Source organism: Megascapheus bottae, chromosome X (assembly GCF_031878675.1).
Source record: "Megascapheus bottae isolate mThoBot1 chromosome X, mThoBot2.hap1, whole genome shotgun sequence".
Taxonomy (NCBI): Eukaryota; Metazoa; Chordata; class Mammalia; order Rodentia; family Geomyidae; genus Megascapheus; species Megascapheus bottae.
In genome coordinates, this window is record NC_143547.1 from 67,891,545 (window position 1) to 67,963,633 (window position 72,089).

General features: G+C 41.4%; 3 protein-coding genes across 10 annotated transcripts in view; all 3 read right to left on the reverse strand.

Moving 5' to 3' along the window:
• Nucleotides 1-11,308, reverse strand: part of Gprasp3 (G protein-coupled receptor associated sorting protein family member 3) — a 12,050-nt gene extending 742 nt beyond the window's left edge. Inside the window, exons 1-4 of one of the 3 annotated variants that reach the window (XM_090325576.1) lie at nt 11,231-11,308; nt 9,952-10,054; nt 8,071-8,145; nt 1-7,239 (exon numbers count right to left, since the gene is read on the reverse strand). The exon at nt 1-7,239 is cut by the window's left edge and continues 742 nt beyond it. In XM_090325576.1, the coding sequence (XP_090181702.1) occupies nt 5,320-6,963 (1,644 nt within the window). In that variant the 5' untranslated portion in view covers nt 6,964-7,239; nt 8,071-8,145; nt 9,952-10,054; nt 11,231-11,308 and the 3' untranslated portion in view covers nt 1-5,319. Of the gene's footprint in view, nt 7,240-8,070; nt 8,146-9,951; nt 10,055-11,039; nt 11,126-11,230 lie in introns of those variants that run through there. The other 2 variants (XM_090325577.1, XM_090325578.1) reach the window with 2 other exon arrangements.
• Nucleotides 11,309-17,682: 6,374 nt separating this feature from the next.
• On the reverse strand, nt 17,683-21,185 carry Gprasp2 (G protein-coupled receptor associated sorting protein 2). The gene is made up of 2 exons (XM_090325865.1): nt 21,124-21,185; nt 17,683-20,804 (listed from the first exon to the last, which is right to left on the reverse strand). The coding sequence occupies exon 2, from the start codon at nt 20,512-20,514 to the stop codon at nt 18,028-18,030; it is 2,487 nt and encodes an 828-aa protein (XP_090181991.1). The 5' UTR covers nt 20,515-20,804; nt 21,124-21,185; the 3' UTR covers nt 17,683-18,027.
• Nucleotides 21,186-34,772: 13,587 nt separating this feature from the next.
• On the reverse strand, nt 34,773-52,486 carry Gprasp1 (G protein-coupled receptor associated sorting protein 1). 6 transcript variants are annotated; one of them, XR_016533866.1, is made up of 7 exons: nt 51,943-52,200; nt 51,274-51,395; nt 50,913-50,989; nt 42,691-42,749; nt 42,347-42,485; nt 41,255-41,430; nt 34,773-35,938 (listed from the first exon to the last, which is right to left on the reverse strand). XR_016533866.1 is itself a non-coding variant. In XM_090326678.1 (5 exons), the coding sequence occupies exon 5, from the start codon at nt 50,284-50,286 to the stop codon at nt 46,084-46,086; it is 4,203 nt and encodes a 1,400-aa protein (XP_090182804.1). In that variant the 5' UTR covers nt 50,287-50,605; nt 50,913-50,989; nt 51,274-51,395; nt 51,943-52,032; nt 52,456-52,486; the 3' UTR covers nt 45,741-46,083. The 6 variants fall into 6 exon arrangements, 2 of the variants coding, with proteins under 2 accessions (XP_090182804.1, XP_090182803.1); XR_016533865.1 differs by lacking the exon at nt 34,773-35,938 and having other exon boundaries at nt 39,581-41,430; nt 51,943-52,191; XR_016533868.1 differs by lacking the exons at nt 41,255-41,430; nt 42,347-42,485 and having other exon boundaries at nt 51,943-52,187.
• Between the last annotated feature and the right edge of the window lie 19,603 nt (nt 52,487-72,089).

A 72,089-nucleotide genomic window follows, 5' to 3' on the forward strand; every position in this document is an offset into this window, starting at 1 on the left:
GGCTAGAACTCTACCACTTGAGCCTCAGCACCACTTCTGGCTTTTTCTAAGTATGTGGTACCAAGGAATTGAACCCAGGTCTTCGTGCATGCTAGGCAAGCACTCTACCACTAGGCCAAACCCCCAGCCCAAAAACCTGAATTCTTAAAGATAGTTTTCTGCATATGAAAAGGAAAACATAGAATATTGATGACAAATATTGGGCTAGATTATAAAGAGATAATCATTCATTGCATTTTCTATAGGTTGAGTGGGATTTTATAAATATCCATGAGAAGAATGAATGCAGCCTCTGACTCCAGAAATCTGCCAATAGCACTCACAAGTAGGCCTTGGTGTTACATATAATTTCATAGAATATTAACCTCATACAAAGTTATAATGTGACTGAGATGTATTAAATAAAACTCAAGGCCAGTCTGTAATCACATATAAGCAGAAAAACAGTCACAAAAATAGAAAAATATTCCATTTTGACTGAAGTAGTGACTTCTGGGTTTTTTTGCCCATCTACAAATTTGGCCTTGGTTAATTAAGTATTCCCCACCTATAGAACAAGATTTGCTTAAGATATCAAAGCAGATATCTTTTGAACTGTTTCAATTTATGGTCTTGTTTCCTTAAATTATTTCTAAAATCATCTAAGTGCACCAACCCTACAATGTCATTTTTTTGGCCAGTCCTGGGCCTTGAACTCAGGGTCTGAACACTGTCCTTGAGCTTTCTCAAGGCTAGAGCTCTACTACTTGAGCCTCAGAACTACTCCCAGCTTTTTACTATATATGTGGTACCGAGGAATTTAACCCCGGTCCTTGGGCATGCGAAGCAAGCACTCTACCACTAGGCCAAACTCCTGGCCCCCAATGTCATTTCTTTTTTTTTTATTAAAAAATGTATTAACATTTATTTTTACATCATATTTCAAATGACATGTTTAACAAACAAGTGTTCAAGAAGGGATTCTCTATATACAATCACTGGCACTTAAGTTTTTAGAACATAAGCAAAATTAGGCTAAGGGTTTGTATATCATAGATACATATTAATTTATGAAATAAAACATTATGTCTATAGTCATAGGTTTTTATGTCTATGTAGTTATGTTTATATTTCTAATACCATGTCCATAGCATTGGGTATGCAAATATTATTGAGTCCTCACCCAATGTCATTTCTTTTTGAAGCCTCCCAAAATGTTTTATCTCCCACTGTGATCAAAAATCCAACATGTTCAAATGCAGGTATGTTCCTTACAGAGTTCAGCTACACAAAATTGCTACTTAGCATTTTAAACAAAGCAGTTCCATTTCAAGAAATGTATCTTATTAAATCTTCAAATAGATGTGAAAACATGAATGAAGATACTCACTGTGGTCTCAAGTCTCATAGGAAAAACATCTTCTAAATGAGCTATATGTGATACAACCATTAAAAAAATACACAGCTGCTGAAAACCAATACTGCATGAAGAAAATGCTCCTGAGAGAAAATAAGATCCCTAACAAAAGTGAGATATTTTATTTATTCAATAGTGTTAGATTTCCACTGTTGCCAAATGTATCTATTCATTCAAAGTTATATTGGTCAAAATATTAGCTGTAGTATTTGTAGAATTTGACAATTTTTTACAGCTCCTATAGAAATACATAACACCAAAGTAATTCCAAGAAAACAATAAAGTTCAAAGAATCATGCTGCCTAATTTAAAGACAAAGTGGTATTGGCATCAAGATACATAATCAGATCAATGCAACAATATAGAACATGAAAATAGAACCAAATATACAGAAGGAACATATTTTTTTATAAAAAAGCAAGGCAGCTCAAAAAAGAATCCTGTTAGCCAACAGTGCTAAAACAGTTGGACATGGCTATGACAAAACATGAACTTGCACAATGTATAAGATGAACCCAAAGTAGATAACTGCAAATCCTAAAACTATAAAACTTTTAGAAGGAAGTAAAGGATAATATTTCTGTGTCCTTGATTAGGTAATGCATTCATATACACAATACCAAGGTCCATTCAACTAGTAAAATAACTGATACTAATCAAAAACTTCTGTTCAAAAGACATTATTAAAAGAATAGATATATCACAAACTGTGAGAAAATATCTGCAATATATATATTTGACAACACATTTGTATCATTTTATATGTATCACATTACATACAAAAATCTCTTTAAAAGCAATTACAAAAATCAAAAACTAAATATTTTAAATAGACAAAGATTTAGACATATCTCACAAAGATATATGGTTGACAAATATACATATGAAGAGGCAATATCAGTAATAATATGCAAGCTAAAACTATGAAGTATGAATAAAAACTTAAAGTTTGGCCACACCAACTATTGGCAAGAATGTAGAGGAATTATTACTCTTAGATACTGCAGTTGGAATGTAAACTTACTACTACTACTTTAGAAAACATTAAATATATCAGTATTTATCTGGAAGGAATAAAAGTTGAAACATTGAAACATTTGTACATGAATTCTAATAGCAGCTTTACTTTTAATGACTTAATTCTGAATTTGATGATCATTAACAGTTAATAATCAAATTGTGGTAAAGCCATACAGTGGCATCCTATTGAGACAAATGTCATATATTAAACTCAAATAATTATTCTTAGAGAAATAAGCCAGATTCCTCCTTCCAAGAGCACGAGGTATGATTCCATTTATATACATATATATGATTACAGAAAATGAAAAATGATTGTGTTCACAAAGCAGATCAGTAGTTGCCTTGGGCTAGGGGGACACAGAAAAAGTAGGAAGGAGGAATTATGGGGGCATGTAGAAGCTTTGGGGGTGATAGCTAGTTTTGCAAGCTTGTAGTTATAGTTTCATATATTATGTCAAAGCTTATCCAAACGGTGTGCTTTAAATACATAATTTCACGTTAGTAAAACTTCAACAAATCTGTTAAAAATCATGTAGTAGATCTGCATAGCACTTAATTATAAAGATAAAACTTTTTTTCTTTTTTGCCAATCCTGAGGCTTGAACTCAGGGCTTGGGCACTGTCCCTGGACTTTCTCACTGCTAGTGCTCTACTACTTGAGCCACACCACCACTTCTGGCTTTTTCTGTGTATGTGGTACCAAGGAATTGAACCCAGGGCTTCAGGCATGCTAAGCAAGCACTCTACCACTAGGCCATGGTCCTGCCCCTGCCAAGGTAACTTTTAAGATGAATAGGTAAGATGGTAAATTCTATACTCCTTAATTCTTCAAATAAATAAATTTGTGTCCAATAAAAAACTATAACTTTACATCAACTGTTAACAATAAAATCATGAAATGATTAAAAATATTTTGTAGCATATTTGTTGATATAGAAATAAGTTCACAACATAGTTGTGGAGGAAAAAAATGAAGAATAGTATTTACAATATAATCTTGTTTTAGGTCTGTAACTATCTGAAAAATCTCAAAAAAAAGACACTTTCCTTATCTCACAAGGGTCATAATTCCTACCATAAGTCTCAGAGAACTCAAATTTAGCCCAAATATTCTGAGATACTTTCTGAGCCATAACTTCCGGCAATCACTATCTTACGTAGCTTTCTCCTGGCTTTCCTGTCCTTTGCTGAAATTGCAGTTCTTGTTTTAATTTTCTCCCATTTATTCTCAGTTTTCCAGTTTAATCTCAATTTTGGCTAGTAGAAATGCATAATCTGAGTTTGTCTGAACCGTTTTGGCCTTCTAGAGTACAATGGTTTAAAAACTGAGGTATGATTTTATAAGGAGAAAGAAAGCAACTATTATTCTTTCAATGCAAGGCATGAAACAATGTACAGAATGATTCTAGCTCTTTAGGGGTAAAGTCCATATGGACAGAAGAAGAAAGGAAGGATCATATCAAGTTTTACATTCTGATGACACTGTATCTACACATTATTTATTCAAAGTTTTGGATACCTACCATCTGTCAGATACACACATTCATCTCAGACTTTTCTCATACCTCCAGACAGATATAGGTAAATGCCTAATGGACACATAGATTGGAAGGAGGGTAAGAACTGTAACATCTGCCAGGGGCATTGCCCATTGCAAAATTAAACCATTATAACCAAACAGTCTCTGAGCTTTGAATGCAATCAACCAAAATTATGAAGGACAGTAGGGGGGTGTTTTAGAGGGGTTCTGGTATCAGGTAAAACAGCAATGCCAGTCAAGTGACAGTGGCTCAAATTTGTACCTCTAGCAACTCAGGAGGCTGAAATCTGAGGACAGTGGTTCAAATATAGCCCAGCAAAAAGAACAAATAAAAACAGAATTGGAGCTATGGCTCAAGTGGTAGAGAACTAGTCTTGAGCTAAAAAGTTTAGTCACAGCACCCAGGCCCTGAGTTCAAGCCCCTATATCTTTCTCTCTCCCTTCCTTCCCCCTCCCCTTCTCCAAACACATATACACACTCACATACACACAACCAAAAACAGGTATGCCATCAGTTGCCTGTGGAAACCTAGGAAAAATTATTCAATGCCTCTAATTCTAGTTAAGATACCTTTTAACTGAGCATGAATTGAAATGCAACAATTTAAAATTTAACAGTGAAATCATTCTTTGTATAACTAGTATATACTAATAAAAATGTATATTAATAAGAATGTAACATACAGGTAACAGTGAAAGGAAAAATTGTAAATATAGTGACTACTCTATAGGCTGAAGAAGACTGAAATAACTGAATTAGGCCTAAAATTTAAGTTAAATTAAATGTAGCTGTAGAATAAAAAGTAAACTGTGCATTTTGTCTGAGATTCAGGGCCAATTCCATTTAGAGAATGACTATTGCTATAGCTGTAATAGGAGAAAAATAGAATTTCTCTTACATCAAACAACCTATAATAAACCCTGTCTCCTTTATGCAATGTGAGGACACATTGGCAATGAGCATATACGTGCGTACACACACATGTACACACACACACACACACACACAATGTAGGTAATATTAGTTACCTTTATGTATATGCCTTATTTCTACAACTAGATTTCAAATAAATATCTTCTTTTGCCATTTAAAGCTACAAATGGATATAAGCAGATACTAATAATCAAGCGAGCTTATTTATGACAAACTGGTTTACTATTTTTTAAGTACAATATCAAAAATCTGCCACTCTAAACAAGATAAAAATCTACAAACATTTTCATCTCAAGAGGTAATATTCATTTGATACACCAAGCATTTTTAGCTTTAAGGTAGATCGTGTAACAGACAACACTGTGTCAAAAGATGTAAAATTTAATGTGTTTAGCATTTCCAGTATTCTTTCATTTCTAGCTCATTTTACATTGCTTCAATAATCCCTTTAACTTCACAGAAAATGGCTGTAAGTGTATTATAACTCAAGTGATCAACAACTACAATTGAACCCTTTCGAATATGTTCCTTTATGTTAATAAATATGGCCACAGCACTAACAAGATTGGATTTTGCCTCTTCTGGGTTAAAAATGAGTTTTAATGCTGCCAATGCCTTCATATTGATCATGTCTCTGGCTGCAGCTGGATTTTCAGACATATTCAAGAGTACCTTCAAAACAAGATTTCTAGTTTTATGATTTCCCTGAGACAACAAATGAAAAAGTTCTGTGAAGTAACTGACAACAATGCAGTGATGGATATAATCAGCAGTCAGTTGCCCTAGTATCTTTAATCCAGATTGCTGTCCAGGTGAGTTCAAAGGCAAAGATATGATTTCCTGACACACATGCTTAACATGTAATTCAATCCTATGTTGTCTTTCATCTCCAAAAGGAGACTTCCGAGTAATTACAGCCTTTTTTCTCACTTCAGGGGAGGGAAAACTGAGTAAGCTTTCAATTAGTGTCACTACACCCACTTCATTGATGAATTCTTGGGCAAATGAATGAACTTTATAGATACCCATTGCAATCTGTGCAATTTTATGAATGAGAGGATCAGTAGTTGTCTTAAGTATATAAACAAGTTTTTCAAATTCCCCAGAACCCAGGTAGCATTCTGTTTTGCAAGGGCAAGCAAATGGCTTTGTTCCATTCACCTCCCTGGTCTTAATTTGGTGTCTAATTTCATCTAAGGTCTGGATGCAACGATCAGAACCAAATGGGTACTCAGGAATAGGCTGTGAACTTGAACGATTACCTTTAGAAGAGCAGGCTCCTGAGCCAGGCAACGAACGATTATTTTCCTCATCTGAGGACAGAACAATATATGAAGATAGTCTTGTCTCAGATGGTACCTGGGATCTAAATCCTAATACTGCTGGAGTTACAGCAGGGGCTTTGGGCCAAATTGTTACCTCAGACCAGTCCTTGGGCCTATTTTTTTCATTAATTTCATCTACTGGCTGAGGCTTTACAATCCTGAACACAGGTTTAGGATTAAGATCGTAACTGGAATCATCTCCTTCCCAAAACCAGTTTCCAATAACATTCTCTTCCTCCTCTTCATCCTCAGCGCCTGACCTAGACTTGCAGCTGGGCCTGGCTATAGGTTCTAATTCCTCAACACGACTGTGAACACCAGTAATAGCTTTATTTTCATCCTTAGTAATGGAGCGATTCCCAGCCTCTTCTCCCTTCCAGAACCAGGAATTGATACTAGCTTCTTCCCCAGCCCAGAACCATGTATCAGTACCAGCCTTATCTTTACTTATGGAACTATTAGCCTCCCTGTCATTCTTGCAACTGAAATCTGCTATGGCTTTCACTGGACCCTTAGGCTCTGACCAGGCTCTTTCCTTCATATCAGCAACAACTTTATTCCTAGATACAGTTTTCATCTCTCTCACTGCATCTGCTTTAGGTTTTGCCTTGACTTTGACTTTGGTCCCATTCTTGGCTACTGGTTTGACTACACCAGTAGCTTCCTTTTCTTCAGCTTTACCTTGTACACTTGCCCTTTTCACAATTTTGGCATGCGCTCTACTCTTATTCTTTGTCCCAGTCATGGTTGAAGCTCAGTTATATATACTAGTTCAGTGCTGAGCTTCTGTGCAGTCTCTTAATACTTGTACTGGATCAGAGACCAATTTGTTAGCAAGAATTAGGAGTCAGTTAATAGTTTAGCAGTCACACAGTCTCTTTTCCAAACACACAGCGTCTATCAACGTTATGGACAAGAACACAGGACATAGTCAGGTTGAGGGAGGATGGTGTTGTCTGACAGCAGACCTGTAGAAAGTAATGATCTTCTGTCAATCCAAAGGCCACCACTGGACACAGACCTGAAGTAGAAGAAAGAAATGGCCTTTGAGTACCTTCCAACTTTCTTTCTTTATGCAGACAGACACATAGAAGGTCTTTGTGGTTGTTGTTATTAATGTACTATGTTATTTCTCTTCTCTTTTTTTGCCCTTATGGTTAATCTCATGTGGTTACTGTATCTGACTTTGTTACCTGGTATAGTACATTACAGTTATTTGTTAGTTTGAAATGGGGAAGGGAAAGGTGGAAAATAAGATGATTGGAAGGGGAAGGGGGAAGGGAAATGGGGCCAAAACATGAGGAGTATCAATGAGCAAGAAGTAATACATCCCTTACCTGACAAATGTAACTGTAAGCCCTCTATACATTACCCCAACAATAAAATAATGATAATAATATACAGATAGACTGTGTGGTAGAACTGAATAAATAGAAAAGTCTGCTACCTCATTTTCTTTCTCCCACTTCCATTAATGCTCACCAATATATTATCAACATACTAACATTCTTTTCTCATCAAAACCACAACAGATTCAGTAGTAGGGAGAGCACTGTGACTCACACCTGTAATCCTAGTTACTCAGGTAGCTGGGATCTGAGGACCAGAGTTCAAAATCAGCCTGGGCAGGAAACTGTGAAATTCCCATCTCCAACAAACTACTCATGAAAAGCTGGAAGTAGTGCTGTGGCTCAAGGAGTAGAGCATTAGCCTTGAACACAAAGAGTTTCAGTGATAGCGCCAAGGCACTGGGTTCAAGCCCTGAGACCAGAAAAAAAATCAAGAAAAGTAAGAAGTTTCCCATCTACTTGGACTCCACAAGTAGGCATATCTAGACAGGCTTCATACCAACCTGTACCAAAATTCAATAAAATTTTCTTCTTCACTTCCAGTATTGTTAAGACACAGAGCTGACACCCAAGCAGATCTATGGACAAAAATGTATGTGAGATTAGAACTTCTGTGGATTTGATAGACTGAACTGCACTCTAGTCTGCGAATAAGCACTTTCCAAATCTACAACTTTAGTTACATGTTCTTCATCATAGTTTCACATCCCATTTCTTGACCCAGTATCTACCAGTTACCTACAGATACAATCCTCACCCTGTTCCCATTATCTGTATGCAAACATGAGGTTAAAGATACCAGGAACGCTGGAAAACAATTTATGGCTTCAACATACCTGGTTTCACTTATTAGCCAATAGTCATCTCCATCCCTAATCAACCACAGGACTTATGCTCATGCTCACCCATATCCACCCTGGATCCAAACAAATAATTTGGTTCTAATTCTTATTAAACTCCAAGTGAGCTTCTGCAGAAATCTAGAAAGAAATAGTCCTATTGATGGGCAAAAAGGCAGAAGCAAATAAAGATTGAGCCAGAAGCTGATGGATTACACCTATAATCCCAGTTTCTCAAGAGGCTGATATTTGAAAATCACAATTCAAAGACAACCTGGGCAGGAAAGACTATGAGACTCCAGTTAACTCCAGTTAACTCCAGAAAAGATGGAAGTAGAGCTTTGGCTCAAGAGGTAGAATGCAAGCATTGAGCAAAAGCTCAGGGACTCTCAGTTGATGAATGGATCAACAAGTTATGGTATTTGTACACAATGGAATTCTATGTTGCTGTCAGAAAGAATGACATCGCCCCATTTGTTAGGAAATGGAAAGACTTAGAAAAAATCATATTAAGTGAAGTAAGCCAGACTCAAAGGAACTTAGGCTCAATGGTTTCCCTCATTCGTCATAATCAATAGAAACCTTGGGCTCTACTAGCAGAGATCTGCAATAGCGCAAAATCTTGATACATAAGGCCATATAATGTGAAGCTAATTGAAAGGACCTCCAGAATATTGAAACAAAAGCCATATAATGAATGATTGTTGTCCTTAATGTACTATGTTGTCTCTCATCTCCTTTGCTGTCCCTTGGTTATCTCATATTGGTATAGTATCTCACTTTGTTATCTGATATATTGAATTTATTTGTATTTGGATATTTGAAATTTGATAGGGAAGGGGGGAAAACCAAGATGGGTGGGGGGTGTGGGGGGGGAGGGAAATGGGTACCAAGACATGTGAAAGGGTATCAATGTATGTGAATTAATGCACCTTCTATCTGGCAAATATCATGTAACCCTTTTACTAATTACAACAAAAAAATATGGAAAAAAAAAGCTCAGGGACAGTGGCCAGGCCCTGAAATCAGCACTAAATAACTAAATAAATCAGTAAATAAGTAAACAAAGATTGAGATGGACTAGTACCATTGGCAAAGTTTGTAACATAAACCTTGTGTATTCAAGGCAATCTTCAATGTCTCTTATGCTTTTGTCTCTTCTAAATGACTTTTTAGCATTCTCTCCCAAGACCAGAAATCATCTTGTTACACCTCTTCCTAATTCTGAAGTCAATCATCTTCCCAGCAAGAGCTAAATTTCTCTTTCCCAAACAAGATGGACCGATAGGCAGTGGGACATAGGCAACTTTACTTGGAAAGATAATATGCATTGTTATTTCAACTTTTTTTGCCAGTCCTGGGGCCTGAGCACTGCCCTTAGTTTTCTCAAAGCTAACAGTCTACCACGAGCCACAGCACCACCTTTTCTGTTTTTGTGTTACTGAGGAGCTAGGCAGGCACTCTGCCACTAGGCCATACTCCCAGTCCCTGTTATTTCAATATACTCTTCATATGCCCCCCTTTCCACACATTTCTATATCCTACCTTAATTTACCACCTGTGCCAATCTGCCAACAAAGATGCAATCCTATCAGGTGATGCTATTCTTCCCATCCAAGAAGAGTCCTCTGGCCAGGCTGACAACAACCTGTAGAAAAGGAAAATGCTATTCATCAAAATACCATGAAAACATGTACAAAATAGAAAATACATATTAATGGACAGATTTCCAGAATCTAAATTCATCACCTCCTTTAGAGCACCAGAAACTAAGTAAATGAACTGTGGCATCCATAGCAGCTCCCCCAAATGCTCCTTTATAAATGCATGGCATCTTCTGTGAGAGTGCTTCTACATAAAAGTGATAGGGACTATGAGAAATGGCTGGAGATGATCATGTTTCAGGTTCCAAAAGGACACAGAATAAACAGATTGACTTCAAATGTTCCAAAGCGATCTTTCAGAAAGATTTCCCCTTACTCTTAACTTTTACATAGCAAAATATTACTTACAGTGGATTGGGGTGTTCAGAAAACAGATTCTGAATGCCAAACATAAGTTAAAATCATGCTATTTATTTATATGGTCCATTGCAATGAAATTTGACCAACTCTTCATCCTCAACATTAAATTGGGCATGAAAATTTAAATCTAGAAGGCAATAAACAACGCTGTGCTAAAAGTAGATGAACAGTCAATTTTCTCCCCTTCCCCAGATTTACTGTGGAGACAGGAAACTGACTCTTGATGTTAAGCAGGAGTTTGTGGAAGGGAAGGCACTTCCTGGACACCAGGGTCCAACAAACTCCTGCCTGGAATCAGAGCAAAGTGAGGAAGAGGACTCTCCTCCCACCAGTTCAGCTGAACCTAAGTTAGAGGCCTATCCTGGACCCCTCTCAAGCCTCCTCCCCCTCGCCGCCATTTCTCCCTTAAATCTCTCCCCCTTCAGCCCTCTCAAAGTACAACAACCGTCCAGGGCAGGACACAGGCAGTCTGGAAGCTGCCTGGGAAGTGGTCAGCTTATCTGGCTCTAGAAGATCCTGGAGCCACTCTGGCCTCCCCTTACACCGTGGGCCGGCCAGACCCCCACAGGCCACCATCTTCTGCTTTTCAGGGTCCCAGACACTGCGCACCTCTCTGGAGGATCCGCTGGGAAGGCTAGCCTCCTTGGTGATGTCGAGCTGCCCAGTCTGAGGGAGTCCACCCAAAGTGGACTGGGCCTTTTTTAGGCTCAGGGCCTAAGAAAACCGGTTCCTTCCCCACCCCCCACCCCCACCCCCACCCCCGCGCTGATCTCTCCTCTAGCAGTTGCTGGGACTCTCACCTCTTTCTCTGCTAGCCAAATCGGAAAAAGGTCCGCCCCCACGCACTAGCACCACCGCTGGCCTGTTGAGGCCCAGCAGGACACAGAGAGAACACTCGCCTGGAGGTTGTCGGGAAGGGGGCGGAGGGATACGGCCGCGTCAGAGCTGAACGCCCCCTCCCAGGCCCACCTTAGTTCCGACCCGCGGAGGGCGGGGCCTGCACCAGCCCCAGTCTCAGGGGCGTGCTCCCGCCGCTCGCCCTGCCTCCCCGCACCCCGCACACCCTGACGTGGCGACCTCCCTCACTTCCCGGCCTCTGTCAGTCTTCCTGGGGCTGTGCTCGCGGGGGCCCGGGGGCCGTGGCGCTGGGGAAGCAATGATGGCTGGGGGGGGAATCGCCGCACTAGAGGCAGCCGCGGATGGATACCAAAGCTGTCCTAGCACCCCCGCACTGCACACTGCCTCTCCCCTTCTCTCCAGCCCCTCCCGCCAATCTCCCTGTCTCACCCCCCCCTTCCTGCAGGAGACTGGAGAGGGGGTCGGGACTGCAGGCAGGTGGGGAGGAGACATGTGACATCAAGACACACCAGCAGGCTGTGGGGACAAGCGGCCCCTAGGAGGCTCTGCCATGTTTTTCTTTGCCTGCTTCATTCAGCCATGAAGCAAAGCAAGGTCCTTTTGCTTTTCAGGGGACACACGGAGATGGGGGCTCCCATCACAGGCCTCACCACTGCTCCTCTTCCAAAGGAAAGCCGGCCTACAGCTCTACCCTAGGAAACCAGCCACAGGTCTGGGCTAACAGTTGTCATGGCTGCCTCTCCACCAGGGAACTCCACTGGTCACTGTGCTGACCGACCCCACAGCTGCTCAAGAAAGAAAGCTTTTTTTCTGTGACCACCTGCAGGGAGTCTTGCAGTCCTGTATCTCTGCTGACTCACAGCCAAGTGTCCAGGACCAATTAGGGCCAATTACATCTCGTACATCACTGTTCAGTCAAGAATGGCAACCATTTTCTGTGCCTTTCTTTAATGTGGCTCTCCCTACACTACTCAACTCTTAGCCTTGCATCCTTCCTAGTGAAAGCTTATATTTATCTTCTTTTCCCCAGAATATATACAAATTTTGACTCTCCTCGGGTATATGGAGTTTGAGTGGTACTTTAAGTTCACAGAAAGAAGGTCCATTTTTTTCACTTTTCTACCGATGTGTCTTCATCACATAGTATACCAAGTAGTGAATATTTGAGTGTGGTGAGGGACTACTGAGCCATGACAATTCCTTTGTACCCAGTAAATTGCAGTTTGAAACCCAATGTTCATTTCTAGGTACCTCTTTTTCTTGGATATCTGTAACCTCAGGGCGTAAACCAGTGTCTGCCATGCAGGAGATGCTTTCTGAATGGAGAAAACTGCCTTACATTCTGTGCCACTCACATATATGTAATTTTTCTAATTTTTAAAAAAAACTCAGATATGTTCTGACTATGAGATATGCTTGGGAAAATAAGAAAAGATCAAATACACACTTCAATTGTAGTTTATAGGGGTCATAATTGCTAAGACCCTGTCATTGTTGTCTTCTATGTTGCTATAAACTCAGTGTTTTGTATGCCCCGTGTTATCTACCATAACCCCTTGATAAAGGAATATCCTTACGTAAATATGTCTCCTCCCTCCTTGAAGTCATGTGCCAGTGAGTAAACCCAGTTGCAGAGGAAATCTACCCCCTTGGTACTCCTTGGTTCAACATAGGGAGGTGCTCTAACTCTGCTTAATGAGATATTACAGGATTTTCATCAGTTTTGAAAATTTTTAAACAGATACAGAGATATAAAGAGCAAAGGAGAGAGAGACACAGAGATGGAGTAAGAAAGAGACAGACACAAAGACCAAGATGGAGGGACCAAAGAAACAGAGAGATGAGAGAGAGAGGCACACATAGAGGGAGACACAGAGATAGAGATAGTATAAGAAAAAGTGAGACAGAGAGGGAAGTAGGGGAGAGAGACATAAAAACATAAAGAGTGGGAAGACAAAGAGGGAGAAAGAGAGAAACAGAGAGAAAGCTACAGAGGGAGAAAAGAGGGAAGAGATAGAAACAATGAGACACACACAGAAAGGAAGCATGGGAAAAGAAACAGGAAACTCAGTGATAATGGGAGAGGGAGAGAAGGAGAGACATGGAGACAGACACAGAGAGTGAGAGAGAGAAGAAAGTGCTACCAAACTCAAAGCCAGTCTAAACTCAGGACCTCTGAATACCTATTACTGCTCTTTAGAAGAAAATGTCTAGTCCGGGAGTTTTGCCTAGTGGTAGAGTGATCGCCTAGCATGGACAAAGTCATGGGTTTGTTTCCTTAGAATCACATACACAGAAAAAAAGCTGGAAGTAGTTCTGTGGCTCAAGTGGTAGAGCACTAGCATTGAGAAAGCCCAATGACACTGCCCAGGCCCAGAGTTCAAGTCCCAGGATTGGCAAAAAAGAAAAAGTATTTAGATTCAACGTAAACAGATTTGGAAGTCAGGATGTGGGATATACTGGCGGCACCTCAGAGCCCAGAGGCTGCCCACTGCACAGCTGTACCATCTGTCGCTCATTCCAGGGATCCTGCTTTACTCCTAAAAGGGATTTAATAGGTTTGTCTTAAGCAAAACAGAAATCATTTTCATTCACTTCCTAAAGTCATTGGCACAGAAAAATGTAGTCAAATTGGTCACCTTATCCTTAATGATTCTTCTGTCAGTCATCAAGATTTCACTACAAATAGATACTACTCTACTGCGATGTTATTTTTGGACTTGAAATTCCTTCATCTGTATTTAACACAATGTCAATTATTCTCTGGAAACAAGTCTTATCTTAAAATGAATTCACTGTAATGGTTTTTTCTAGAAGAGAGTTATTTGAAAAATTAAAATTTGGCAGCATTAGTAGCAATTTTAGAGATACAAAGCTGTGCAAAGAATATTATGGATAAGGGTACAACATAAATTAGATAACCTAGATGAACCAAGTAACTTCCTAGAAACAAAGCAACCAAACGAACTCACTTCATTGTTTTCCTTATCTGGGCTGCTGAAGTCAATTCATTCCATATGTTCAAGTCCCTCCTATCCCCCCCCCCCCACGCACACAGGAAACACTCACAAGGCACATAGCACACAGCACACAGCACTAGGTAGAAGCCTGGAGATCAGGGGAAGCTGATCACAGGCTAGGAGGAAACATCAGGGTGCAAGGCATTCCAAGCCCTGGCATCCAGTCTCAGCCAGCGTCTCCCAAGTATGCCCTTTCCTGGAACCCAGCTCCTCCAACAGCAACTGCTGCTTCTTTGCATAAATGCTGCCCACAGGATGGCTCCCAGTTTTGTGAATCCCTGGACAAAAGACTGACTTCCCTAACATGCTCATGTTTGCTAAGAGATTGTTTTCTCTACTAATCAATGTGGTCATTTCTTATCAGCTGGGAAATTGGTCTTCAAGTAACTGCACTCTCTTACCTAGCCACTTTATGCTACCCCAGTCTCATTCCTGAAATCTATGTCCTTCCTGATCCTTTCCCATGTGTGTACATGTACCTTGCTGCCAGTACAAGTCAGAGTCTGATCACATGATCCACCACATGACCCTGCAGTCAGCTAGTCTGGTACAGCTCTGCAGCTTGAATGACAGAATCTTCTGCCACAGAAGCTTCTAAGCCTGGTGAAGACAGAGAGCTGAAACAACGGCTGAATTAGAAGCCAAAGCCTCCAGCTCCAGGCCTAGACCTTCCTTCCTGGGAACACCTGGGCTAGAGCTCTACCACTTGAGCCTCAACACCACTACCAGCTTTTATCTATGGGGTACCAAGGAATTAAATCCAGATCTTCGTGCCTACTAGGCAAGAACTCTACCACTAGGCCAAACTCCTGGCCCGAGGCATGTTTTAATTTTGCAGAGACTGATGATAACTTGAAGGTATTTTGTTAACTAGATATCTAAATGACTGTCAACTGGCACAGATCATGTCAGATATTACAACTTATTGCACTCAAAGTTATTCTCCCATTTTTATTTGACTCACCACTTATATGATTTAATTTCTTTTTTTTTTTGCCAGGCCTGGGCTTGAGCTCCGGGCCTGATCACTGTCCTTGGGCTTTCTCAAGGCTAAAGTTCTACCACTTGAGCCTCAGCACCACTTCTGGCTTTTTTCTATGTGTGTGGTATGGAGGAATCGAACCTGGACCTTCATGCATTCTAGGCAAGCAATCTACCATGGCCAAACTCCTGGCCGCTATATCATTTAATTTCTGACGAATGAAATTGGATATATATTTAGTTTATGTCTTCATATTTTATATCTTCCATACATAAATATCTCCTTTTTTCTCCATGTTATTAGTTGAGAAAAATTCTTCACATTCTTCTTTTTTTGGTTGGTCATGGGACTTGATATGTGGGCCTGGGCATTGTCCCTGAGCTCTTCAAGCTCAAGTGTACCACCCTACCTCTTGAGCCATAACACAACTTCCAGTTTTCTAGTGATTAGCTGGAGAAAAGTGTCTTAGAGACTTTTGTGTCCAGGCTGACTTTGAACTGCAATCCACAGATCTCAGCCTTCTGAGTATATAGGATTATAGGCATGAGGCACCATACCCAGCTAACATTGATTTTCAGTTATCAGGAATCATTATCTTGTTAAAGTTTAGATTCCCAGGCCGGGAGTTTTGCCTAGTGGTCAAGTGCTTGCTTAGCATGCACGAAGAGTGGGATTCGATTCCTCGGTACCACATACATAGAAAAAAAGCTAGAAGTGGTGCTGTGGCTCAAGTGATAGAGCTCTAGCCTTGAGAAAAGTCCAAGGACAAGCTCAGACCCTGAGTTCAAGCCCCACAACTAGCCAAAGAAAGAAAGAAGGAAAGAAAGAAAGAAAGAAAGAAAGAAGGAAGGAAGAAAGGAAGGAAGGAAGGAAGGAAGGAAGGAAGAAAGAAAGGAAAAAAGTTTAGATACCCTCTTCAAACCAATTATGTCCCTGACTTTTAAAATTCTCCCATCTGAAGGTAAAGTGTAGTCTTTTTTTATTGTAGCAAATACACATAACATAAAAGTTACCATTTTTATGGGTCTGGGAGTTTGGCCTAGTAGTAGAGTGCTTGCCTAGCATGCACGAAGACCCGGGTTCAATTCCTTGGTACCACATACATAGAAAAAGCTGGAAGTGGACTGTGGATCAAGTGGTAGGGCTCTAGCCTTGAAAAAAACAAAGAACAGTGCTCAGTTCTGGCAAAAAATTACCATTTCAAACATTTTAAAATGCACAATTCAATAACAAATACATTCCCAATATTGTGCAAAAGTCATCACTTCCAGTCCAAGAATTTTGTTGAAACCTAAACATGCAACAATCATGTGAAAGAGTAATAGAGTTTTCCTTCAACAGTCTAACATAAAATTAGCATCTGAAAGTTTGTAACTTTTTCTTTAAAACATTTCAAAACTAGTTTTTCTGAAATTACATGTTCATAACCATTTCTAAATCATTCCTTCTAAAATTATTAATTTTTTAGCCACTTCTGGGACTTATACTCAGGGCATGAGCGCTGTCCTTGGGCTTTTTCAAGGCTAGAGCTCTGTCGCTTGAGCCACAGCACCACTTCCAACTTTTCTACATATGTGGTACCGAGGAATTGAACCCGGGTCTTTCTGCATGCTAGAGAAGCCCTCTACTACTAGTCCAAACTCCCCAACCCTCATTTTTTTGCCAGTCCTGGGACTTGACTCTGGGCCTGGACACTGTCCTGGACACTTTTTGCTCAAAGGTAGTGCTCTACCACTTGAGCCACAGCACTACTTCCAGCCTTTTCTGTATATGTGGTACAGAGGAATCAAACCCGGGTCTTCACGTATGATAGGCAAGCACTCTATCACTAGGCTACCTTCCTGGGCCCACTAATACCATTTTATGTCAATAAATCAATTTGCATATATTCCAAAGGCAACATTTTCTTTAGGATCAAAAAGGAAATACTATTAATATGTCCATTTATTTAGAATCATTTTTCTCCCTTTAGATGACACTTTAGAAACAACTGTACTTTGAATTGTAAAATGTATAGATTTGGCTTACTTATTAGTTTATCCAAACTACTCTCATCCCAAACTATACAACTGAATCACTCACCAAGCTCCTCTTATTTATTTCAAGCATACTTGGTACATTCACGCTACTGAATATATTTGCCAACTACATACTTTTTCCTTCATATGCCTATGGTTCATTTCTAAGTGACTTGTCTCACACTATCTCTCAATGACCAATAAAGTGGGTCCCTATTCAATCATTTCTTGAATATCACAGCCCACAAAAATCTCTCCTTTCTTCAAATCCAAGAATGGGTTTTCTAAGAAGCATATGTTTTCTCTACTACTAATTACCGATAATTGGTTGCACGATGTATCTGTACATGGTTTTTAAAATGAAGAAGGGTCAGTTTTGATCATTTTAACACCGTACTTTATTGAAAACACAGACTTGAGTAGAGGACATGTTTTAAGAAATAATAGCAGAGTAACTTGTTCAGCTAACTCGGTTCACTGAAAACTCAACACGGAAGTATCGCAATCTGGACAGCAAGTTAAATACTAACAAATGTGTTTTCACTTCAAATATTCATTTGGCATCCACAAAACAACCCAGCTCAAAACAAGAGATTGGCAAGAGAATAACATTAGCATTAAAAATATAAGTTACAACATAAAACCGGACTGTGAACACCAAAGCACAATTCAGGACTCTTTGGAAACATAGGCTGATCAGCAGCATGTGATTAAGCACACTAACTTTGTTGTTCCACCTCTGGATCATTTTGATTGTCTATTTGGATTTGTAGTTGCTTAGCTAACTCCTCAAATTCATGGAATGCAGCAATAAGCGGTTCAAGACTGAAATCATCATCGATTAAGGACATTGTTCCATTTTTTACAAAATTACTGATGTTCTGAAACATTTTAATAACAATCTGAATGTTATCATTTGTCTCCTCTATGTTAAAGAGACCCACAAATATTGACAGAGCTTTGGCACTGAATAGTTTTCTTGCCACCATAGGACTTTCAGACAAATTCAGTAGCAGTTTTAGAATATGAAATTTGGTTCTTGCATTGCCCGTGGTTAACAAAGAGAGAAACCCAGACATAAAATTGCCAATCAGTGTGTGATAGTCACTAGTCATAGTGAGGTGTCTAAGCATCCTTATTCCAGTCAGCTGCTCAGCTGAATCTACACCATAAGCAAGAGTTTCCTCACACACTTGACATATGAATGTCTCTATCATGTTCATATTTGGATAAGGTGGAGCCATGAGAATCATGTCTTCCAAAAAACTTGTCCTATCTCGGGAAGGCGGGTAATTTAGCAAGGCTTCAATCAGTGAGACAACACCAGAATCCCGAATGAAATCTCGGGTAAATTGAGAAGCGCTTCTCATACCCATTGCAATTTTAGATATTTCATGAATAAATGGATCCCGAATTTTGTCCATTAGTAAAAGAAGCTCTTCAAACTCCCCAGAATCAATATTAAGCTCACACTGTATGCAGCTGCAGGACCAGTTTTCAAGCTCTGCACTCTCCTTGGCCTTAAGGTGCTCTCGAATTTCCCTGACTGACCGATAGGAGGGATCATATTGAAATGGAAACTCAGATTCAAACTGATCAAGTTGAAACAAAGATTCCTGCTCTTCCCCTTCTGGGATAAGTCCCACATTATTGAGTTTTTCTTCAGTATTTTCAGACAATTCTGGAACTATAAAGGGGTTTGTGGATGGGAAGCCAACCCCACGACAAGGACCAGGTTTGAAATCAACAGTGACTTCTTCCCAGGTTTGGGGCCTAGATGACAAATTAACTTCTTCCTCAGCTGAATGTCTGAATCTGCAATGGGCCTTGTATACAGGGCTGGGATTTAGGTCAAAGCAGGCCTCATCTCTATCCCAGAACCAAGACCCAAATATGGCATCTTCTTCAGACTCAGGCCTGGGTTCTTCTCTAGCCACTGCCCCCAAACTAGACTTTTCCTCAGCCCAGAACAAGGATCCACCAATAGCTCCCTGCTCCACCTCTGGTTCAGGGTGACAGATTGCTGAAGCTGCATGCTCCAAACCAGCTTCTTTTTCTGCCCAGAACCAGGACCCAATAAGGACTTCTTCTTCAAACTTGGACTCTTGTTTAGCCCTGTTACCATTTTTATTCTCTTTCTGAGCCCTGGATTTCAAGGTATCATTAGGCTCATCCATGTCTCTTTGCCTCACTCTACTATTTGCCTCTTCTCCAGGCAAAAACCATGATTCTTTATAGAGCTCATCTTGCGACCGAGATTCAAAGCAGTCATCTCTCTTTGTTCTCACCTTAGACCTGGTATTTGCTTCTTCCCTGACTCTGGGCCTGAACAAGTTACTGGTATTTTCTCCAGCCCAAAAGCAGAAAGGGTTACCATTCTCATCCTCAGATCCAGACCAGGAATCAACATAAGGCTCTTGTTTGGATTTGGGTCTGGTCCTGGTGTTAGTTTGATGTTTAGCCCTGTGTCTGGACCTGGTATTGACCTCTTCCCTGGGCCATGAACTTACATTATTCTCTTCTCTAGGCCATAGAGAAGAAACAGTAGAATTTTCATCAGCTGACCAAAACCCAGACTCGTTAGAGGCTTCTTCTCTGGCTCTGGGCCTGGGATAGCACCAAGACCCCATATTGGTCTCCCCACCTGGCCCAAACCAGGGTTGTATTACAGTCTGGCCCTGGGAGGCAGCAAAGGTTTCAGTGTCCATGTTGGCCAGTTCTCTATCCATAGGGAAGCTCTTAGATTTAGTAACTGACCCAGTCCCACCTCTGACCGGCCAAGTAACACTATTAGCCAGGGATGCCCCTTCAGCCTGTGATAATGCCTCAGCCCCAAACTCACTCTGGGCCCATGTTTGGGCATCATCTTTAGGTCTGGCCCCAGGGATTGGCTTAGCTTCAGTCTTAGGTCTTGCACCACCTACTGCCCTTGCATCTGCATTGGGCCTTCCCCTAGTCATTGTCTGGGCTTCAGTTTTCAGTCTTGCTCCAGACATTGTCTGGGTCTCAGATTTGGGCCTTGTCCCAGGCACAGATGTGGTTTCAGTTTTAGGCCTTGCCCCGGATGTTACTTGGGTCTGGGTCCTAACTTTGGGTCTGACCACGAGTGGGACTTCATTTTCTCGATCAGCTCCACCTACAATCTCTTCCCCAGCCTTCTTTTCAGGCTTGGTCTGAACACCAGGGTCAATCTCTGCTCCAGTCATTGTGCAAATTGGAGATATGTGGACCAAATATGTGTATGACTGTCTCAGTCTCTACAAAAGATCTGTCACAGATCTATATCTTCACACTGTGATCTGTTGATGATCCAGGAGATAAACAAAATAAGAATTAAGAGGAAGCCACCAATCCAACAATAAATGATGATCCTACCAAGCACAGTCTGAGTCAATACTATACAGAAGAGGCACAACCAGCTGGGGCGGGACCGAAAAGTTGAAGACAGTAATCAGAAGGAACTCCAGCACCACCAGAGCTGAAACTACAGATGGATCTAGGAAGAAAAGAATGAAATCAGGAATTCAGGTTCATAAAATCATGCGGCTTCATATACAGGTTCATACAGAGAAACCAGAAACAACCACAAGGTGGAGCAGCTGAGCTAAACCACAAACGAAAAACAAAAACAAAAACAATAAAAAATGAAAAACGAACAACAACAAAAAAAAAACCTGTTTTACTGCAAGACAATACCATTGGCAATAGGGAGAAGCACATAAGTTCCACAGTAAACCATTTTCATTCTTAGAATATTAGACTGGTGGCTGATCTCTACTACAACCACCCAAAAGTGAATGTACTCTCATACCAACCTTCACTGATGTGATAAAACTTCCACTTGTTTTTTGAGTTCAAGCGATGCTATGCTCCACAAAGGGGTCCTGTTGACAAACAAACAGAATACAATGGAGTCTGAATGTTTGGTAGATAAGTATACACATCACTGTGACTAAGTCAAGTATCTGCATGGCGGTTCAAAGATTCAACCTGTACATATTTTCCCTCCTCCATGGTTGCAAACCCTGAGTATTTTCTGATCACATTTGAACCTAGAATCCCTCAATAGTCACAAGATCTCTGACAGAAAAAGACAAGAAATGCTACAACATCAAGCAAATTTATCAGACAGTATTAGTGAAAGTACTGCAGCATACACTACACAGGGATCATAGCCACTTACTTGCCTGTTGGTCTTCAGTAACTGTACCCTGCACAGTCCACTTCCTCACCAATCTCCAGAGATTTGAACCAGTCTCCCGGTCTGTTCCTTTTTGCAGAAGTGACCAGCCTCTAAAGCAGGCCTATGGACAGATAGGAAAGGTGATACAATGAGGACAGGAACGAAGCAGCTGAGCCTAGGAGAAAGAGCAACATGGCCATAGGGATAGGAGTTGCCATCGGATCTGTCTTTACACATTGCAGATGCCGCTTGTGGAATGAGCCCGGTTTCCTTAGGCCCTGCTGCAGGGCTGCAGAGGTAAGAGCACCTCTTGACTCATGACGTCATGCACTTGCCATTAGAGCCTTGTCGAATTCTGAGGATTCACCACTAGGTGCGCCACATCCCCTTTCCCTGCGCAGCAGAAAATGGGGGAAGGGCGCCGCATATTCTAGAAAGCAGGTTGTGAAGCCATCCTGGTATTGATTGCTGCCATCACCACCTCCCAAATTCCCTATTTTCAGACCCCCAATTTGGGCAGGAAGGGGAGAAAGGGAAGTACCTAGAAGACGATTAGAGGGACGATTAGGTAGGAAGCACTACTGGATGCCCACCCTACTCTGATTAGAGTTGCCCACGCCTGTCAGGTTTCAGGCTAGCCCCGATGCCCACCCTCCATCCCCACACACCTCCAGAAACCCAGACCGTTTTCTGCTCCTCCTTTTCCTCAAGCCTCTCCTGTGCAGATTCGCACCGTGGCCTTGCAGAATATGTCAGACCTACCACGCAGATAGGAAAATTTCACATCAAGCAGAAACCTGTAGGAATGGACAGCACCCAGGAAACTGGACCCCAATCGATTCCTCTTCCTTGGGTGGGAACGAGCGCCCTCCTCCCACCAAACGGGCTGGACCCCAGCTCAGAAGCCTGCCCACACCCAGGGGGGGGTCTGCCTCCCAGGACCCCCCCCCCGCCAAGCCCCATCTTCCTCTGCCATTTCTGCCCCAGACACCCCCTCCCACCAAACCACAACCAGCGTCCAAGGCGAGACACCGGCGCCCTGGAAGTTGGCTGGGAGCCGGTCAGCCCGACTGGCCTTCAGACCATCGTGGAGCCGCTCTGGCCTCCCTCTCCGCCTTGGGCCGGCCAGCCCCCCGAGAGTCACCGTCTTCTGGTCCCCGGGGATCCCGGACACTGCGCACCTCTCTGGAGGATCCGCTGGGCCAGCTGGTGTCTGTCTGTCAAGGTCTGGGGGACAGGCTGTCAGCCTGTCAACAAGGGGAGACCCACCCCGCGCCCTCCGCACACCGCCACTTGCCTCTACGGGCTGCGGGCCCGGGGAGACGGGCCCCCCTCCGCTCCTGGGGGCCCCCTCCGCTCCTGCGCTCCCGCTCCACTCAGGCGCCTTCTCTGCTCTCTCAGCAGCTGCTCTCTGGAACTCCGGCTGCTTTCCTCAGGAGCCCAAGCGCACAGAGGCGGCCCGCCCCCAAGCCTCTGCACCAAGGCCCGCAGGGGCTGCGCACGATGCGGCAAGAACCGCTAGCTCCGAGAGTGTCGGGAAGGGGGCGGAGGGATACGGCCGCGTCAGAGCTGAACGCCCCCTCCCAGGCCCACCGTAGTTCCGACCCGCGGAGGGCGGGGCCTGCACCAGCCCCAGTCTCAGGGGCGTGCTCCCGCCGCTCGCCCTGCCTCCCCGCACCCCGCACACCCTGACGTGGCGACCTCCCTCACTTCCCGGCCTCTGTCAGTCTTCCTGGGGCTGTGCTCGCGGGGGCCCGGGGGCCGTGGCGCTGGGGAAGCAATGATGGCTGGGGGGGGAATCGCCGCACTAGAGGCAGCCGCGGATGGATACCAAAGCTGTCCTAGCACCCCCGCACTGCACACTGCCTCTCCCCTTCTCTCCAGCCCCTCCCGCCAATCTCCCTGTCTCACCCCCCCCTTCCTGCAGGAGACTGGAGAGGGGGTCGGGACTGCAGGCAGGTGGGGAGGAGACATGTGACATCAAGACACACCAGCAGGCTGTGGGGACAAGCGGCCCCTAGGAGGCTCTGCCATGTTTTTCTTTGCCTGCTTCATTCAGCCATGAAGCAAAGCAAGGTCCTTTTGCTTTTCAGGGGACACACGGAGATGGGGGCTCCCATCACAGGCCTCACCACTGCTCCTTTCCAAAGGAAAGCCGGCCTACAGCTCTGCCCTAGGAAACCAGCCACAGGTCTGGGCTAACAGTTGTCATGGCTGCCTCTTCATCAGGGAACTCCACTGGTCATTGTATTGATTCTACAGTGGCTCAAGAAAGTAGGTATTCACTGTCCCCATCCGCAGAGCGTCCTGCAGCCTGGTATCTTTTCCCTCACAGCCAAGTTTGGCTTCCTCGTGGTGTTTACACTTTAAGTCCAACTTCTGAGTCTGTATTGTGTCCCTTGCTGCCACTTTTTGCAGCATCTTAATAATCTTCATACCCTAATCTGCGTTGGTGGGCTCCCCTGTAACAGAACCCATTTCCTCAACCCAGGCACATGGCTATTTTTTTAAACTCTCCTTTTCTCTTTTAATTCTTTTTCTTTTTGCCAGTCCTCGGGCTTGGACTGAGGGCCTGAGCACTGTCCTTGGGCTTTCCTCAAGGCTAGCGCTCTATCACTTGAGCCACAGCACCACTTCTGGTTTTTTTCTATGTATGTGGTACCAAGGAATCGAACCCCGGTCTTTGTGCATGCTAGGCAAGCAATCTACCACTAAGCCAAACTCCCAGCCCTCTTACTTCCTTATTAATGGGGCAATGTCATTCTTCCTAATGGAAGCATAGAATTCATATATATATATATATATATATATATATATATATATATATATATATATCACATTTTCTTGATCCATTCATCTACTGAGGAGCATCTAGGTTGTTCTGTATCTTAGGTATGATAAATAATGCTGCAATGAACAGAGTTGTGCTGGGAAATTTAGTGTGGCCTTGCTTGTGGTCATTTGCATAAATGCCCATGAGCTGGATCATAGGGGAACTCTATGTTCTCTCTCTCTCCCTCCCCCTCTCCCCTCCCCCCTCTCTCTTTCTCCCTCTCTCTCTCTCTCTTTCTCTCCACTTGCATAAATGCCCAGGAGGTGGATCATAGGGGAACTCTATGTTCCTCTCTCTCTTTCTTTCGTTCTCTCACTGTTTTTTTTTTTTTTTTGTCTGTCATGGGGCTTGAACTCTGCTCATTGGCACTGTCCATGAGCACTTCAGCTCAAGGTTAGCTCTCTACCAAGTTGAGCCAGAGCACCATTTCCAGTTTTCTAGTGGTTAATTAGAGGTAAGAATGACACAGTCTTAGCCAGCATGGCACCGGCACCGGTGGCTCACGCCTGTAATCCTAACTATGCTGGAGGCTGGGATCTGAGGATCAAGATTCAAAGCCAACCCAGGCACAAAATAACCTGAGACTCTTTTCTCCACTTAATTTCTAGAAAACGGGAAGTGGGGCTTGGCTCAAGGGTAGGGTTGTAGCCTTGAGCTTAAGACCTCAGGGACAACCCCCAGGCCCAGGGGTAGGTTGGTAGTCTTGAGCTGAAGAGCTCAGGGATGAGCCCCAGGCCAAAGCCCAGGTAAAGCCTCATGACCCCCCCCCCCCAAAATGACACAATCTTTCATGCCAAAGCTGATTTTCAACTGTGACTCTTAGACCTCACCCTCCTGATTAGCTAGTATTACAGGTGTGAGCCAACAGTTCCCAGCTTGTTTTCTTGATACTAGCCATTCTACCTGGGATGTTTCTTTGAGGAATTGTTATTGGGAGGTTTAATTTTTTTAGCTCTAGGTATATTTTTGATAATGAAGCCCTTGTCTGCTATATAGCTAGTCAAGATCTCCCAATCTGTGGGCCTTCTATTTGTCTTGCTAGCTATGCAGATGTATCATGTATTTAAAATCTCATATAAACACCTCTCTCTTGTTTGGCAGATTAATGACCTCCCCAAACATGTCCATGCTCAATTCTCTACAACACTAGAACACATTGTCATATCTGCCAAAAGGGAGTTGTACTGATGGAACTATGTTTGCTACTCAGTTTGTTACAAAGGTATTCTGTTTTATCCAGCCCAGTATTCTTGTAAGGATAAGATGTAGCAGAGGGAGACACCCTGAGAAAGACTAGTTACAAACTTACTGGTTTTGGCAATGTGAGAAGCCAGGAGCCATGAAATGAAAGAGTATCTACACAATGGGCCCAGAGTTTAGCCTAGTAGTAGAGTGCTTGCCTAGCATGCACAAAGACCCAGGTTTGATTCCTCCTTACCACATACACAGAAAAAGCCCGAAGTGATACTGTGCCTCAAGTGGTAGAGCTGTAGCCTTGAGGAAAAGCCCAAGGCCAGTGCTTAGGCCCTGAGTTCAAGACCAGGATTGGCAAAAAAAAAATACCCACAAAGAGTACATGACATATTCTATCCCTTAAAAAACGTAGGGGAAAGCTGTTCTCACTACAACTTGGTTTTAGTGTATTGAAACCTTTATTGAGTTTCTAGTCCTCAGATTTTTTAAAAAGGTAATAAATTCTGTGTATTTTATGCTACTACATTTGTAATTCCTTTGTATAACAGGCCCCATGTCTGTGAAGTTTCCCACATTTAGATAGGAACAAATCTTTTAAAAATCCTCTTTTGCTTTGAAAACATTTCATTATCAAAATTCACTGCAACTGTGGTGTAATGATAGCATATCATTTACATTGTAATAATCTAGACAAGATTTCTATTTTATGTCAAGTTGTTCATATGTTGTATGGAATTTCCATATTATTTTATATAAAGACTTTATGATTATTAGTTTTTGTTCCAAAGGGTTTCTGGAACTAATCTCTTGTGAATATTGAGAACTTTTTAGTAATAGTATAAATTAATATTTTAATTATCCTGCTTCTGTTTATTACCTTGACTTCCTTTACCTGTAACTTAGTCCTCTATATGTATCTGTTTTGGAATCATTTCTTGCCAATGCAACCATCCATTCCTTCACTTCTTTTCTTATTTTTTTTTAACAAAAAGCTTTATTTTTGTAAAGGTCCTTAGGTTTATCTTGGAGAACAGTCCTTTCTGAAAACCACTTATATCCCTGAATGTAAAGGGAAACGCATTTTCTCCATAAATTTGAGTGCATTTCCATACCAACTTTTTTTTGCCAGTCCTGGGGCTTGAACTCAGCACTTGGGCACTATCCTTGAACTTTCTCAAGACTAGCACTCTACCACTTGAGCCATAGCACTGTTTCTGGTTTTTTATGTTTATATGGTTATGAGGAATTGTGCATACCAGGCAAAGTAGTCGACCAGTAGGCCACACTCCTGGCCTATCAGCTTTTATTCATTGTCAGATATTATTGTAATTCTATAATCTTCAGAAGATGGAAAGTAAACACCTAGTGGTGGTTTCATACCATATTGAAAGAATGCATGTTACCTATGTGAGTGTGGATCTCATCTGAAGACACATGCATTTTTAACTCGGCTACTTAAATGGTGTTAACTGAATGGTATTTCCTTTTTTTCTCACAGTATAGTCTCTTTGGTGACCATCAGGCTTAGGAGATAGGAGTCTGAGTTCTATAGGATCTCTATGTTTGAATCTCCTTTGCTTTGCTTTTCTCCCTCCCTACCTTGTTATTCTGAGGCTTGAACTCAGGTCTTAAGCTTGCTGTACAAGTCCTCGCTTCAGCCATACCTCAGCCCTTGTGGCTTTCATTATTTTTCACATAGTGGCTAGCATTTTGTGTGGACTAGCAACCTAAATCAAGATCTTATTTACATGTGCTACATAGCTGGGATGATAGGCACATACCACTGTGCCTAGCTTTCATAAGATCTAGGGCTGACCTAACTCTGCCTGACCTGGTCTGGATCTCTAATCCCCCCAGCCTCTGTCTCCCAAGTAGCAAGAATTACAGGCATTACCCATCACTCCTAGCTTGTTTTTCCTTTTTCTTAAAGTTGCTGGTTTCTTCAGTTCGGTTAACAAGTGCATATTGAGCATCCACTTTGGTCAGGCAATGGAATACAGTAGAAATAAAGCGGAACAAGATACTCATTCTCATAGACCTTAAATCCTAGCGAGTTGTCAGTTGTTCCTTTAGAATGCATGGACTATTTCTGATGAACATCTGAACTGAGAAAGGTCATATATTAAGCTTTTTCTGTGTGTTAGTTTGTAGTCACACTAGAAACTATGGTTTATTACCAAAATGTTCAGAGGCACTCATTACTTTTTAATGAGCAATTATTTTTCATCTAAACTATTAAACCCGAAGGGCAATTTTTTAAATTAATATTACCTCTTGTTTTAGTTGTACTGGGTTGAAAGATAAACCTGATGTACTCAGTAAAAGAAACTGAGTTTAAAAATATTTATTCTGGAGCCGGAGTGTGGCTCTCACCTGTAATCCTAGCTAATCAGGAGACTGAGATCTGAGGATCAAGGTTCAAAGACAGCCAGGCACAAAAGGACCTGAGACTTTTATCTCCACTTAATCTCTAGAAAATGGAAATGGGGCTTGGCTCAAGGGTAGGGTTGTAGCCTTGAGCTTAAGACCTCAGGGACAACCCCCATGCCCAGGGGTAGGGCAGTAGCCTTGAACTTCAGAGCTCAAGGACAGTGCCCAGGCCCAGTTCAAGCCCCATAAACCACAAAAAATATTCTGACTAGTAATTCAGTTGTATTTACTGTTTGCTGTAGCTAAAATTTCCTCTAATATCTTTGTTTTGATCTCCCCTATTGTCAATGAGTTTCTGTAGAGATTCTTAACATCTGATATTTGCAGTTCTTTCAATTTTAATGTCCTTATATGAAATACAGGAGCAATACTGATATGATAGAAATAGTAGGATGAATGGAATACTTTCCATGGTCTTATTATTAGGTAATTTAGCATTGGCTTGTCCCTGGTTTTTTACACTTACAAATAATTCACAGTTGATGTTACCCTCTTAGCTGAGATAGGAGGTATAGTATCCTCTAGACTTTGGCATTTTCTAGAGTTCAATATTTCCCTCTTCATTGTGAATGCTAGAATGCTGGGATTGAAAAATGTCATTCCAAGAAGTCTGGTAGTCTGTATCCAATAAACATCAATTGTTAGGGAGGATATTCTGGGTGTACTGAAAAAAAGCATATACTTCTTTTTCTGGCAGATCCACACAGATACTTTTTAGTCCTTCTTGAAACAAGAGTGGGTTTCCCAGAGACCAAAAGCCCCTGTAGGACCCAGTCTCAGAATTTCTCAGTATCCTTCTGGCTCACACTCAGATTCAAGCAATTCATCAAAATTATACTTTAGGTGTTCCTATCAGTTCATGGTCATATTGATTGTGCTCTAGGCAAGGACATCTCAACTTTTCACTCTGAATTTAACCATTTATTCAGATTTCTTGTAACAATGAGCTATCTTATAACTTTGTTCCCTAAGGAATCCAAGAAAAATCAATGGTTTAATTTGTTCAGCTTGTTCTGATTGTAGGTTTGAGAGTGATGACTTCCTTGTTCTTTAGTTGCACATGCAACTAAAAATCCTGATTTTTTTTTATCAGTGCTGTCTGAAGATGCCTTGACAGGCATTTTCTCAGTTCTCATGTTTCCTTTAACAAATGTTTTCAATGTTGAACTACTAGAATTGGTCTCTAGGTGTTACTGTACCTCCATAAATACAGTGATAGGCAGTAGTTGTAATTTTTTCATGACTAAGTTATATGAGAGACTGTTTGAATCAGGAATCCTGAAAGTTTCCCCTGCATAAATAGCTAAGGATGTACAAATCAGCTTAGCCATATTATTACATCTGTGGGATGGCTTACAGAAGCAAACACCACAGAAAACAGTACATGGAATGTGTAAATGGAAATGAAAATAAGAGAACTGACTCAGGTAGCAGCAAAAATCAACATCCATACAATCACCATATTCCAGAATTTACCACAATGAAGGACAAAAACTCCAAATGATCTGACCCAAAATTACACAAGTGAAAAGCACTATTTAGTTCCAGAAATTGCTTATAGCAATGTTCAAAGAAATGTTTATAATGGAAAATAGAGTTATAAACTCAATATGTGCACAGGGGATTTTGTGATTAAGATAGAAAATACGTTAATTAGCTGGATTTGCACATTCCATAGTGTGTATGTATGTGTGTATATATAATAAGCATCATGTCATGCACTATAAATATAATCAATTCATATTCCATTAAAAAAGGATGTGACTGGGCTGGGAGTTTGGCCTAGTGGTAGAGTACTTGCCTAGCATGCACGAAAATCTGGGTTCCTTGGTACTATATACATAGAAAAAGCTTGAAGTGGTGCTGTGGCTCAAGTGGTAGAGCTCTAGCCTTGAAAAAAACCAAGGACAGTGCTCAAGCCCTGATGTCAAGGCCGAAGACTGGCAAAAAAAAAAAGAATACAACAGGCTGGGAGTGGGGCCTAGTGGTAGAGTGCTCACCTAGTATTTAGGAAACCCTGGGATCAATTCCACGGTACCACATACACAGAAAAAGCCACAAGTGGTTCTGTGGCTCAAGTGTTAGAGTGCTAGCATTAAGAAAGCTCAAGGACAAAACTTTCAAATGACTAGATTTTTGGCAATTGCTAGATTTGACAAAACCCATAGATCTCCTCTGAAATATCACATGACCCTTTTGAGATATAAGCTTTAAAATACTTCTTGCCAAGGAATGATCTTGCATGGGTGGTGACTTTTTCCAGATGTCCAAGCAGGAGTTACCTTTGGCTTTTACTGTCAACCACGACTATGGGAAGACTCCTGTCCAAAGATTGTAGAAAGGCCTTTTGTCTTCTAGTGATTCTAGGAAATGGAATTAGAGTTTACTCATCTTGGTTTATCTGCTCATTAACTTTCTTTCATGTAAAGAGACATTATGAAAAAGCTTATTTTTTAAAAAAATTTTCTCTTGGGCTGGGAGTTTGGTCTAGTGGTAGAGTGCTTACCTAGCATGCACGAAGACCCGGGTTCGATTCCTCGGTACCACATACATAGCAAAAAAAAGAGCCAGAAATGGTGCTGTGGCTCAAGTGGTAGAGCCCTAGCCTTGAGAAAAATCCAGGGACAGTGCTCAGGCTCTGAGCCCAAGCCCAGGACTGGCCAAAAAAAATTTGTCTTTAAGAGCAACCCAATTTTCAGATATAAATCCATTTATTTCAACACTAAGATGTCAGTTCACATATATAACTCTTCTCTAAAACGTGGTTCTGTAAAACATACATCCTTCTAGGATTTTTTTAAATTTCATTTTTTTTACTTTACCTGTGGCTAGCTCTTGAGAGCCATGGGAAATTGGGAGTGAATAATGTGGAGTTCACATCTCACTGCTGTTCAGCCCTTGGAACATGTGACTTAGTGAAAGGAAAGATACTTTTTTTCTAGGAAAAATGAGCCTCTTATTATTTTATTTCATTTTATTTTATTTTGACACAGATTGTAGATTTTAGCAGCCCTGGCCCAAAGAAATTTGATTACTTTGTTTTAAACAGTATAAATGGGACACTAGAATTACAAAATACATCCTTACTGATTTTAGTATTTTTTTAATTTTATTTCATTGGATATGTTTTTAGAGTGGTAAATTGTGTGTGAGTATTACAAATGACAATTGTTTTAGTAGTTTCTTAGCCTCTCTTACAGCCCATGGGGATAGTACTGTACATCAATACCTTCCTATGAAATTTTTATATGCAATGAAAATAAAAGCATGGGTTGATTCTGAAAGAAAAATTTAAAAAAAGCTCAAGGACAGTGCTCAGGCCCTAAGTTGAAGCCCCAGGAATTGAAAAAAATTTTTAAAAAGAATGCAATAGTTCAAAAACTGAAGTGCCTCTTTCAGAAACATCTCGTCAACACTGTAAATTTCCCAATTTACCCCATTTGTTAGGAAATGGAAAGACTTAGAAAAAAATCATATTAAGTGAAGTAAGCCAGACTCAAAGGAACTTAGGCTCAATGGTCTCCCTCATTTGTCATAATCAGTAGAAACCCTAGCAGAGATTTGCAATAGAGCAAAACCTTAATACATAAGGCCATATAGTATGACGCTAAATGAAAGGATCTCTAGGATATAGAAACGTAAGCCATATAATGAATGATTGTTGTTCTTAAGGTACTATGTTATCTCTCATCTCTTTTGCTGTCCCTTGGTTATCTCATATTGTTACAGTATCTCACTTTGTTACCTGATATATTGGATATATTTGTATTTGGTTATTTGAAATTGGATAGGGAAGGGGGGAAAACAAGATGAGGGGTGGGGATTTGGGGGAGGGAAATGGGGACCAAGACATGAGAAAGGGTATCAATGTATGGGAATTAATGCACCATCTATCTGGCAAATATCATGTAACCCTTCTATTAATTACAATAATAAATATATGAAAAAAATTACCCAATTTAGATTTCTGTCAATATGACATACAAAATTGCAATAATATAATTTTTTGTTTTACAACTTTGAGTCAGTAAACACATGCTAAATTATACTGCAGTCATGATCCCAAAATCATGTAGCTTAAAATTACAAAATATGGGGCCAGGAGTTTGGCCTAGTGGTAGAGTGCTTGCCTAGCATGCACAAAGACCCAGGTTCAATTTCTTGGTACCACATACATAAAAAAAGCTGGTAATGATGCTGTGACTCAAGCATTAGAGCACTAGCCTTGAGGAAAGCCCAAGGACAGTGCTCAGGTCCTGAGTTCAGTCCCGAGGACTGGCAAAAAAATTTAATATATATAATATAGATAGATAGATGGCCTGTAATTTTTTAGGGGGTCATGGGGTTTGAACTCGGCCTGCGTGCTGTCCCTGAGCTCTTCAGTTCAAGGATACTGCCCTACCTACCCTTGAACCAAGCCGCACTTCCTGTTTGCTAGATGTTAAATTGGAGAGTCTTGGTTCCTTTTGTGCCCAGGCTGGCTTTGAATCTTGATCCTCAGATCTCAGTCTCCTGAGTAGCTAGGATTATCAGGATGGACCACTGTGCCCAGCTCAAAATATATTTTTATTTATACTTTATATCCAACACATAATCCTTTGGGATCTATGTTCTCCAAGATTAAAATGGTGGAAGTCCCTTTCTATAATATTGCTTGTGATAGATCCTTATATAATTCATATTTATGATTAAAATTTCTCTCCCAGAACTGGGAAAAATATCTCTACTCTATTTCAATGACATGGACATAGATGTATATAAAAGGTGTGAAGAGTAAATCCTTTGAACAACATACCATTTAACAAAAGGAATATCAGGAAGCTGGAACTTGAGGGATGAGGATGGGTGATGTGAAGGAGAAGGGGTAGACAAATGGAGAGAGAACAGGTGGGAAAATATAGTCATAATATGTAAAAAGGAAATTAGGTAAGTTGAGGGGATCAGTGGAGTTGCGAGGCATGGGGAAGAATAATGAAATAAATGACATTAGTCAAGATGTAGTTACAAACTGGCATATTGAACTGAAGCCCAGCTGTATAACTACTTAAGAATATAAAATGGGCTGGCTGCCACCCATATATAAAATGGCTGGCGCCGGTGGCTCCTGCCTATAATCCTAGCTACTAAGGAGGCTGAAATCTGAGGATCCCAATTCAAAGCCAGCCCAGGAAAATGTCTGAAAGACACTTATCTCCAATTAATCACCAAAAAGAGGAAGTGGCTCTATGGTTCAGGAGGTAGAGAAGTAGTCTTGAGCTGAAGAGCTCAAGGACAGCACCCAGCCTTCCCCCTCATAAAAAAACAATACAATAAAAAAGAATATAAAAAAGAAATTTATTCATTAATATGAATTAATGAATCAATTGAAAATGGTGTGAAGAAGTATAAGCCTAAGTGTCTGAAATTTGAAAGCTGGAAATATGGATGCACAGCCTTAATAACTAACAAAAGATGCCAGATCTTTTCACCATGCACTCCTCATTCATATTTCCATTAAGGTTTTAATTCCATTCATTTAAGCCATTTATTAATTCAGAAAATTCGCTTATAGAATGCTATGTTATAATGGTATTTTCCAGTAATTAGTTTTACTTGTTTATTATATTTTAAACTTTTTGACAATATAATTCATCAATTTAAAGTGTAACAAATAAACATACAAGTATATGACTTCTAATGTATTCCCAGAATTATGCATAGATCAGTTACAATAAATTTTGGAGCACTTAGCCCAAGAAGATAATTTTATATCCCTTGGCTACATTGTCCTCAATTCCATTCAGAATCAACAGCTAATGTACTTCCTCCCTCATAAACCGATTTATTTATATATTTCATACAAAAGGAATTAAACAATAATATGTATCTATCATGATCTTTGTTATTATTTTCTGCTTTGGCCTTGAGAACAGCTATAAATTCTATGACTGCTATGACAAGGCTCAGGGTGATGTATTCATAGATGCTTACAGCATACTTTTTATGGAATTATTTATCCTGGTGGGTATTTTGATGTGCTTGTCCTGTGAATAGATGCTTCTCTCACTAGAAACTACTGGCAGATGTCTTGTGGCTCTTGTCTGTTTGTATAAATTTATACTTATCAAGAGTAGCCCATTGGGCTGGGAGTTTGGCCTAGTGGTAGAGGACTTGCCTAGCATGAACAAAGACCTGGGTTCCATTCCTTGGTACCACATACATAGAAAAAAAGCCAGAAGTGGTGCAGTGGGATCTTGAGAAAACCCAAGGACAGTGCTCAGGTCCTGAGCCCAAGCCCAGGACTGGCAAAAAAAAAGAGTAGCCTATAGCTGGGCACAGTGGTTCACACCTACAATCCTAGCTACTCTGGAGGCTGACATCTGAGGATTGCCCTTCAAAGCCAGCCCGGGCATTAAAGTCTGTGAGTCTCTTATCTCCAGAAAATTGGAAGTGATGCTTGGCTCAAGGGGTAGGGTGGTAGCCTTGATCTGAAGAACTCAGGGACAGTGCCCAGGCCCAGAGTTCTAGCCCCACATCAGACAAAAGAAAAAAAGAGTAGCCCTGACCAGAAAGAGTTATATTTGGGTATATTGGTCATGTGAGACATAGATAAGGAGCACAACAAAGTACACAACATAAAAACATTTTACAATGGAAAATGGAAAGAACTGAATATAATACCATATTAAATTTTTTTTTTACTAGCCAAGCAATAGTGGCTCAGAACTGTAATCCTAGCTACTCAGGAGGCTGGGATCTGAGAAAAATGGTTCAAAGTCAAGCATGGGCACTAGAGTCCATGAGACTCATATCTCCAATTATCCATTAGAAAATGGGATGTGGGGACCGGGATTTTGGCCTAGTGGTTAAAGTGCTTGCCTAGCATGCACGAAGACCCGGGTTCGATTCCTCGGTACCACATACATAGAAAAAAGCCAGAAGTGGTGCTGAGGCTCAAGTGGTCGAGCTCTAGCCTTGAGAAAGTCCAAGGACAGTGCTCAGGCCCTGAGCTCAAGCCCAGGACTGGCAAAAAAAAAAAAAAGAAAATGGGATGTGACACTGTATCTCCAGGGTAGGGCAGTAGCCTTGAGCTGAAGAACTCAGGGACAATACCCAGCCCCAGAGTTTAAGTCCCACACTCACACATAAAAAAAAATAACAGTCAGATACAGAAGAGAAGAAGGGTGCCTGTGAGGGAACACAGGAAGTCCAGAGACTATATGCTGCCTAACCATAGGGTATGATGTCAGAGAGAATGATGGACTTTGGGGCTAATACTTTTCTTAGAATCAAGGGTATTTCCCAAAAAGATTTTCTGTTGAGGGAGTTCTAACTAATGTGCTTAAAGTAGCAAGCATGAGTTTCAGGAGTTTAGAAGTGATAACTAACAAATCTGTGAAGTCTATACAGGGTGTAGAGGTCAAAGGGGGCAAATCAAATAGGTTATAGAGGTTACCAGGATGTAGTTGTGTAAGGCAGATATTGGTTTGACTATCACATTTTTCTCTTGTAGAAAACAGAGAACCCAGTGACTAAGGCCCTACTTCTGTTATGAGAAAGTGAACCTTGTATCTTAAATGGATGTCAGGTCAACATAAAATTATAGGGATTTATTTCAAAAGATCTATGTAAATTACTTCTTTCATTTAACACAATGTGTACAAGGTTAGTCTGAGATTTATCAGTAGTTTATTGTTTTTTTTCTTGTGGGTCAAGGCGCTTGAACTCAACTTGAGAGCTGTCTCTGAGCAATTCAGCTCAAGGCTACTGCCCTACCCCTGAACCTGGGTGCTGTCCCTGAGCTCCTAAGCTCAAGGGTAGGAAGCTCAGGGGTAACACCCTACCCTTCCACTTCCATTTTCATTTTCTAGAGGTTAATTGGAGATAAGAGCCTCAGGTCCTTTTGTGCCGCGCTGGATTTGAACCTTGATCCTTAGATGTCAGTCTCCTGAGTAGCTAGGATCACAGGTGTGAGCCAACTGCTTGGCTTGTAGTTTATTGCTTCTTAATGCTGAAAATTATACCACAATAGATATATCATATTTTTATTCACTTATCAGTCTATGGACAATTGATTTTAGTTATTGTCTACTATGAATAATGCTACTGTAAACATGTGTATACAACATTTTGTACAGACATATGTTTCCATTTTGTTTGGATATATGCCTAGGAGTACAATTTCTGGGGCATATGGTCACTTTTTTAAGAACTGTCAACCGACTGTTTTCCAAAATACTGATACCATTTTCCATTTCTACCAGCAGTGTATATGAATTTCATTATCTCCATATCCTTGTCAACACTTTTTATTATCTTTCTTTTCTATTTTAGTTATCCAAGTGGATTGAAGAGGTGTCACATTGTGGCTCTGATTTGCACTTCCTTGCTAACAAACAATGTTGAACATATTTTGTGCTTATGCACAAGTTTTAAATTTTTTGATGAAGTATCTCTTCAGATCTAGCCCATTTTATAATTTATTTACAATCTACATATTACTGAGTTGCCATTTCATTATTAAGTTAAATGTTAAATGTAAGTCCCTTACCTAGTACATGGCTTACATTTTTCTCCAATTTTTTTTTCAGTTGGCCTTTTACTTACGTGTGCTCACTGAAGCACAAATCTTCAATTTCAATGATAGCCAGTTTGTCTATTTTCCTAATGGATCCTGTGATCTGAGGATCACAGTTCAAAGCCAGCCTGGGCAGAACAGTCTATGAGATAATTATTGTAACTAATAGCCAAAAATCTGAAAAACAAAGCTCTGATTCAACTTAGTAGAGCACTAGCTTTGTGCAAAAAAAACTCAGGCATAGCACCTAGACCCTTAGTTCAAGCCCCAGAGCCAGTGCGTGTGCACCTGTACACACACACACACACACACACACACACACACACACACACACACACATAAAATGTTTACTTCTATGCCCTTGACCCACCCCCTATACAATTCAAGAACCAGATTTTTGGTATTCATTTTGTTAGACTGTAAGTTAGTGGTTTAAGGAGTTGCACTATTGGCATTTTCTCCTAAGTATACCATACTTCAGTTAATACACTTGTGTAGATGTGGGTATGACCCTGAATGTACTGGATCTAATTTCTATAGGAGAGGAAATATGTTTTTTGTCTCTCTTGGTCTGACTTACTTCACTCAATACAATTTTTCCACATTTATCCATGTCTTGGGAAATGATGGGTATCAATCTTCCCGATAAATGAGTAAAATTTCATCATAGATATAACATTTTCTTGATCCATGGTCCATTGAAGGGCATACACATATCTGGACTTTTTCCATACCTTTCTTATGGTAAATAGTGTACCAATGAACATGGTTGTGCAAGTGGCTTTACTCTATCCTGACTTGAACTTAGAGAAAAGCTTTAGGACTTCCTCATGGATTTATGATTGTTAGATAGCAATCATATATATCCTTTTCATGTACAATCCTTTATTATATTAATAATATTATTCCTAATTTGTTGCATCAGCCTTAGGCCACTAAAGGTCATGGATCTTGTAAAATGCCCTTTTCTGTATTGATTCAGACAACTTCACTATAGTCTTTTTTTTTAACTTGACTGTGTTAGTTTTCATATGGTGATGATGGTAATTAAAATATAGGTACTTTACTAATAATTTTTGTTAATATTAAGGGTTTTATTCTTTGACACTGGTCCTAATGTTAAAGAACAGAAAATTAGGTGCTACAATCCTGAATGTTATATCTCAAAAATACCAAAATCCCTAAAATTTGAAACACCCAAATGATAATTCTGAAAGATTAAAACCCTCACTGTTGAAATAATGAGTGCCAAAATTCCCCAAAGCAAAATTATCATAAGATTTGTGTATGCTGGATATGATACATGCCTGTAACCCTTGGGAGATTGAAACAGGAGGCCCGGGGGCTGGGACTATAGCCTAGTGGTAGAGTGCTTGCCTAGCATGCATGAAGCCCTAGGTTCAATTCCTCAGTATCACATACTGAGAAAAAGCCAGAAGTGGCACTCTGGTTCAAGTGACAGTGCTAGCCTTGAGCAAAAAGTTGCAAGGACAGTGCTTAGGCCCTGAGTTCAATCCCCAGGACTGGTTAAAAAAAAAGAAAAAGAAAAAGAAGAGAGAGGTAGGAGGTCTGTAGATTTAAGGCCATCATTAGCTACTGAGCAAGACCTGGTCTCACAAATCTAAAAATATATGGAAACAATCCAGATGCCCTACTGCAGATGAATGGATACAGAAAATGTGGTATATATATACAATGGAATTCTACATACCCAACAGACAAGATAAAATAATGGCATTTGCAGGGAAGTGGATGAATCTAGAGCGAATCATGTTGAGTGAGATAAGTCAAGACCTAAGGAACAAAAGGTGCATGGCATCCTTAATATGTGGCTATTAGATCCAAACAGTACAAGAGCGACAACTCAATATTTGCATACCCAATTCTATGTACATGGTATCGGAAATATAAACACAACTATATAGGCATAAAAACCTATAACTCTTTAGACACAATGTTTTATTACATAAATTAATATGTATCTATGATATACAAGCCCTTAGCCTAATTTTGATTATGTTCTAAAAGCTAAGTGTTAGTGATTGTATATAGAGATTCCCTTCTTGAACACTTGTTTGTTAAACGCGTCATTTGAAATATGATGTAAAAATCAATGTTAATAAATTCTTTAATAAAATAACTCATAGATTAGGAGATGACATATTAAGATCTTTTAGGAATACACTTCCTGTAAGTTTATTCAGGAGAAACAATTGAAGGATTGGATCTAGCCCAGACATCTAAATAATGATGCACAGTTACTGATGTGCGAATAACTGGAATACATTCCTTAAAGTAAGCATGGCAACACCATTTAATGTCATTTTTATGCCAACTAAATTTTGTGTTAGAAGGGTATTTACTAAGAATTTAAAATTATTAAATATACATTATTGTCTACAACTTATTCAGAATCTTACTAGAAAGTTTTCAATTATGCTTTGTACTTCTTGAAATAAAGTAAAATAAAAGTGTTTTCATAAAAAATAAAATAAAATAAACATATTACTAAAAGTCTGTGTTCTAAGGAAGAGATCAATGCATTTTGGTTATATGAAAGATAGTTGTATCATCTGAGGCTTAATCAATAACTAGAAATGTGTTATGTAATATTTTATGTGGGGCTGGGAGTTTGGCCTAGTGGTAGAGCACTAACCTTGAGGAAAGCCCAAGGACAGTGCACAGGGCCTGAGTTCAAGCCCCAGGACTGGCAAAACAAAGAAATATTTTATACATATATACAGATATACAACTACATATTTATACATATACGTACACATATGTGTGTCTCCAAGATTCAATTCATTCTCCACACTACAGGAAGTGGTCTCTTTTAAGTTTCTCTACTTGGATCTCAAGTGGCTGAGCTTGGGTAGCTGCAGGATGTTTTACTCAATTTTTAATTGAGTTGTTTACTTACTTTTGAATTTTAAAATATGTTCTTGTAAATTTCAGATATTGCCCTTGATTAGATGTGTTATTTGAAAATATTTTCTCCCAGTCTCTGTCATGTCTTCTTTTTTTTTTTTGCCAGTCCTGGGCTTGAGCTCAGGGCCTGAGCACTGTCCTTGGATTTTCTCAAGGCTAGCGCTCTACCACTTGAGCCTCAGCACCACTTCCGGCTTTTTTGTATGCATGTGGTACCAAGGAATCGAACCCGGGTCTTCGTGCATGCTAGGTAAGCACTTTAACCATTAGGCCAAACTCCCGGCCCTGTCATGTCTTCTTATACTAGCTTTAGTAATTTTAAAATGAAATGTTAATTAAAGGAAGTGGTGCTGTGGCTCAAGTAGTAGAGCACTAACCTTGAGCTGAAGAGCTCAGGGACAGTGCCCAGGCCCAGAGTTCAAGCCCCATGACCAACCAAAAAACAAAAAAGAAAAAAAAGAAAGAGAAAGAAATGTTAAGTTCTGCTTAGCAATTCAATAATTTCATAAAGCATTCTTGGTGATATAATTACCTATAACTTATGTCCATACCTAAGGTCTCCTGATCAAAAATAAGTTGATATTTACGTGGGTATGTCTGTTAGTTTGTGAAATAAACAAGCTGTCCTTTCTCCTCTTTGTAATAGTCTCATAATGCATATATTCATTTAGTAGCACACCATGAGACTCTCACTTTTCTTCATCTTCCCTTTTTACCTGACTTCATGATTTTAATTATACTGTTTTTAAGTTCACAGATTCTCTCTTCTGCCTGTTAAAGCTTGCTACGAAATTCTTGAATTTTTCAGCTCAAGTATTGTATTTACTGTCTATACAATGCTCAGGTCTTTTATACCATTTCTATTTCTTTGCTAGTTTCATTTTGTTCATGGTTTATTTCCTAACTTTGTTTATTTGTCTGTGTTCTTTTAGCTAATTGAGTATCTTTATAGCATTTACTTTACTTTGCTAGCTAGCACAGATAATGTTTGTGTGTGTTTCTGAAGTCTGAACTCAGAGCATTGACCTTGCACTTGAATTATGCCATGTTTTTTGCTCCATTTTTAATATAGGGTCTCAAATTTTACCCAGGGCCAGTCTCAGACTATGATCCTAATACCTCAGCATCTGGTATAAATAAAATTATAAGCATGAGCCACCATATCCCTTTTTCTGTGTGAGATGGGGTCTCGCTGTTTACCAAGCTGGCTTCAAAACATACTCCTTTCTATCTCCGTCTCCCAATAGCTGAAACTACCATCACACTCAGCCTACAGATGAGTTGGTTTCTCGAGTTGTTTTGTTATTGTTGTTGTTGTTTTGTTTCATTTTTTTTTGGTCAGTCCAGGGGCTTGAACTCTGGGCCTAGGTGCTGTCCCTGAGCTCTTCAGCTCAAGGCTACCAACCTACCCCTTGAACCAGCACCATTTCCGGTTTTCTGGTGGTTAATTGGAGATAAGAGTCTTACAGACTTTTGTGCCTGGGTTGGCTATGAATCGAAATCCTCAGATCTCAGCCTCCTGAGTCACTAGGATTATGGGTGTGATTACCAGCATCTGGCTCAAATTTTATCTTATCCTTTGATAGGGCTATCTTTCCATTTTATTGTGTGTCTTATAATCTTTTGCTACATTGCCCAAATAATTTGAGGCATTTGTTTGAAAAAAAAAAAAACATCATTCCAAGTTTTTGTGTCCTGGCTTTGTATATTTAAATGAAGATCTTTACCAATCAGTCTGGTTGGATATTTTAGGGTCTCCCAAGCATATAGTGATCTTTTCCTTACAATTGGTCTTTTGCTTGTGTGTGCAGTGGTACTTGCCTCTGTTTTCTGAAGTTTCCAAAATTTTGCTTCCTGACCATTTAGTATTTCAAGTCAGGTAAGAAAGGAGCCAGATCCTCTAGCAGCCCCCAGACCACACAAACAGTCCATATACATGTCCACTATTTTCTTTCCATCCTGAATAGAGCCTTTTATTGTAGGTGTGCCACGGTATGCTGTACAGGAAGAAGCAAAATATGAATATGAAAAACCACATGAATTTGCATACTCCTTTTGCTGTATTCCTTTCTTGGTTTCACAACCTGGGTGCTCTTTCTCTTCAACCCTTCTCTAGGGATTTTATGGAACTATTGTTTTTTAGCTGAGAATCTTTGTGAACCTTGTAAAGAGGGCTTTAAATTTCCTATTTGCCGGTTTGGGAGTTTGACCTAGTGGTAGAGCACTTAGCGCCTAGCATACAAGAAGACCCAGGTTCGATTCCTCGGTACCAAATACATAGAAAAAATCCAGAAGTGGTGCTGTGGCTCAAGTGGTAGAGCTCTAACCTTCAGAAAAACCCAAGGACAGTGCCCAGGCCCTGAGTCTAAGCTCAGAACTGGCAAAAAAAGTAAATTTCCTATTTTCCATCTTGTTGCTATCCCTTCATTGTTGAGATAGAATTTCTTTGTTAGCTCTATTTCTTCTGTTATTGTTTCAATAGATACACCTTTATGTATTGTATGCTCCAAAACACAGATTTATGATTGGCTTTTAATATGTTTAGCTTTAGACTATGTAAAAAGAAAGTGTGGAGTTACAATATAAAATAATAATAATAATAATAATAATAGCTTTTGTCATTATCCATATATTTGATTTTCCCACACAGCTTTAAGTCATTCTAATTCCATTTTTATTTCAAACGGATGGATTCATTTAACATTTCTAATATACCATATATATTGGAAATAAACTTATTTTTGCTTATTGAAAAACGAATTCTTTCCTATTTTTGGAGGAAATGCTAGTAGTTGGAATTTAGTGCTATTTACTTACTGGGCAGGTGCTCTACCATATGAGCCATACCTTCAGCCCTTTTAACTTTGACTGTGTTTCAAATAAGGTGTTACTTGTTACTCTGCAAGTTTGTACCTTGATTTTTCATATGATAGGCACAACATCACTGGACTCAGCTTTTTAATGAGTTGAAATGTAGTCTGGCAAAATTTTTGCCTGGGCTTGTCTTGAACTTCAGTCCTTCCTAAATATTCTCCAGGATAGACTTTTTAGCCTAGCAAGTAAAAAAATCAACAAATATCATAGAGTCTATTTACTTCAACCATAATGGCACAAAATTAGAAACCATTAACTAAAGAAAAACTAGAGATTGCATGAAACAGGGGAAATAAAAATCATATTCTTACAGAGTTCATAGATTAAAATAGATCACAAATGAAATGAGAAAATAGGCAAATGAAAAAGAAAACACAACATACCAAAATGTATGAGATGCAGCAAAATCATAGTTCAGAGGTTCATTCATGTCTGCAGATAACTATATTTAGAACAAAAAAGACAAATTACCAAGATGGCCAAATAGATGTGCCTACACACACACACACACACACACACACACACACACACACACACACACACACAAATTACTATCTCTATTTCAAGGTGAGTGACAAGGGAAACCAGCAAGGGAGAGAGGGGAACTCTGTAAGATCTAGAGGCCTAGGATGTCAGCACAGATTGTGGAGTGAAGCAGATTGACAACTGCAACAGCAGTCCCCCAGCCAAAGACAAAGGGTAACAGGCTGATCCCTATCACTATGGAGGATTGGCAACTCTAGCTGCAGATGTAATCCACCAGTCATCACAGGCTTGTAGCTCAGGGCTACAAGAGGGCTGGCTGAGGTTTGCCCCAGAGCTTTGCTTCAGAAGAAAGATTTGCATTGCTTTATGTTCAATCTCAACAGTCCAGATTTGCTTCAGTATGATAATAATATTGGGTGGCTGGCAATTTGGCTCTATTCATCTTTGTGCTGCAAATGAAATAGAGGACAAATATTCCATGCTAAACTCTACCAGCAGGTGGCTTGAGCCACAACTAGGTCCAATGGTGTGTTATCATTCCTGTTCTTTTCACAGCTCATGCCTCCAATCATGTCATGCCTTATGTCTCAACTGCTGCTGACGAAAGGACTGTACTCTGGATTTCCAGTGCCACAATTCTCATTGCTGGAGAGGCAACCAAATGGGCACACACACCCACCGTTATGGATATCACACTCACCTGGGCCACTAAAATATCTCATTTTACACGTTTCAGGAACAAAAAATATTCCAACTCTGCATTCACATACACTGCACCCAAAGCTATCACTCACAGCTGAAAAAGCGACAGACTATAGCTATAGCAGCATATTAGAACCAAAATCAATGTAATGTTCCCTAAGAAACATATTTAGGAGAAATCTATGTGTTGTGAAGGTAGTTTAAAAATTAAATAAAATTTGACAGCATTAGCAGCAACTTTACAGGGGTACAAAGCTGTGCAAAGGAATATTACAGACAAGGGTACAACACAAATTAGATAACCTGGATGAAACATATAACTTCCTAGAAACAAAGCAACCAAATGAACTCATTTCATGTTTTCCTTATCTGGGCTGCTGAAGTCAATCCATTCCATATGTTCAAGTCCCTCCTATCCCCCCTCCCACGCACACAGGAAACACTCACAAGGCACATAGCACACAGCACACAGCACACAGCACACAGCACTAGGTGGAAACCTGGAGATCAGGGGAAGCTGAGCACAAGCTAGGAAGAAACATCAGGGTGCAAGGCATTCCAAGCCTTGGCATCCAGTCTCAGCCAGCATCTCCCAAGTATGCCCTTTCCTGGAACCCAGCTCCTCCAACAGCAACTGCTGCTTCTTTGCATAAATGCTGCCCACAGGATGGCTCCCAGTTTTGTGAACCCCTGGACAAAAGACTGACTTCCCTAACATGCTCATGTTTGGCTCAGGGATTGTTTTCTCTACAAATTAATATGGTGATCTTCAAGCAAATGCAGCATGCAGACACTCTCTCTCACCTTAACATCTAGCCACTTTATGCTGCTCCAGTCTCATTCCAGAAGAATATGTCCTTCCTGTTCCTTTCCCATGTGTGTAAATGCACCTTGCTGCCTGTCTAAATCAGAGTCTGATCACATGACCCACCACCAGCTCCATGATTCTGCAGTCAGCTTGTCTGCTACAGCTCTGCAGCTTGAATGACTTAATTTTCTCTCACAGGTTCTGAGCTGTTTCAGGATCTGTCTCTAGAAAAGACAGAGAACCTGAAGCTTCTGAGCCTGATGAAGACAGAGAGCTAAAAGGAAGGCTGGATTAGCCTCCAGCTCTAGGCCTGGACCTTCCTTTCTAGGAACACCTGACCAGTGCAGAACAATCCCTGAGGAATGTGGACATTAAATTGATTTTTAGTATTTTGGATAGTTTGGGGGCTGAATATGAAAACACACACACATGCACAGACACAGTCTATCTTGAAAAACATTGGAAGATGAACCCTTTTAATATCTGTGTTTTGTAAAGGGAAGCTAAATTGACACTGTCCTATTTTCATATATTGGAATCAGGAGTAAAAGTCATTCATGCCTAGGTTCAAAACCGAAATAACAGGTTCTGGTTCAAATATTTCCTGAAAATACTCTCAAAAACAACTTTGTCCTCTTTTGCTCTTGTCTCAACATATTATTTCAAAAACGTAAAAAAGTACTATAGACTATAGAATGAATTCAGAATTTTGGCAAATTTTATATTGTATTACTTCTCTATATAATTTTGCAGTATTTTTAGCAAACAAGTACTAAAGTTGCAGTATCTCATATCTCTTTCTTCTTTTTACATATTTTGTATCATTATAGAATTTTCCACGATTGAATAAGATATATTTACCTTAATCCATCCCACTTATATTGTTTTTTAAGTGGAATAATTATGTTCATGTACTATAGTAGCCTTTTTTAAAACAAACTGTGAAACATCAGGGCTTATCCTAATTCATTTAAAAACTTGAATTAACTCTTTTAGTAGTTGTATAATAAGCACCATCATGACTGAATTATCTTAGTAACTGATTAATTTTGTGTGCTTTCTTACCTTATATTTTTTATGCTTTTGATAGTACTGAAGAAAAAACATTCTGAACAGTAAAATTCAGTTTCTCATCATTACAAATATTAGCTCATCCTGTATTTATCCCTCAATGTATGCTTCCCCCTCCCATCTAGGCAAATAGACATATCACATATATTGGACTTTTCCTAACTATGTTTTTCTGCACTTAGGGTGCAACTTAAATTGCTCCTTTTTCTTTGAAACATACCCTGAGATGCAGGCATTGTAACTTTTGAGATTAAAACTGAGAAAATCCTTCTGTATAGAGCTTATTAATCATACTTAATATCACCTACATGTGTGTGTTCACTTGTTATCTTTGTATTTGTATTTTAAAGTTCAAGGAAAAGGTGATTTCTGTTAACTTTAGCATAGAACTTTATTGAAACACAAACACTCAAGTAGATAAGCTCACATTAGAACAATAATCAGAAGGGCTGCTTATTTATGATGGCTCAGTTCACAAAGAGCTCAAATACTAAATTTCACAATCTGGACAAGTACCAACAAATGTGATTTCACTTGTAATATTCATTAGGCATCAAAAACATGATCTAGCTTACGCACAGAGTTGAGGAAAGATAGTATCAGCATCAAAGATGTACGTTGCAACACCAAGCCAAGTGTGAAAATACACAAAGCATTACTTGAATATCTTAACACAGGAACTTGATAAGGGCAATCAGAGTTAATCATATTAATTTTCTTGGTCTGCTACAGGGTGATTTTGATTGTTAGCTTTGCTTTGCAGTTTCTTAGCAAATGCCTCAACTTCACGGAATGTAGAAATAAGTGTCTCCAGACAGAAATCATCATCATCATCATCATCAGTAAATTCTGTTTCTTTTTTGATATTGTTGCCAATATTCTCAAATATAGCAAGAACAATTTGAATATTGTCATTTGTCTCTTCCCTGTTAAAGAGCCCCATGAATCCTGACACTGATTCAGAGCTTAGTAATTCTTTTGTCATGGCAAGATTTTTGGACAAATTCAGTAGCATTTTCAGAATATGAAATCTTGTCTTGGTGTTTCCTACAGTTAGTAAGAACAGAAATCCAGACATATAATTGGTAACCAGTGTGTGATAATCATTAGTGGAGGTAAGATGTCTAATCATCATTAATCCAGACAACTGCTCAGGGGAATCCAAGCTATAAGCAAGGGTTTCCTCACACACCTGACACACATATGTCTGAATAATGTTTAGATTTGGGTAAGTTGGAGCCATGTGAATCATGTTCTCCAAAAACTCCGTTCGAACCCGGGAGGATGGATAATTTAGCAGGGATTCAATAAGTGAGACAACACCAGAATCTCGAAGGAAATCACGGGTAAATGGAGAAGCACTTCTCATACCCATTGCAATTTTACATATTTCATGAATAAAAGGATCTCGAACTCTGTCCATTAATAAGAGAAGCTCTTCAAACTCTTCAGAATCAAGTCTAAGATGGCACTGTATGCAGCTACAGGACCAATTCTCAGGCTCTGTACTTGCTCTGGCCTTAAGATGCTCTCGAATTCCCTGGACTGACCGGTAGGAGGGATCATACTGAAATGGGAACTCTGATTCAGACTGCTGCAAGGATTCCTCCTCTTCCCCTTCTGGGCTAACTTCTACATACTTGGGCTTCCCCCCAAACATTTCACAGAACAAAAATGCCGCTTCTTTTGGAAATTTAAGGGGGCTTATAGATGGGAAGCCAACCCAACCCCATGGGCCAGACTTGAATTGAACAGTGACCTCATCCCAGGTCTGGGGTCTGTGTGAAGGATCAGGCTCCCGATCAAATGAACAGTTAGACTTGCAGCTAGCCTTGAACACTGAGCTAGGATTTGTTTCAAAACAAGCCTCATCTCCTGCCCAGAACCAGGACCCAAATATGGCCTCATCTTCATCAGGTACTATTGTGGATTCACAATTGGTTCCATCACCAGAGGTGCCAGACCCAAACTCAACTGCTCTCTCCTCATTTTCTGGCCTATACTCACAGGTGGCCACAATTCCAGTTTCTTCAGTATCCTTGTCATCAGACCAGAACCAGGACTCAATAATCATCTCTCTGTTGTCCTCTTGCTTGAATTCACCGCAGACTCCTGCTTCTATATTGTCTTCTTTTTCAGCCCAGAACCAAGACCCAAAAATAGCCTCCTCTTCAGTCTTTGGCATGGTTTCTTCTACTGCTAGAGAACCAGTGTCTACACTGCCCTCTTTAGACCAGAACCAGGACCCAAAAATAGCCTCCTCTTCAGTCACTGGCATGGTTTCTTCTACTGCTAGAGAACTAGTGTCTACACTGTCCTCTTTCGACCAGAACCAGGAGCCCACAATGACTTCCTCCTCCTTAGGCTCAGGCTTAGACTGAAAGCTCTCCCCTGTCACTGCCTCCAAACTTGACTGTTCTTCCCAGAACCAGGATCCAATAATGACTTCCTCCTCTTCATCTTTGGAACTGTATTTGCTGCCGGATTCAGACTCTCTAATGGACTCTTCATTGGCCCAGAACCAGGACCCAACAGTACCTTCCTCCTCACCCTCCAGCCTGCTCTCTTCTGTAACATCAGTTAGCACAAGCCTGTCTTCTTCCCCAGCCCAGAACCAAGAACCAATGATGTCCTCCTCTGCTTCAGGCCTTGACTCTCTGTTGGCTGTCTCTATCATGACTTCCTCTTCTTTCCAGAGCCAGGACTTAATTGCGTTTTCCTCTTCAGTTTGTAGCTTAACCTCTTCTCCAGTTTCATTATCTACACTGCCCTCGTGCGAAGCCCATAACCAGGACCCTATATCAGCCTCTGGTCCTGCATACATTTTTGACCAGAGCTTGTTCCCTTCCTCCTCGGGTCTAGATTCCCAGTTTTCTCTATCAGTAGGATATGTACAGGTTCCTTCTTCTGCCCAGAAGCAAGACCTGTTATTAGTCTCCTCAGCCTCTGCTATATAATTGTGTCCAGGAACAGAGGCATATTTCATATTGGCAGGTTCTCTAGACTCAAGCCATAATGATGCAATGTCCTCTTTTTCATTCTCTAACATCATAGACTTACTACTAACTTCAGCATCTACACAAGCATCTATTTTGGCCCAGAACCAGGGCCCAATTGTGGGCTCCTCTTCATTAGCCTTTGTTATGGCACTGTTAGTTTCAGCCCTTGGGTCAATATGGTTTTGGTTTTCAGACCAAAGCCAAGACACAAATGCTTTTTCTTCAGGTTCTGGCCTAGATACTTCTTCAACCCCAGTGTCTACATTTACTTTCTTTTCATCCCAGAACCAGGGGTTGATAATTTTTTGTTCTTCAGACCTCAGAATGGACTCACAGCTAACTCCAGCAGCAGATTTCCCACTGGCCTCATTAGTGCTCCAGAACCAAGACCCAAAAATCGCCTGTTCGTCAGCCTCTTGGTTGACTTCTTCACCAGCCCAGAACCAAGAACCAACAAAGACATCTTCATCATTAGCTGCTAGCACTGAGTCAGAGGCAGACTCAGTTCCAATTTCCATACTGACATTTTTCTCAGTCACAAAACAGGAATCATCAATGGGCTTTCCATCAGCTCTTGGTCTGAATTTACTGCTGGACTCAGTCCCCACATTAGCCTCTTCTTCAGGCCAGAACCAATTCCCAACAATAGGCTCATCTTCCACATGTGGACCGGATTTGATTTTGGCTAAATTATCCATGCTGGACTCTTCTGTAGCCCAAAACCAGGTCCCAATGAGGACCTCCTCCTCTGACATGATTTCTTGCCTGGCTCTGGATCTGGCCCTGCATTCTTTCTTAGTCTTGGACTTTAAAAATATATTTCCCTTTTCTCCTGGCCATAACCAAGACTCCTCTTTGATTATGTCTATAGACCCAGAAACTGCATCATTGCCAGTTTCCTGCCTGGTGCTGTGCCTGGCCCTGGTATCTCCCTCTTTTCTGGTTCTGGGTTTAGAACTACATTTGACATCTTCTCCAGCTCTGAACCAGGACTTCATTTGATTTTCATATTCAGACCCAGAACTAGAATCAACAGGCACTTCTTTCTTAGAACTAAAGCGGGACCTGCTATTGGATTCTTCCATCGACATGGACCAAGAACTGCTCTTTTCCTTAGCCCAGAGCCAGGATGTCTTAACAGACTCATCCTCAGAACCAGAGCTAGACACAAAATAGAGCTCTTGTTTGCTTTTGTGCCTATACATGGTATTTGCTTCTGGTTTGGCAAGGTGCCTGGACCTGGTACTGGCCTTTATCCTGTTTCTAGGATGAAATCTTGGACTGACTTCATCTTCACTACAGAACCAGGAATTCACAGAGGATTTATCTACCCATTTCAAATCGGGATTCTGATAGGCCTCTTCTTTGGATGTAGACCTGGGGTAACACCAGGACCCAACATTAGTGGCCTCTTCAGACTCAAAGGCAGGCTGGAATCCCATTTGAGAATGAGCTTTCTTTCTAGGAAAGTGCTCAGTGTTCACATTAACCACTTCTCCATCTATAGACAGGCACTGAGCTTTACCAAATAACTCAGAATCAGTACTGACCAGAGGAGAGGCTATGGGGATGGTCTGAGACTCTTCCCCTCTCTTAGACATTGCTTTTGTGCCATACCTATACCGGATACGAGCTTGGGAACCACTCGTAGATCTTGACCTAGGAATTGACTTCGGTTTGCTCCTATAACGTGTCCTACCTCTTGTACCAATCTCAGGTTTGGACCTTGCTTCAGGCAAAAACTTGGTCTTAGTTTTGGGCCTTGCTCCAGTCATTATGTGGGCCTGTGTCCTGACCTTGGGTCTAACCACAAGAGGGACTTCATTCTCTATTTCAGCCACATTCACAACTTCTTCTCCAGCCTTCTTTGAAGGCTCAACCTGGGCACTAGGTTCAGTCTCTGCCCTGGTCATGGTACAAGTTAGAGAAAACCCTGTTACACAATTTTGCACAAGAGCCTAACCACAGATTAATAACAGAACTTTTTCTTTATACTCTGGTCTTTCAAGGAGTCAAGAGTTAAAGTAGGAAATAGGAAATCAGAGTAAATCACTAATCTGGGAACCAGTGAGATCCTACCAAATCACAATCTGAATGAACAATACAGATACAGTACAGAGGAGGCACAACCAAGCTGGGAGAAGACAGATGGTTCCTGGGTAGGGGTAGACCACTTGAAGGTGGTAATCAGAAGCAACTCCAGCACCACCAGAGCTGTAACTATAGGTGGATCTAGGGAGAGAGAATGAAACCAGGAATTCAGCCTCATCAAATTCTGGGACTTCTTGTAGAGACTTACAAGGGGAAACTGGTTTGTAATAACAGGAGGGGCAGTTGAACTATGAGAAAATGTTTCTGTGTCTCCAGCTAGCTAGACAACATAATATGGTGAAAACCAGTATTGGGAATGATGAGAAAGAGTGTTAGAAATGGACAGGTATAAGAACACAAAACAAGATCATAATCACTCAAATACTCCCACCACTAGCTTTTGGCTCATACTACCCAGCCCCAAAAGTGATCCCACTCCCATACCAACCTTCACTGATGTGATGTAACTGTCCAATCTTCCTGTGTTCAAGTGGTGATAATCCCCACAGCAGAAGGTACTGAGTCCTGTGGACAAACACACAGGATAGAATAGAGTCTGAGTGTCTGGTATCTTAATACACAGCCTGGCCTCTGTCTCTCAGTAGGAAGGATTCAATCTGCCTACAGTTACCCACCCCACGGATCAACCTCTCAGTATTTTCTGATCACAGTTGAATCTAAAATCCTTCGTTAGTCACAAGATCTCTGACAGGAAACAGACAAGAAATGCTACAACATCAAGCAAATTTACCAGACAGTATTAGTGGAAGTACTGCAGCATACACTACACAGGGATCATAGCCACTTACTTGCCTATTGGTCTTCAGTAGCTGTACCCTGCACAGTCCACTTCCTCAGCAATCTCCAAAGATTTGAACCAGTCTCCCTGTCTGTTCCTTACTTGCAGAACTGACCAGCCTCTAAAGCAGGCCTATGGACAGATAGGAAAGGTGATACAATGAGGACAGGACCGAAGCAGCTGAGCCTAGGAGAAAGAGCAACATGGCCATAGGGATAGGAGTTGCCATCGGATCTGTCTTTACACATTGCAGATGCCGCTTGTGGAATGAGCCCGGTTTCCTTAGGCCCTGCTGCAGGGCTGCAGAGGTAAGAGCACCTCTTGACTCATGACGTCATGCACTTGCCATTAGAGCCTTGTCCAATTCTGAGGATTCACCACTAGGTGCGCCACATCCCCTTTCCCTGCGCAGCAGAAAATGGGGGAAGGGCGCCGCATATTCTAGAAAGCAGGTTGTGAAGCCATCCTGGTATTGATTGCTGCCATCACCACCTCCCAAATTCCCTATTTTCAGACCCCCAATTTGGGCAGGAAGGGGAGAAAGGGAAGTACCTAGAAGACGATTAGAGGGACGATTAGGTAGGAAGCACTACTGGATGCCCACCCTACTCTGATTAGAGTTGCCCACGCCTGTCAGGTTTCAGGCTAGCCCCGATGCCCACCCTCCATCCCCACACACCTCCAGAAACCCAGACCGTTTTCTGCTCCTCCTTTTCCTCAAGCCTCTCCTGTGCAGATTCGCACCGTGGCCTTGCAGAATATGTCAGACCTACCACGCAGATAGGAAAATTTCACATCAAGCAGAAACCTGTAGGAATGGACAGCACCCAGGAAACTGGACCCCAATCGATTCCTCTTCCTTGGGTGGGAACGAGCGCCCTCCTCCCACCAAACGGGCTGGACCCCAGCTCAGAAGCCTGCCCACACCCAGGGAGGGGGTCTGCCTCCCAGGACCTACCCCCCCCAAGCCCCATCTTCCTCTGCCATTTCTGCCCCAGACACCCCCTCCCACCAAACCACAACCAGCGTCCAAGGCGAGACACCGGCGCCCTGGAAGTTGGCTGGGAGCCGGTCAGCCCGACTGGCCTTCAGACCATCGTGGAGCCGCTCTGGCCTCCCTCTCCGCCTTGGGCCGGCCAGCCCCCCGAGAGTCACCGTCTTCTGGTCCCCGGGGATCCCGGACACTGCGCACCTCTCTGGAGGATCCGCTGGGCCAGCTGGTGTCTGTCTGTCAAGGTCTGGGGGACAGGCTGTCAGCCTGTCAACAAGGGGAGACCCACCCCGCGCCCTCCGGACACCCCCACTTGCCTCTACGGGCTGCGGGCCCGGGGAGACGGGCCCCCCTCCGCTCCTGGGGGCCCCCTCCGCTCCTGCGCTCCCGCTCCACTCAGGCGCCTTCTCTGCTCTCTCAGCAGCTGCTCTCTGGAACTCCGGCTGCTTTCCTCAGGAGCCCAAGCGCACAGAGGCGGCCCGCCCCCAAGCCTCTGCACCAAGGCCCGCAGGGGCTGCGCACGATGCGGCAAGAACCGCTAGCTCCGAGAGTGTCGGGAAGGGGGCGGAGGGATACGGCCGCGTCAGAGCTGAACGCCCCCTCCCAGGCCCACCGTAGTTCCGACCCGCGGAGGGCGGGGCCTGCACCAGCCCCAGTCTCAGGGGCGTGCTCCCGCCGCTCGCCCTGCCTCCCCGCACCCCGCACACCCTGACGTGGCGACCTCCCTCACTTCCCGGCCTCTGTCAGTCTTCCTGGGGCTGTGCTCGCGGGGGCCCGGGGGCCGTGGCGCTGGGGAAGCAATGATGGCTGGGGGGGGAATCGCCGCACTAGAGGCAGCCGCGGATGGATACCAAAGCTGTCCTAGCACCCCCGCACTGCACACTGCCTCTCCCCTTCTCTCCAGCCCCTCCCGCCAATCTCCCTGTCTCACCCCCCCCTTCCTGCAGGAGACTGGAGAGGGGGTCGGGACTGCAGGCAGGTGGGGAGGAGACATGTGACATCAAGACACACCAGCAGGCTGTGGGGACAAGCGGCCCCTAGGAGGCTCTGCCATGTTTTTCTTTGCCTGCTTCATTCAGCCATGAAGCAAAGCAAGGTCCTTTTGCTTTTCAGGGGACACACGGAGATGGGGGCTCCCATCACAGGCCTCACCACTGCTCCTCTTCCAAAGGAAAGCCGGCCTACAGCTCTACCCTAGGAAACCAGCCACAGGTCTGGGCTAACAGTTGTCATGGCTGCCTCTTCATCAGGGAACTCCACTGGTCATTGTACTGATTCTACAGTGGCTCAAGAAAGTAGGCTATTCACTGTCCCCATCCGCAGAGCGTCCTGCAGCCTGGTATCTTTTCCCTCACAGCCAAGTGTCATGTCTGTCTTGGCTTCCTGGCTGATGTTTTCTGTCTTAGTATAAGTGGGGTCCAAGCCCTTCTTCATATTGGCTTTGTGGAAACATGGCAAGGATTCAACTAGTGTGTGTGTGTATCTCAGCTGGAACCACCTGTCATTCTTAGAATTCATTTCCTCAACACAGGCACATATCTGGTTTTGATTCTTTTATTCGTCCCTACATCCTCTCTCCAATTTTCTACCTCTCCTTACCCTAGGTGTTCTAAGAGACCAGTGGAACAATGACTTTAAGCTCAATCTTGATGTGTTTTATACTGCGCATTTAAAGTCTCATGTAAACATCTCTTATTTTGCAGATTAATAACCTCCCTAAACATGTCCACACTCTATGCTCTGCTATACCTGAATACATTATTCTATTTACCAAAAGGGAATTGAGGTTAAGGTGGCACTAAGTTTACCATTAGTTTGATACAGAGTTATTCTGGATTATCCTAAGCTATATACTTGCAAGGGTAATTTAAATGTGGCAGAGTGAGGCACAGGGTTTGTGTCCCAGGGGAGCATCAAAAGGAAGACCAGACACACACTTATTGCCTTTATCACTGTAAGAAGCCCAGGAGCCACGAAATGAATGCATGTCTCTTCAAAGTGTATATGCCCTGTTCTACACCCTAGAAATTCCCAAATGAAGGTACTCCTCTCAGTATCTTGGCATCAGTGTAATGAGACTCTTTTCTGCCTCCTGAAATGTAATACAATTCAGGTTATTTCTTGGACTCAGGGGCTGGACACTGTCCTTTAGCTTTCTCCAGGATAGCACTCTACCACTTGAGCAACAGCACTACTTCTTTTGTTTCTCGTTTATTTTTTTGGCAGTCCTGGGCCTTGAACTCAGGGCCTGGATGCTCTTTGTCCTTGGGCCTTCTCAAGGCTAGCGCTTTACCACTTGAGCCACAGCACCATTTCTGGCATTTTTCTATGTATGTGGTACCAAAGAATCAAACCAATGTCTTCATGCACTCTAGCACTAAGCTAATCTCCCGGCCTCTACTAATGTTTTGATGTAAGTAATTCAACCTTGCCTGAAACTTGCTTTGTAGCCTGGAGTGTCCTTTAAGTTGTAATTCTCCTATGTCAGCCTACACAGTAGTTAGGATTACAGATATGAGCATTATGGATTGGACCCAGTGAATGTAGTCTTTATACCAATGCATTTATTGACAGAGGAATGTTTCTATCAATAGTTGATAAATTTTCAGTTGTATGTCTTCAAAGTATCTGTTAGATAATCCATTCCAATTTATGTAGAAACCATGATTTTTTACTAAATATTTATTAGCTAGAAAAGTCCTTATTTGAAGCATTTTATGTATTTGTATTTGACAGATTAAGTATTATCTTTAAATGAGAGCACAAATAGAAGACTGAAGATGACATTCTGATTGCTATGTACTACTTACTTCCTGGGAAAATGCATTCCAGTCTTTGGATTTACAATGGCCACGGTTCTACTTCTGGGTACCTCCTCTACTGCCTGTATAACTCTGACCTGCCAGTGAAAACTAAACTTCAGAAACACTCCACAAGCATTCAGTCTGAGATACAGAAGCAAATGTGCTTATTCACAGTATGCAATTTACCTTTCTCCTCCTAAACCTACCCCACCACCCTCTGCTCATAAAATTGTACAATATCATATCCCTTGTCTGTACAGCTCAGATAATCTACTCTTGTCCCTGTCAATCACTGTGTTCATGTACCTGCTTTGGTCTATTTATCTTGCCTATTCACTGCCAATATTCCTCAAGCAATTATCCCTCTCTTGTAGGTAGAATTAAATCATTTCCCTTAGAAGACATTCCTCTTCCTCTGCCTGAATTTCAGAACCCATATATTACATTCTGGGCCTTATGACTCCACTCCCCTTTACTCTACTTTTTGTGGCCATGAGATAAGCAGTTTTCCTCTATAAGCCATATGCTGGCTTGTCACAGACCCCCAAAGCACTAACTAGATCATGGTCTGGAACATCCAAAACTATAAGCCAATATTAACTGTTTCTCTTGATAAGTTGGGCATATCTGTTATTTTGTAATAATGTTGTAAAGTTAGCACATGGATTAAAATTCTCCAGTCAGGACCTCCCAACTTTATCTGTAAATTTAATGCACTCTCAATAAAGATCCCAGCAAGTTATCCTATGAGGGACAGACAGCAAACTGACTATAATATCTACATGGAAATACAAAACAAAGAACAGCCAACACAATACTGAAGAACAGAGTTACAATGTCAGCACTACTTGAATTCAAGATTTACTGTAAAGATACAAATAATCAAGATCCTGTGCATTTGTAGAAGAACTCCCCCCCCCCAAAGGAAACCTGGAAAACTTCACACATTACAACAATATGGGGCCATGCGGCCCAGGAGTGAAGCCTAATGGTAGAGTGCTTGCCTTGCATGCACAAAGCCCAGGGTACCACATACACAGAAAGAGCCAGAGATGGTGCTGTGGCTCAAGTGGTAGAGTGCTATCCTTGAAAAAGCTAAAAAACAGTGTCCAGGTCCTGAGTTCAAGCCACAGGACTGGCAGAAAATATGGGGCCAGGAGTTTGGCCTAGTGATAAAGTGCTTGTCTAGCATTCACAAAGACCCAGGTTTGATTCCTCAGTTCTGCATATTAGAAAAAGCTGGAAGTGGTGCCGTGGCTTAAGTGGTAGAGCTCTAGCCTTGAGAAAGTCCAAGGACAGTGCTCAGGTCCTGAGTTCACGCCCTAGGACTGGTGGAAAAAAAGCTTAATATTCCATTGTGTAGACACACCACATTTTCTCTATTCATTCCTCAGTTGATGAACACCTAGGTTCTTTCCATTTCCTGGTTACTGTGTGGATGGTGGTATAATAAGCATAGTAGGTCAGGTGTCTGTTTTACATACTGATTTCATTTCATAGATAAAGGGAGTAATAGGAGGGGAATTTTCATATATGAAAAACATTTATTTGAAAAAACATGAATATATGAACAGCATGACTATACGTAATTCCAATGATAGGTGAGATATCACTGTATGCAACTCATGGGTGGGTGGAGATGGGAGGGAGATACTGGGAGAGAATAAGAGAATAGGCACCATACAAAAGGAAACATACTTATTAGGTAATACACTTATTAGGTATTACACTTGTGTAATAGTGATCTCTATGTGCATCACTTTTATAACAATAAAGTAAAATTTTCAAATTTCTTGAGAGAAAAATATACACCATTAGCTAACTGTCTTGAAAATATGTAAAAGACTTAAATTGACAAAGTAATAAATGAAATAACCAGTCCTATTTTTGCATAAATAAAAAATGATCAGAGAGAATACTGTGTGCAATTAACAAACATTTGGATAGCCTAGATGAAATAGTAAAATTTAGAAACACACCAGCCAAGACTAAATAAATCCCTCCTGGGTTGCAAGAAGTCACATCTTGAAATGGCAATACAACCCAAACTAATTCACGAATTCAATGTAATACCCATCAAATTCCCAACAACTTTCTTCAAAAAAGTAGAGAAAGCAATCCAAAAATTCATATGGAATAATAAAAGACCACAAATAGAAAAAAACAATCCTTAGCAGGAAGAACAGTAGTGGAGGATTATCAATACCAAACTTGAAAATCTATTACAAAGCTATGGTAATAATAAAAAAGCTTCATATTGGTAAAAAAAAAAAAGAGTAGTCCTGTGAACCTGTGGAACAAATAGAAGACCCAGAAATGAAATCACAGACCCATAATCACCCAGTATTTTGATAAGGGAGCCAAAAAACAGATATTAGAAGAAAGACAACCTCTCCAACAAATGGTACTGACAAAATAGACTATCCACTTGCAGAAAACTGAAGCTAGCTCCTTATATCACCTTGTACCCAAATCAATTCTGAATGGATCAGAGACCTCAATGTAAGGCCAGATATCATGAAAACATTACAGAAAAGGGTGTGGGAAGCACAAGGGCTTCTAGGTATGGTTCAAAATTTCCTAAGTAAATATCCAGAATCACAATAAATCAGAGAAAGACTGGATCAATGGAATTGTATAAACTAGAGTTTCTGCATGGCAAAGGGAATCGCTAATGAGATAATTAGAAATCCCACAGAATCGAGAAGATTTTACCATCTATGCATCAGACAAGGACATCATCTCTAAAATATACTTTGACCTCAAAAACTTAATCCTCCCCTCCGAAAAAATAAACCCTCAAAGAAACAACAACCCAAATTATTAGAGGGCTAAAGACTTGGAGAGTTCTCAGATGAATAGCCAATAGACACTTAAAGAAATGTTCAACATCTCTGGCCATAAAATATAAGTCAAAACAATATTGAGAGTTGTCTTTATCAAGAAAACTAACAATAGCAAATACTGAAGGGTCTGTGGCCAAAAGGGGACACTAGATACTACACTGTTGGTGGGAATGTAAATTTGTTTAACCACTCTAGAAAGCAGTGTGGAAGTTCCTCAAAAAACTATAAAACATGGAGCTTCCCTATGACTCAATAATTCCACTCCTGAGCATTTATTCAATAGAACACAAACAAGACCACACTAAGCTAACAGCACAACAATGTTCATTGCAGCATTGTTTACAAACACCACGGTATAGAATTAACACGAATGCCCCTCACTGGACAAATGTATTGAGAAAATTGGTGTATATACACAATGGAATTCTACTCATCAGAAAGAATGATATTGTACCATTCCTCAGGAAATGGATAGACTTGGGAAAATTGTATTAAGCAAAATAAGCCAGACACAAAGAAACATAGATAGCACAGTTTCCCTCATTGTGGTAACTAGAATGTGTCTAAAATCTACAAGTAAACACATTGGATGGTAAAAGAAAAAAAATGCACTGGGACATGATAAATTATACAGGTCTCTAGGCATTCACAGGATGAGATCAATATAGAATATTCTTAGGAGTAGATCAAAAAGGAGCAATAGTTATGTGCATATGATCATATAAAATAATATTTATCAAAATGAACTCCAGGAAATGAAAATAGGTTTTTTTAGTTCGTTGCTGTTTTGTTGTTGGTTTTTTTGCCAGTCCTGGGCTTGAGCTCAGAGCTTGAGCACTGTCCTTGGACTTTCTCAAGGCTAGCACTCTACCACTTGAGCCTCAGCACCACTTCCAGCTTTTTGCTATGTATGTGGGGTACTGAGGAATTGAACCAGGGTCTTCGTGCATGCTAGGCAAGCACTCTACCACTAGGCCAAACTCCCGGCCCTTGTTTTCTTTTCATTTTGTCTTGCTTGTTTGCTTGTCTTTGGGAGATTCAAGCAGGGCACAGAAATGATGGAACCAAGGGCGAAAAAATGCAGCAGGGACACTAACTAGACACTATGTTGAAAATGAACTATACAACTTGAGGGGGGACAGGAGGGAAAAATGGTACAGAGAGAAGGAAGGAGTGACACTTCAAAAATAAATATATTCATTACCTGACTTATGTAACTGTAACCCCTCTATTCATCACATTTAGTTAATGATAATGAAATCTTTTAAAGAAATAAAAAATAAATTAGTAAGGATATAACATCAGTAACCAACAACTTCTTAACTAACAAAAACATTGGATCAGACGCCTTTGCTAGTAAAGTATACTTTTAGAGAATGACAGCAACTGTTATTCCTAATTATTACGGTTAATGAGAATACCATTAAGAGTAATCCTTCTCAAATTCTTCCAAAAGAATGGAAAACAGGGGAAAATGACCTAACTAATTTCATAAGTTGGCTATCAAGTCAGAAAAAGATGCTACCGTTAAAAACTATAGATCATTATTGTGTGAATGCTAATGTAAAACATTTCAACAAATTACTAGCAAATCAAATTCAATAACATATTTAGAGAGTTAAATTCCATGTCCAGGTGGGCTTTATTCCTGTGAATATGATTCAAAATACATAAATCCTAACAATTTAATATGTAGGTCAATAATAAAATAAAGGAACATTAAAAATGTATCATCTCACATCATATAGAAATAGCAATTTAGGGGCTGGGAGTTTGGCCTAATGATAGAGTGCTTGCCTAGCATGTACGAAGACCGGGTTCGATTCCTCGGTACCACATACATAGAAAAAAGCTGGAAGTGGTGCTGTGGCTCAAGTGGTAGAGTGCTAGCCTTGAGAAAGTCCAAGGACAGTGCTCAGGCCCTGAGCTCAAGCCCAGGACTGGCAAAAAATAAAAAATAGCAATTTAGCCAAGTGCGATGGCTCACACCTGTAATCCTAGCTACAAAGGAGGCAGAGATCTGAAGATCTTGGTACAAAGCCAAGGCACTAAAGACTCTTTAGTCAGGGCAATAAAGACTCTTATCTTCAATTAACCATTAGAAAATCTGAAGTGGCACTATGGCTCAAGGGTTAGGGCAATAGCCTTGAGCTGAAGAGCTCTGGGTTAATGCCCAGGAGGAGGAGGAGGAGGAGAGGGGGGAGGAGGGGGAGGGGGCGGGGGGAGGAGTAGTTTGGTCTCAAACTGGGGCACAGAAGATCTAGTTGAGGAAGAGGAGGGCTGGGTTTTCAAAGCCCTTCTTCTAGAGGAGGTAGGGAGGTAGCCTTGAGCTGAAGAGCTCAGAGACAGTGCCCAGGCCCAGAGTTCAAGCCCCATGACAGACAAAAAGAAAGAAAGAATGAATGAATGAATTAAATTGCATTTTAGAAGGAGCAATGCTGTTTCTTGAAGAAAAAAAAGACTCAGAAATATTTTTTAAAAATTCTCAACACAATTGAGGCCACATGTGAAACTCCCACAGCAGCTTGGCACTCCATGGCTCATACCTGTAATCTTAACTGTTCAGAAGGCTGAGACCTGAGGACTGCAGTTGAAAACCAGCTTAAGAAGGAAAAGTCCAAGAGAGTCTTACCTCCAATTAACCAGAAAAATATGAGTGAAACTGTACCTCAGGTGGTAGAATGATGGCCTTGAGCAAAAGACCACAGGGACAGTATCCAGGCCCTGAATTCAAGCCCCAGTATCAGCACAAGAAAAGAAACTCACAGAAAATATCGTAATAAGGAAAGACTAAAAACTTTTCCCTTAAGATCAAGAACAAAGTATGATTGCTTTTTTAAAATTGAAAAGTGTATTGCAAGTGATACACACTGGAATTAGGCAATACAAAGAAATAAAAACATCTAAGTTGGAATGGGAAAATAAAACAATCAGCTTGCAGATGATATAATTTATGTAAAATCCCTTAGATACCACAGAAGATAGTTAATGAACAATTTTAGTGAAGTGTAGCATACAAAATCAACATGCAAAAATGTGTTGCTTCCATATACTAGCACTGCACAGTAATATAAAAATATTAATTAATTTACAAAAGCATGAAAAGAATAGAATCCTTGTAAGTATGCTTGACCAAAGAAGCAAAGAAGTGGCACACTGAAAAGTATAAAGCAAGGCTAAAAAAATCAGACAATACATAAATGGAAAGACCTTTTTTTTTAATCAACTGGGAGACTCAGTATCATTAAAAAAGCTAATATTAACCAAAGCATTCTATATAATTCAGTCTAACATCTCAATGATTTGTTTTACAGAAACAGGAAACCCTAAGCTGAAATTCATATCCAATTTCAAGGGATCTCAAATAAACAATCTTGAAAAAGAAAGAACAGCAAGAGAGGGGGGAGGGAGAGGGAGGGAGATTCATTACCTCTGTCATTTTCCCTTATCTACCATTCCTCCTTTCCCAACCAATCCCAACAGACTTCGATGCTCTATTTCCATTCTCACATACATACATATAAAGTAGGTAAGTATGAACTCATCCTGCTTTCACTGTTTACTCTCTCTCCTCACTTGTACTCCTCCTTAGATGTGACATGATTTACACTCCTGTCATTCATTTTTAAGTGGGTGTAACTGTTCAAAGGCTTTTCAGTTCAAATGAATTTGACAAAGATAACAAAACAATTTAGTAGGTGAAAGACAGACTTTCCAAATTTGTGTAAGGAAAACTGGATAGCCACAATCTACATGCAAAACAAAACAAGTGAACTTTAACACGAAATACAAAAAAATTTTAAAGCAAAAGACTCAGAGCTTTACAATTTAGAAAAAATATAGCACAAAACATAACATTGGTGTGACAATGCTTCCTAGAATATAATAAAAAAATCACAGAAATCATGAGAAAAATAAATTGAGCCTTTAAATTTAACACTTCTGTACATGAAAGCATATAGTTAAGAAAGAGATAGGCAACTCATAGAATGAGAAAAATAATCACAATCATATGATGAAAGACTAATGTTAATAATATGTAACTAAAACTCAAAACTCCTTTTTAAAGAGTGAAGTATTTGAGAATTTCCTAAGGGAGATATACAAATAGATAATAAGCCCACATAAAGTTGCTTAGTATTACTGTCTCTCAGGGAAATGTAAATTAAAACCATACTTCTTACCCATTTGGATGGTAATAAACAAAACCACAGAAATTAACAAGTGCTGATGAAGATATAAAGAGATGGGAAGGCTTGTGAATTATCTATGAGAATGTAAAATAGTGTAGCTACTATGAAAAACAGTATTATGGTTCCCAAATTAAACACAGAATTGCCATGTGATGTAGCAATTCACTTCTAAGTGTATGAAAAATGGCTGAGAGTAGAAATTCAAACAAATAAATATACAAAAAAGGTTCACAAGGGCCGGGAGTTTGGCCTAGTGGTTAAAGTGCTTGCCTAGCATGCACAAAGACCCGGGTTCAATTCCTAGGTACCACATACATAGAAAAAAGTCGGAAGTGGTGCTGAGGCTCAAGTGGTAGAGCTCTAGCCTTGAGAAAGTCCAAGGACAGTGCTCAGGTCCTGAGCCCAAGCCCAGGACTGGCCAAAAAAAAAAAAGGTTCACAAGTATGATTTACAATAATCAAGACATAGAAACCAAAATACTCATCCATGAAGAAATATGGTATATACACACAGTATTACGTGGTCTTAAAAAGAAATTGGGGGACATTCTATAAGGAGGAATCTTGAAAACATCATGCTCTATGGAAACAAGAGACAAAAAGGCAAACAGGGGCCGGGAGTTTGGCCTAGTGGTAGAGTGCTTGCCTAGCATGCACGAAGACCCGGGTTCGATTTCTCGGTACCACATACATAGAAAAAAGCCAGAAATGGTGCTGAGGCTCAAGTGGTAGAGCTTTAACTTTGAGAAAGTCCAAGGACAGTGCTCAGGCTCTGAGCTCAAGCCCACGACTGGCAAAAAAAGGCAAACAGTATACTGTTATAGAATAACTTTGAGTAGTCAAATTCTTAGAGATGAAAGTATTAAGCTGGGTGTCCATTCCTACAATCCTAGCTCCTCAGCAGGCTGAAATCTGAAGATCTTGGTTCAAAACCATTCCAGGAAGAGTAATCCATAATACTTTTGTCTCCACTTAAATTACCACTTAAGTGGAGATAAATCACCAAAAAGGTTTTGTGGCACAAAAAACCCTGGGAAAAGGGCCAGGAGTTTAGACTTAGGCGTTGAGTGCTTGCCTGGCATGCATGAAGACCCAGGTTCAATTCCTTGGTACCACATACATAGAAACAAAGCTGGAAGTGGTGATGTGGCTCAAGTGGTAGAGCTCTAGCCTTGAGAAAACCCAAGGACAGTGCTCAGGTCCTGAGTTTAAGCCCCGAATTGGCAAAACAAAGCAAAAAAAATTAGGAAAGCACCCAGACCCCACAAAAAGTAGAGTAGTTCTTGTTGTACCCGAATTCCTAGGACCCCGAAAGAACCACCAGAGGCCAAAGTCAAAGCAAAGAGGCAAGGGTCGTTTATTACGAGTTCGAACTCGGACCTCCGCGTGCCCATAGCCGGCAACGCTAAGAGGCCCCGAACAAAGATTTTACATACCTTTTATACAAACAAGTTTTAGGGGACTTCCATAGTTACAATCACCTGATTGGCTGTTTGGTAACTTCGAACCACTGGTCGCTTCGGGACTGGTCAGAGCTCAGGTGTCTAACCACTGAGCATTGGGCTGTTGCCACCTGGAGTTCAAGTCCAGGCTAGTTCCAGGAGTATGTGTTTTTGATTCCTAGTACATGGGCCCTGAGCAAGGGGGGAGAGGGGGTCATTCCCAGACCATGGGACAATCTTGGCACAGCATTCCCCTCTTTCCCATGATACTTTTAGAGCCAATCTTGGATCTATCTCTGCATACCATAATCACACAAGGGCCTAAGGGTCCAGCTAAGGCAGAAAACAGGGTTGTCAACCAAGGGGAAAAATTCCTTCACTTTGCTCCCTTTCCCGTTTCAACACAATTAGGTGGAAATGTACAACTGTGAGTATTTGCCCACACAGAGTCCCTGTCCAGACATTGCCCATACCTGTTCTTCCCACCTACACTAGGAACTATTATTTTGGCGGTGCAACTTAATTTTTAGCGGGCTGCTTTTAGTCCGATCGATCTTCCAAGTTGTTTCAGCCGAGGGTTCTGTGAGATCTGGAAACGGGTCCACTGGCTTGGCGTGGGTGTAATGGATCCAAGAAGCTACTCCGTCTACCTTGAGGGCAGTGGGTGTTGTCAAGATGACCTGAAAGGGTCCTTTCCACCGTGGCTTCAGATTTTCTTGCCGGTGGTGTTTCACGAGTACCCAATCACCCAGCCTATAGCAATGAGGCAACAGAGGTGGTACAGGTCCCTCAGCTTGGGCCAGACTTTAAGATTGGTAAACCTCCCCCTGTAATACCCAAACATTATTTCTACAAAACCATACATCCCTGGTTTTACTTCAGTAAAGTCAACCTCCCAATAGGCTCCTGGCTTGTCCCCTTGCTGCCTTGCCCCTGGGTTTTGCTGATTTCTCCCTACATTGTTTAGCTGACATACCCTGCAACCTGAGATAATCCGATCAATTTTGACTGCTGCCTCCTTAATTCATAGTCTGTTAAGTCTTGCATTTTTCTGGCTCCCAGATGAGTACTATGGTGAATTTTTTGTAGCACCTTCGTCCACCATCCATCGAGGAGATGTGCCATAGGTAGTTTCTCAATCCATTGCAAGTCTTCCTCTGTATACCCTGGGATTGGTGGTAAGACTCTGGGTCCTGGGTCTGGGAGCTAGAGGGCTAGAGCTGGAGTTGAAGATAAGGCCACCTCCCGGTCAGTCTGGTCAGCCAGATGATTGCCCCAGGACACAAGATCTACAGGTTTCTGGTGTCCTGGGCAATGAACTATTGCCAGTTTCTTTAGTTCCCAAAGAGCAGCCAGGAGTGCCAATATTTCCTCTTTATTTTTGATAGTCTTTCCTTCTGCTGTGAGGAGGCCCCTCTCTCTGTATATTGCCCCATGTATGTGGGCGGTGGCAAAGGCATACCGACTGTCTGTATAAACTGTCAGTATTTTATCCTTACCCAGTCTTAGAGCTTGGGTTAAAGCCACCAGTTCCACTCTTTGTGCTGATGTTCTTGCAGGCAGGGACTCAGCCCATATTCAGTCTCTGAGACTACTGCAGCCCCCACATACCTCTGTCCTTGGTGTATAAAGCTGCTTCCATCGGTGAACCAGACAATCTCCGCATCTGGCAGAGGCCCATCTTGCAAATCCTCTTACTCCATGCACTTGGACCAAAACCTCAGCACAGTCATGAAGTGGGGCTTCCAGGTCTGGATCGGGCAGTAGCTAGGCCGGGTTAAGGGCATATGGAGGCTGGAACTCGTGCCCCAGGGTCAACTTAAGAACCGAATGCTGAGCACCTGTGCCCACTAAAAACTGGACAGGAGTTCCCTCCACCTGCAGAGTTACCCTAGGTTCGGGGAGGGGATCCGAACCCCGTCTCCCCTAGTCCTCCGTGTCATGAGTGACTAACATGGAAGTTTTTCGTTGCCACTGGTCCGATTTGTTCTTTTTCTTTTTCAGGCATTCCCTAGCCCAGTGACCAAACTCTTTAAAGTAGGCACATTGATCTTTGCTCAGATTTCGACCTGGGGACCTTGAAGGTTGTGGGCCATGTGAATCTCTTTGTGGTGGTCTTCCCTGTTGAACTACGGCAGCCAGTGCTTTAGTCATTCTCTGTGTTACTCTCAGCTGTTTCTCCTCTGGAGCATCCCTATTATTAAAAACTCTCTGAGCAATCCTGAGTAAATCTTGGATACTTTTTCCTTCTAGGTCCTCTAATTTCTGTAGCTTCCTCTTAATATCCGGAGCCTCCTGGTTAACAAAGGACATGACCAAAGCTGCCCGATTCTCAGGGGCCTTGGGGTCCATTGGGGTGAACTGTGTAAAGGCTTCCATCAGTTTCTCTAAATACTCAGAGGGAGTTTCTGCTTTTCCTTGAAGGACTGAACACACCTTAGCCAAATTATTGGGCTTGTGGTCAGCAGCCCCGAGACCCGCAATTAGAGTCTGGCAATACACCCGTAGCCTTCCCCTACCTTCTGCCGTGTTGTAGTCCCATTTATCCTGGGGAGGTCTAGTTAAGGGAAAAGTATCATTAATCAAATCTGGATTAACAGTGGGCTGCCCATCGTCGCCAGGGACCAGTTTCCTGGCCTCCACTTGGATCCTTTCCCTCTCCTCCGTGGTGAACAGGATTCAGAGGAGCTGCTGACAATCATCCCAGGTGGGCTGATGAGTGAACATAACACTGTCTAGAAGAGACATCAGATCTTTGGGGTTATCAGAAAAACGAGCATTCTGGGTGGAGAAAGGTCAATACTGGAACCTAGGATTCCCATTGTCATCTGGAAAACCTATTTCATGCAGCGGGAGGGCCGCCGTGGAATAGGGAAAACGTGGGCTCGCTGCTCATTGGGCCCGCTGGGCCTCCAGTATTGCTCGCAGCATTTGGGGCACCCTCTACCTCACCCTGGGAAGGCGCCTCTGCTCCTCCTGCTGGCATATAAAGATCTTTTCCCTTACCTTCCATATTATGGGGAGGCTGAACGTGCCCTCTGGGGGCCATCCAACATCAATGGTCGGCCACTCCCAATTACAAAGAGTAATTAACAGACAATACATAATACACAGAGACAAACAAAGCCGGTTAATTTACCGTGGTTTTTCCACGACCTGTAGGCGTCTGGGTGGGCTTGGGGGTTCCCGGCCAATGCAACAAATGTTGTACCCAAATTCCTAGGACCCCGAAGGAACCACCAGAGGCCAAAGTCAAAGCAAAGAAGCAAGGGTCGAGTTTGAACTCGGACCTCCGCGTGCCCGTAGCCGGCAACACTGAGGCCCCGAACAAAGATTTTACACACCTTTTATACAAACAAATTTTAGGGGACTTCCATAGTTACAATCACCTGATTGGCTGTTTGGTAACTTCGAACCACTGGTTGCTTCAGGACTGATCAGAGCTCAGGTGTCTAACCACTGAGCATTGAGCTGTTGCCAGCTGGGGTTCAAGTCCGGGCTAGTTCCAGGAGTATGTGTTTTTGATTCCTAGTACATGGGCCCTGAGCAAGGGGGGGGAGGGGATCATTCCCAGAACATGGGACGATCTTGGCACAACAGTTCTGATGGGAACTTCCATCAAAGACTGATCAAAGAGAGGAATGGAGAGCCTTTTTTTTTGTAGGTCCTTAGGCTTGAACTCTGTCCCTGTCCCTGTGCTCTTACATTCAAGGCTACCGCCTTACCCTTGAGCTACAGTGCCACTTCGGATTTTCTAGTGGTTAATTGGAGATAAGAATCTCATGGTCTTTAGTGCCCCTGCTGGCTTTGAATCACCATCCTCAGGTCTCAGCCTCCTCTGTAGCTAGGATTAGAGGCGTGAGCCACTGCTCCCGGGTGGAGAGCCATTTTTATAATGGATATAGAGTTTCAATTTATGATGATAAAAAAATTCTGAAGATCAACAATAGTGATATTTGCACAGCAATGTGGATGTGCTTATTGTCACTGAAAGGTGTTTTTGGAAGTAGTTAAATGACACATTTAATGTCATGTGGATTTTTGCAACATAATTGAATGTGTAATACAAAGGGCAAACTCCAAAGCAAACTAGACCCCAATTAGAACTACTTAATGTGCCCTTCCGTGGAGTTGAAGGACACTTATTCCCCCTTAGCAGGCTTCATTTCCGAGCCTGCTGGTCTGTTAAGTTGGCTTTCTGTCCTTGTTTCATTTTGATGCTCTCATGTCTCAGTTTCCTTACAAATGATGCCAAAACCAGGACAGAGTTTCCTGGAGGACTTCCTGTCCTTGAAGGGTATTCTGTCTGCCTCATCTCCTTTTCTCCCTCTCTTTTTTTTCCTAAATGGCTTTCTGAGAGCCAGTCAGACCCTCCTGCTTCTTCCAGTTAAAAGATTGCAGGAACATGATCTGGAGCCCTTAACTCTCTGCCACAGGAGACAGGGTAGGTCTTGACCTAGACCTGTAATGATTCAACTGGTAAACTCGGATGTAAGAGCACTGGGGATTTCTCCCCAACCCACTCCACCCCCCCCACCCCACCTCATTGTTTGCAAATTCTGTTTTTCACTCTTCCTCCTGCTATCTTTCTTCTGTCTCCATGCCAAGGTCATGCAGCTTCCTCTCCTGCATGAACCACCAACCATGACATCTTCATCTTCACTGGAGTGGGTTAGAATTCCTGGTCCTCTCAGTTGGGCACCCTGGAAAGAATCCTGTCCACTATCTCCAGGTTTATCTGGTCCTTGACTTAAAGTCTGGACCTCGTTGCCTTAACTGAATACTCTGATTGTGTGATGTCCTAAACAGAGTTTTAGTCCTGGCTCTTTCCCTTCCAAAATGGGCTCCCAAATTTCAATCCCAGCAGACTCTCTGCTTGGCTGTTTATATAGCCATCCCAATACTAATCCAATAACCAACTTCTTACAATGAAACAGCAAGTGGTCAGAAGTTACCCATGCTCCCAGCCTTTTTTTCCTTTTTTTCTTCTGATTACATTCTTCTTGTTCTGCAGTTTAGATTCTCTTTGCTGATACTGTGCCATCTAAGCAAACTCTCTAGGTCTCTGTCAACCCTCACTCAGCACTACTAACTCTCTTAGGTGACAGCCTTCCCATCTTCCCCAGTCTCCACTGCCTGCTCCCTCCTATCTCTACCCTCTCTTTATGAAGTTAACAAAACTAAATCTAAATTCCCCAGAAGAATAATTATTTTTCTCCACATTAGGTGTGTCAGGCAGTCCACCCTAGAAATCTGCAAAAAACAAAACAAAACAAAACAGTTAGAGCAGGACCCCCAAACGCCTCAACAGGAAGGCACTACTTCATACAGCCTTCAAACTGTTTAACAATCAGATCAAAGTGGCAAAAAATGAAAAAGAGGGACTCCTTAAAGTTAAATAACAACTTTTAGCTACTGCCATGCAGCCCCTAAAAGAGGTCTTGAGTCTGTTTGCTACCCCATAATCTGCTTCCATTATGGCAAAGATGGACATTAGATAAGAGCTTGCTCAAGCCTATGATCCCTCTTTAAGCCTTGCCCAATTGTTTTTGTTGGTCATAGGTCTTGAACTCTGGACTTGGCCCCTGTTTCTGAGCTCTTCAGCTAAAGGCTACCACCCTAGCCCTTGAGCCACAGCCCCACTTCCCATTTTCTAGTGCTTAACTGGAGATAAATGTCTCACATTCTTTAGTGTTTGGGCTGGCTTTGAACCTCGATCCTCAGATCTCAGCCTCCTGAGTAACTAGGATTATAGGCGTGAGCCACCGTGTCTGGCTAAGCCTTGCCCATTTTGTGGTGCATGGGGACACTGGAAAATGGACTGCTCCTTGGAGCAAAGCCCTACCCATCCCCACTCTGGTGCAGCCAGATCTGTAGTTCTTTCTCCCTCAAATACTGGAATAAATTCTTTTGCACCTGGATTCTTTTTGCACCCACCAAGGGCTTCCTCAATGGTACATCTAAGGAATTTAAGATTAGTGGGACAGTGGCTGGCAAGCAATATTCTTTCTGGACCACACTGAGGTTAGTCTTTCAATAGTCAAATTTAGCCTGTAATTCTAGCTACTCATGAGGCAGAGATCTGAGGATCACGGTTAAAAGCCAACCTGGGCACAAATGTTTGTGAGACTCTTATCTCTAATTAACCACCAGAAAACTGAGAGTGGCACTATGGCTCAAGTGGTAGAGTGCTAACCTTTAACTGAAGTGCTGAGGAACAGCACCCAGGCCCAGAGTTCAAGCCCCACGACCAAAAACAAACAAACTGAAATCTACAGATTTCTGGAATTTGCCTCAGTTTCTCCATTAGCCTCAGTGTCTCATTTTAAGTAAAAAGCAAAGAAACATAGTTCCCTCATTCCAATTTTCCAGGCTAGCAGCGTTGCTATTTGTCATAAACTTTGCTGATGGTCACTGAAAATTTTGAGATTTATCACTAGCTGTACTGAGATGCTGTGTTACCCAGAAGGCATTATTCTAAATGTTTTCTTGGTTACTTATGTATGTTTAAAAGTGAAGATTCTGTTTGTTGCTGGCATAAATACAGAGTATCTTCTAACACCATGTTATTTGAGTTTAAAGGTTTTCTAAGTTATTTCAAAATACATATTGAAGAAAAATGCATGGAATGTCATTAAAATGTACAATTTTATGTTTTATGTATCATTTCAAAAATAAATTTTAAATTTACTGAAAATAAGTATTATCAATGATGTAGATAAATTGAAACAACTGTATATTGCTAGTGAGGATGTGAAATGTTACAGCCACTATGGAAAAGTTTGGTGATTCCTCAAAAAGCTGAACACCAATTCCACTTCTAGGTTTACACTCAGAGGAACTGATAAAATTGTACTTGGATGTTCATTGCAGCATCATTCCTATTTGCTGAAAAGCCAAAACAATGTAAGTACACATAACAGATTATATACTTGCAACAATGGGAGATGATTTTTCCTCTTGCAATTACCACCCAGAGAGCGACCATCAATGTGTTGCTTTGACACACATGTATACACATCTCACACTCACCCTTCTTTTAGCTGATATTGGAAAATTCCATAGCCATACCTTGTTTAAGTGTGTACTCCACAGGGTATCTGAGACATATTTAATTTCCAAAAGGTTTGGTCTGACTGTATTGTAAGGATCTCCAAACTGAGATAAGTACTTACAGCTGGTATTATAGGCTAAGGGATATCTGTGGATTAAAACAGAAGTTATAAAGAACTTCAAAAATCATCTAAGTTGAAAGGTCTCATTGAAAAATAAACTAATCTGCATTTTCCCCATCTTAATATACCACAGTGACTAACTGCCTTTCAATTTTGCTACTTGATGTATAAAAGCTAGCTTTATACTTGACCAAAATAAAAATTAAACTAGTGAGAACTGTTAACACTAAAGGCATATTGCATAACATTGATATTTTTAAGTTTAAGCCTTCTTCCAAATGCACAAAAAGTTAGCAGAGTAAAGTCAAAAGAAAGATCAGTATTTCTATATGGATCCTAAAATCTATCTTTCCTAATTCTCATCACTAAAATAAAGTCAATTATAACAACCAAGGAGTTTGGGGGTAGGAGAAGCCGAGGTAATCCAAGATTGTATCTATACTGTGCCATTCGTTGCTTAAAAACAACTGGACCTAGCTTTTGTTGAGTATAAAAGGAAAGTATCAAGTAATATAAGCAATAAGTCTTCAACTTTGTAAACTATAGACAAAGAGCTGTATTTTGACCAACGATTAGCACAAACAAAAGAGTATCATCAAGAATAGGTAAAACTACATGCCAGTGGCTCATGCTTTTAATCCTAACTACTCAGAGGCTGAGATCCAGACGATTCAGATTCAAGGCCATTCCAAGCAGAAAAGTCTGTGAGACTCTGTCTCCCCCCCCCAAAAAATTAAAAGAAACAGTGAAAAATAAGGCTAGATGTGTGGGGCTCAAGTTGTAGTGGGCCAACTGAGCAAGTAAGCAAGGACAGAGATTACAAGCTGAGTTCAAACCCCAATAACAGCCTGACTAGCAGAGTAATCTAAGCCTAGCTGGAACCATCCCATTGTGGGCCAGCTTGGAAGACCTTACCTCACTTGACCCAGTGCCTTTTGCATTAACTTCTGCCCCACTTGTTCAGATGCTATAAAACCCTAGGACCTTTCCCAGCTCAGATGCACAACCTCTAAGCCGACGGGAAGGTCTGTGCCCCTCACCATTTCTCAATAAACAGTCCTCTCCTTGTTGATGATCGAGTTTGGCCTATTCCTTTTCCATTCTCCTCCATTTTTCCTAACAGTCCCTTTAAAACCACACTTCCCACAGAAGTCCATGGTTAACTAGGAAGCCTTTTGGCTGGGGAAGGGGGGGGGCGGTCAAAGAGCTTCACTGGATCCTGATGACACATCTTACATGAAAGGCATAAATTTTTGGATTCAGACTGAAAAGAGAAAGCATCTGTGTTCCATTCCTCCAATATCTGTCTTCATTCACTTTCTCAGAGATACAGAGATAGGGCTTATTCTCCTTTTGCTCTCCACTGAAGCCCTACT

Excerpts from the sequence above, each read along its gene's own strand:
- Gprasp2 (XM_090325865.1), bottom strand. The coding sequence starts at position 20,514 with ATGACTGGAGCAGAGATTGACCCTGGTGTTCAGACCAAGCCTGAAAAG.
- Gprasp1 (XM_090326678.1), bottom strand. The coding sequence starts at position 50,286 with ATGACCAGGGCAGAGACTGAACCTAGTGCCCAGGTTGAGCCTTCAAAG.